This window comes from Schistocerca piceifrons, chromosome 2 (genome assembly GCF_021461385.2).
Source record: "Schistocerca piceifrons isolate TAMUIC-IGC-003096 chromosome 2, iqSchPice1.1, whole genome shotgun sequence".
Lineage (NCBI taxonomy): Eukaryota > Metazoa > Arthropoda > Insecta > Orthoptera > Acrididae > Schistocerca > Schistocerca piceifrons.
In genome coordinates this window covers 417,481,805-417,553,893 of record NC_060139.1, presented here as the reverse complement: position 1 = coordinate 417,553,893, position 72,089 = coordinate 417,481,805, and the positions used below count along the sequence as shown (strand labels likewise).

The following is a 72,089-nucleotide window of genomic DNA, read 5'->3' as shown; positions in this document are numbered from 1 at the left end:
TGATCTCGCGGTAGCGTTCTCGCTTCCTGGGAAGGTGTCCCGGTTTCGACTCCCGGCGTGGTAGGGATTTTCACCTGCCCCAAGGTGACTGTGTGTTGTTGTGCCGTCCTTATTATCATTATTCATCCCCATTACGGTCGTAGAAAGGCAACGGCAAACCACCTCCATTAGGACCTTGCCTAGTACGGCGGTGCGGTTTTCCAGCGTCGTTCCCCTACTCTCTGCCTAGAAGCAGGGGACTTCATTTTCACTTTCCCATTAATATCCTGTTAAACCACCTAAATCGAACGAGATAAACAATAAATCCAATTTTTCTTTCATTCGCTATTTTGATAAGCATATTTTTGTTAACGAATTTCTTTAATTACGAACTGGATGTAATTTCTTCCTTTCTAGGACTTTCTGTGAATATGAACGCTCACTTGCCTCTAGTCTCCTACTATCCTGAGGCAAACGGTTCATATACGTCTCTTAAAGTTCATCAAACAGAAGCCAAACAAATATCCTTATAAGTATATGTTCCTGCATTTCGACAAATTACTGTTGCCTCGTTTGTGTACAATCGTCAGCGCCTACTTTAGGTGCAGCTGTTTTATTACATCAGTATCATTCACTTAGGAAGGCTCTTTACTGTTTTGATGTTTGGCCCCACGTGTATTTTTGCTTTATATGTGGAGAGGAATCTAAATTTTTTTTGGCTATATTGCATTTACAGTTGCTGAACACAAATGCTACAAGTAATGAAGGCAAATACAGTACTATTTATCTTTCATATTTGCAGAAAGTGTAATTCATTCTTCTGTCCTTTGATTCAATAACCTAGGCATCACATAACGTTCTGTGGCCTCGACCTCAGCACTGTGATATTATTGAGACTCCCAGTATAACTTCTGGTCGGAACAGAATGGCATGGATGGGGCGTTTCAGTGGAAGGTGCTTTCAGAAGCTAGTCATACACTGGCAGGCGCTTAATATCCATTGTCACTTACACTATCTTCTCCCTAAGTTCGTTAGTCTCTTTTTGTGCTCCAGTAGACGTGTGCATTCGTTGAATGTGTCGAAATAATGAGATAGGATCTACCACCTCTTTCTTTTATAAACATCACCATCAATCCAAACATTAGTACTCTTTTGTGTTGCACCTGTTACGATACCCTTCACTTTCTTCGTCTTCCTTGTCACCTTCTCCCAAATGGGTGGAATCTTATCTTTCTCATCTCACTGTTGCGAGACATGTTGTATTTTATTGAGGCTATTAAATATATTCTGTTCTTCTCTAATTTCCGGACTTCGAAGTCTGTCATTCTTGTGCATCGCTTTAGGGATGTTAGAAATTCATCTGTGAGGACTTTCTTGGCGTTTATTTACATCTCGTGGCTCACTTTCATAAACAAGCACTGGTGCTGCCACAGTATTATATTATTTTAATCTTACTTTTTTCGTTGTACTTTTTACATACCAGTTTACCATTCAACTTACATTCCCAAACTTTGCTAGTTTCTTCTGTACATCTTCGTCATGATCATATGTGACATGGAAAGTTAAACTGTTAAAATGTATCACCTGATCTATTGTTCTATTAATCACAGTTTCTGTCCATCGCGGTGTTTTCCTATAAAAGTCATTGATTTTATCTTTTTTTTTCTGAAACTGTCAAATGGTATTTTCACAAATGCTTACTAATAAATGTATTTCCCTTTGAAAGTCGTATTCATTTTCTGCTAGTTGTGTGACATCGTCTGCATAAAAAAGAGGCAGTACATGTAGGAATCCGGCCGCTGTGACCGAGCGGTTCTAGGCGCTCCAGTCTGAAACCGCACGACCGCTACGGTCGCAGGTTCGAATTCTGTCTCGGGTATGGATGTGTGTGACGTCCTTAGGTTCGTTAGGTTAAAGTAGTTCTAAGTTCTAGGGGACTGATGACCGCAGAAGTTAAGTCCCATAGTGCTCAGAGCCATTTGAACCATTTAGGAATTTCTGAAAATCTCAATTTTCCTGTTAAAAATCACATTCCATTTCTGGAGTCTAGCATCTTAATAAATGTAAAATAGTGTTGCTGAAATACTGTAACCTTGACTAATTTTTTTGTTTGTGGTTGTCGGCTGTCTTATAGTACAACTTGTATTTAAAGTTACACTTGTGCGTTAGTAAAGACTCTTTAAATTGTTTATTAGGTCGATAAATGCTAAATGATTTCCCCGTTCCACTCTCTCGGCTTTTAGATTATTTCCTTAATTGTAAATACTTCATCTGTTGTCGACCTGTCCTCCGATGTCATATTTGTTGCTCGCCGCGGGCAGCTGTAGCCGAATGGTTCTAGGCGCTTTAGTCCGTAACCGCGCTTCTGCTACGGTAGCAGGTTCGAATCCCGCCTCGGGCATGGATGTGGGTGATGTCTTTAGGTTAGTTAGTTTTAAGTATTTCTAAGTCGAGGGGACTGATGTCCTCAGATGTTAAGTCCCATAGCACTTAGAGCCATTTGAACTACTTTTTTGTTGCTCGCCTACCAATGCTCTCCTATAACCCTTAACCTACTGTTTGCTATTCTTGCATAAACTTTGTATGCTGTGTTCAGTAAGCTGATTCCTCTATAGTTCTCGCAGTTACTGCGTTCTACTTTTTTAAACAGTGTTATTACCATTGCTTATAACTACGCTTCTGGAATAGCTCAATATCTCCAACACATACAAGTATTAATCAGATTTAGTAGTCTCGTTTGTAATGGAGTGCTCCATATTGTAGCAGTTCATAGCTTATGGCAGTCATGCCATTAGCTTTGCTCGTCTCTATTCACTTTGAGATATGTTGCTCATGTAGTGTGGAAAAAATGTATTTGAGATATGACACTGGCAAACACTACGGTAATCCGGAAATAAATTCCTGCAACACGTCTCTGCTAACGAGCCAAATACTGGAAATGATATTAAAAATATCAAACATACGGAATTGATCTAGCCAACTAACATACGGCCCAGACAACGACCACAATGGGGAGGAGGTATAGTTGATCTGTGTGAAGTGTTGCACCTATGCTCTTACTAAAATTAAAATTGTAACTGCATAGGTATTCGTCCCTTTAGCCTGGCATAATTTAGAGAAACGAGAATGAATTTTATCATCAAGGGTAGAGTGAACTACACTACTGGCCATTAAAATTGCTACACCAAGAAGATTTGCAAATGATAAACCGGTATTTATTGGAGAATTATATTATACTAGAACTGACATGTGATTACATTTTCACGCAGTTTGGGTGCATAGATCCTGAGAAATCAGTACCCAGAACAACCACCTCTGACCGTAATAACGGCCTTCATACACCTGGGCATTGAGACAAACAGAGATTGGATGGCGTGTACAGGTACAGCTGCCCATGCAGTTTCAAAACGATACCACAGTTCATCAAGAGTAGTGACTGGCGTATTGTGACGAGCCAGTTGCTGGGCCACCATTGACTAGACGTTTTAAATTGGTGAGAGATCTCGGGAATGTGCTGGCCAGAGCAGCAGTCAAACATTTTCTGTATCCAGAAAGGCCCGTACAGTACCTGCAACATGCCGTCGTACATTATCCTCCTGAAATGTAGGGTTTCGCAGGGATCGAATGAAGGGTACATCCACGGTTCGTAACACATCTGAAACGTAACGTCCACCGTTCAAAGTGCCGTCAATGCGAACAAGAGGTGACCGAGACGTGTAACCAATGGCACCCCATACCATCACGCCGGGTGATACGCCAGTATGGCCAGTATGACGAATACACGCTTCCAATGTGCGTTCACTGCGATGTCGCCAAACACGGATGCGACCATCATGATGCTGTAAACAGAACCTAGATTCATCCGAAAAAACGACGTTTTACCATTCGAGCAACCACGTTCGTCGTCGAGTACACCATCACAGGCGCTCCTGTCTGTGACGCAGCGTCAAGGGTGACAGCAGCCATGGTCTCCGAGCTGATAATCCATGCTGCTGCAAACGTCGGACTGTTCGTGCAGATGGTTGTTGTCTTGCAAACGTCCCCATCTGTTGACTCTGGGATCGAGACGTGGCTGCACGATCCGTTACAGCCATGCGGATAAGTTGCCTGTCATCTCAACTGCTAGTGATACGAGGTCGTTGGGATCCAGCACGGCGTTCCGTATTACCCTCCTGAACCCACCGATTCTATATTCTGCTAACAGTCATTGGATCTCGACCAACGCGAGCAGCAATATCGCAATGCGTTAAACCACAATCGCGATAAGCTACAATCCGATCTTTATCAAAGTCGGAAATGTGATGGTACGTATTTCTCCTCCTTACATGAGGCATCACAACAATGTTTCACCAGGCAACGCCGATCAACTGCTGTTTGTGTATGAGAAATCGGTTGGAAACTTTCCTCATATCAGCACGTTGTAGGTGTTGCCACCGGCGCCAACCTTGTGTGAATGCTCTGAAAAGCTAATCATTTGCGTATCACAGCATCTTCTTCCTGTCGATTAAATTTCGCATCTGTAGCACGTCATCTTCGTGGTGTAGCAATTTTAATGGCCAGTAGACTATACACGCTGATCCTCACAATTTCAATACCAATGTGTTAATCTTGGAGACACGTCATTGGCATTCTTCCCTAGATTCATACTGCTCGTGTGCAGATGCACCTCCCTAATCTAGTGATACACTGCTTTTTTCCTTTTGTTGTTGACAAAGGAGATAGAGGCTTCTCATGAAAATATTTGGAAAAGTTAATGTACAATCTTAAGAAATGTTTTTCTTCTGAATTTTCAGATTACATTACTAAGATATATAAAGAAAAGAAAGTTGGATACTTTATCAGGTATGCTGGGAGCGTGGAAATGTGTTGCGCTATTCTGTCAAAAATCCAATACTGGGATGTGATACGTCGAACAATGCCTGCTTCATCTCGCAGAGATTCGTGCAGGTATTCATAAGAGTAACGTATTTCTTCCATCTCGATACTACTGATCGTCGACCAAAACGTTACACCTACCATTTAGTTGTCAGCGCCCTTTCTTCCTCTAGGTTAAATTTAATTGGCTTGCTTCGAATTAGAATAGTTTTCTACTAATAAGCGGTGCGCCCATACGTGGGATTGAGTGACTTCAACGATGATCAGGTACCGTGGGCGATTTACTCAGACTTAAAAGCAGGTACGGCTGTATTCGGAAAACGAGTGGGGTGGCGCAGTAGCTGCTACACTGCACTCGCATTCTGTAGGATTACGGTTCAAATCCCCACCCGTCCATCCTAATTTACACGATATTTACGGTATGATATTGCAGTGCCTGAGCTGTTCAGAAGTATGAAAGCGCGAAGGAACAGTCACTGCGTTGACTATAATCTTTATGAAATACATGAAATGTATTCGCAGTTGCGACTATGGACAACCATCAGTTGCGCAATGGAAGACGACAACGAAAATTTGTGGCGGACCGGGACTCTAACCCGGATCTCCCACTTACTGGAAGCGATCGCCTTACTGTTAGGCTCTCCGAGCATGACTCACAGCAAGACCCAAACTTTTATTTGTCGTCAAGCAGGCACCTACAACCTGCACTCGTGCTTCCATTATGTAAATACCTGTACAGGGGATACATTTTAATTGAAATTTGCTTGCCTGATGTAGGCGAATAAATACGACATTGCAGTGTTTAGAAGTACGATACACGCACGTATGCGTGAGAGATGTTTACACTGTGAACGGGTGTGCCGCGATAGTATGTAAACAAATCATGGCCTTGTGGTTCCGCAAATCGGCACTGAAATTTAATTTTGTTAACGAATATGCTCGACAGAAGGCTTACGAGATAGAACTTTATTTACGGGACGAGGTAAAAATCGAACCTGTCGTCCTAGTGGGAATACACTTATTGATAGTTAGCAGCGTGGTCTAAGTCAAGTTCATTAATGGAGCGGAATGTGACGAACTACCACTCCGGCACCGACAAGGACTTCGTTTCTGTCACTCGGACGGAATGTTGGAGGGGTTGTAGTTGAACAAGCGGCGTGGGACTACGAACGATCCGCGTCTTTGAGCTTCCATTCGAATTGCCAGAAAATTTGATGACAGACACATTGCGTCCTTACGGAACAGTTCTATCCCATGTGGCTGAAAAATGGGCGAGTTTCAAAACGTATCCTGTCCTTAATGGGGTCAGACAAATACTGATCGAACTACTAAAACATGTTCCACCATGCTTGTACATCGCCGTTTCTAAAGCGATTGTCATCTACGACGGACAACCACGAATGCACTTTGGGTGTAGGGGGCGGAAGGGGGGGGGGGAACACTTACGTTCTGAATGTACCCAACGAAGTTTGTTACAGCTGCCACGGGATGATCCACTGCTCACGCCGCATCCGACAGTGCTTCTAATGACGTATGTCGCAGCATTACGCAATGACGTAGGACGCTTGACAAAAACGTACCGTAACATACAGACAGTAGAAGATCGTGGCGAACCATGGAAGGATGACGTAGCGCTGGACCGCCTACAGCAGTCATTGGACGTCCTTTCTTCGGTGCCCCTCGCGGCCCCTTCGGGTAAGCCACTTACGGACGTAGATACTTCGACAGCGCACGGTTCCGAAGTCCCCCACGAACATCAAGAGGCAACGTAAACAGCGATCACCAAAGCGCCGGAAGAAGCGCCGCCTCACGGTGGAGATCGACCAACCAGAACCAGTAAGCAATGCTGAGGCGTTTCTGGGTAAAGACCAGACGACCATGGATACAGAAAAACTGTCTAGCGTGGATGCAGGTGTGGCCAGCGGGCAGGTGACACGAAGTCCTCATGACGATGCTCTAGACACAGCGGAGGAGTTCAGTCAACGGCAACAGGATACTGGGGACGCTATGGCGCCTACAAAGGACGACAGCGATGGGATGCTGCGGGACTGGTCACAAAAGCCACACCAGTGGGGAACAGATGGTGCTGGAGGCGCCGCACCCACACACTCTCCCTGTGCCAGAACGGAAGACTGCAGACGACATGAGAGTAAGCAGCCTTTGTGGGGGGGGGGGGGGGGGGGGGAGGATTTGTCTGATGTTATAGAAGAAGAAACAGGAGTCGACTTAGAAGAGATAAGTGATTCAGTATTAGAATCAGAATTTAAGAGAGCTTTGCAAATTTTATATCAAATAAAGCAGAAGGGATAGACAACATTTCATCAGAATTTCTAAAATCATTGGGGGAAGTGGCAACAAAACGGCTATTTACGTTGGTGTGTAGACTATATGAGTCTGGTAACATACCATGTGACTTTCGGAAAAATATCGTCCACGCAATTCCGAAGACTGCAAGAGCTGATATCTGCGAGTATTAGTGGACAATCAACTTAAAAGCTCATGCACCCAAGCTGCTGACAAGAATAATACACAGAAGAATGGAAAAGAAAACTGAATATGTGTTACATGACGATCAGTTTCGGTTTAGGAAAGGTAAAGGCATCAAGAGGCAGTTCTGAAGTTGCGGTTGATAATGGAAACAAAACTAAAGAAAAATCAAGACATATTCACAGGATTTGTCGACCTGGAAAAGGGTTCGACAGTGTAAATGCTGCCAGATATTCGAAATTCTGAGAAAAATATGTGTGGGCTACCGGTAGAGATGGGTAATACATAAAACATAGAAGAGCTAAGAGGGAATAATACGAGTGGACGACCAAGAACGAAGTGCTCGGATTGAAAAGGGTGTGAGACAGGGATGTACTCTCCCGCCCCTACTGTTCAATTTGTACGTCGAAGAAGCAATGATGAAAATAAAAGACCGGTTGAGGACTGGAATTAAAATTCAAGGTGAAAGGATATCAATGATACGATTCGCTGATGACATTGCTGTCCTGGTTGAAAGTGAAGAAGAATTACATGATATGCTGAATGTAATGAACAGTCTAACTAGTACAGAAAATGGTTTGAGAGTAAATCGGAGAAAGACGAAAGTAATGAGAGGTTGCATCCTTCTTTCTTATTTGCAAACTTTCCGTGTTACAATTACATTTGATAGGTATTAAAATGTGATTAGATAATTTACTAATTTACAAAATTGTTCATATGTGTGTGAATCCCTAAGGGCCAAACTGTTGAGGTCATCCGTCCCTAGACTTATGCACTACTTTAACTAACTTAAGTTAAGAACAGTACGCACACCCATGCCAGGGAGGACGCGAACCACAGGCGGGAAGGGCAGCACAATTCGTGACATGGCGCCTCAAACCGCGCTGCCACTCTGGCTAAATTACACGAATGTGATGTATTAAGAAACATAAATTGAACTGGAATGGATGGCAAAACAAATTTAGTTGTTTCATTATAAAACATCAACTGTGGTAACAAGCCTGATTAGTGAAATACTAAGGACGAAATATTTATGTTTAATCAGTACGTGTGAAATGTAAGAAATATGGATTTCTGGACGTCTGCGGAACAACTTAATCGCCATTAGAAACATCAAATGACTTCAAAAGAAGTTTATTTTATTTGCTGTTAAGTATTCCGTGCGTTATTGTTGTTTTACGGATCACGCCACAAAATAACGACTTTCTAGGAAGTAAACACCATATGATGATCCAATAACTTACGGGAATGAAGCGGGGTGACGTCATCGACAATCGCCAATATTTCGACAGGTGACCATACTGCCATTTTCAAGACAAAACTGCTGCAAGTAACCGCTGTGCAAGTGAATTTAAAACCTCGCTTTGCAGAGCAATTCCGGAAAGATAACACACACACATACTGTACACACTCGCTTGTCGGTATGAGCATCACATTAATAGCTCGGCGGATTTCTTACGTCGATTAGAGGGAATGCGTTTGAACGACTCTGATTTTCTAATACGTTTTGATATATTCTCTCTTTTCAGTCGAGTTTCTGTGATTCGTTAAATTTAATGAACTTTAGGTTTTTTTTTTTGAATAGCGAACCAATTTTGACATGTTTTGACTTCTACTTACATTTTATTCAATAACCAGTACCATGACCAGACAGATGTTGTTATTGGGTACCCGTGGTCACCTTTTATTGCAAATTTGTTTGTGGAAGACTTCGAGGAAAGTGCCTTAGAATATGTGTCTTTGAGAACTGCGTTTTTTTCCCGATAAGTAGATGATATTTTTGTTATTTGGACGGATATCAGTGAGAATTTAAACGACTTTTTAAAATGCCTGACAGTCCACCAGGTGGAAAAGGACAGCTGCCTTTCCTCCCTTGATGAGTTGGTCAAAAATGGTTCAAATGGCTCTGAGCACTATGCGACTTAGCTTCTGAGGTCATCAGTCGCCTAGAACTTACAACTAATTAAACCTAACTAACCTAAGGACATCACACACTTCCATGCCCGAGGCAGGATTCGAACCTGCGACCGTAGCGGTCGCTCGGTTCCAGACTGCAGCGCCTAGAACCGCACGGCCACTCCGGCCGGCGATGAGTTGATCAGCGGAACGCTGATTGTACGTTGCCAATGTTTATAGGAAACCTGCTCACACTGACTTGTATCCATTGGCTGACAGTTGTCACCATGCGGCTAAGAGCGAAGGAGTGCTTCGTACGTTGATGCGCAAAGTCCAAGTCAACTCAGACACTGAGAGTTTGTCAGCTGAGTTAAACAAAAACACACACACACCCATGCCCGAGGGAGGAATCGAACCTCCGCCGGGACCAGCCGCGCAGACCATGACTGCAGCGACCTAGACCGCTCGGCTAATCCCGCGCTATCTACCAAACGTGCACCCGGTGAGTGATGATAATACGGAGTTGATACCAAGGCGTACGGCCTTTTTGCCTTAGGCAAGGAGCATTTGCGACCTCCATATCTGAGACTAGGGTCATTTTACGTTCCGTTAAGGATGATCTTGGTTTGCGTTAGGCGGGCGTCTACCGTATGCCTTGCAGTTACGGCATGCCATATATTGATCAATCTATCAGGACTATGGAGGACCGGTGTACTGAGCACACGCTTACAACAGCCGAACAAATCCAACATTGCAGAACACTGTCTTGGCGCCCGTCATCATATGGAATACAACAGCGCGGAGGTTCTGGCATGCCATTCCAGCTATTGGAATAGTGTTATTCTACATCTACATCTACATGACTACTCTGCAATTCACATTTAAGTGCTTGGCAGAGGGTTCGTCGAAACACAATCATACTATCTCTCTACCATTCCACTCCCGAACAGCGCGCGGGAAAAACGAACACCTAAACCTTTGTGTTCGAGCTCTGATTTCTCTTATTTTATTTTGATGATCATTCCTACCTATGTAGGTTGGGCTCAACAAAATATTTTCGCATTCGGAAGAGAAGTTGGTGACTGAAATTTCGTAAGTAGATCTCGCCGCGACGAAAAACGTCTTTGCTTTAATGACTTCCATCCTAATTCGCGTATCATATCTGCCACACTCTCTCCCCTACTACGTGATAACACAAAACGAGCTGCCCTTTTCTGCACCCTTTCGATGTCCTCCGTCAATCCCACCTGGTAAGGATCCCACACCGCGCAGCAATATTCTAACAGAGGACGAACGAGTGTAGTGTAAGCTGTCTCTTTAGTGGACTTGTTGCATCTTCTAAGTGTCCTGCCAATGAAACGCAACCTTTGGCTCGCCTTCCCCACAATATTATCTATGTGGTCTTTCCAACTGAAGTTTTTCGTAGTTTTAACACCCGGGTACTTAGCTGAATTGACAGCCTTGAGAATTGTGCTATTTATCGAGTAATCGAATTCCAACGGATTTCTTTTGGAACTCATGTGGATCACCTCACACTTTTCGTTATTTAGCGTCAACTGCCACCTGCCACACCATACAGCAATCTTTTCTAAATCGCTTTGCAATTGATACTGGTCTTCGGATGACCTTACTAGACGGTAAATTACAGCATCATCTGCGAACAACCTAAGAGAACTGCTCAGATTGTCACCCAGGTCATTTATATACATCAGGAACAGCAGAGGTCCCAGGACGCTTCCCTGGGGAACACCTGATATCACTTCAGTTTTACTCGATGATTTGCCGTCTATTACTACGAACTGCGACCATCCTGACAGGAAATCACGAATCCATTCGCACAACTGAGACGATACCCCATAGGCCCTCAGCTTGATTAGAAGTCGCTTGTGAGGAACGGTGTCAAAAGCTTTCCGGAAATCTAGAAATACGGAATCAACTTGAGATCATCTGTCGATAACGGCCATTACTTCGTGCGAATAAAGAGCTAGCTGCGTTGCACAAGAACGATGTTTTCTGAAACCATACTGATTAAGTATCAATAGATCGTTCCCTTCGAGGAAATTCTTAATGTTTGAATACAGTATATGCTCCAAAACCCTACTGCAAACCGACGTCAATGATATAGGTCTGTAGTTAGATGGATTACTCCTACTACCCTTCTTAAACACTGGTGCCACCTCCGCAATTTTCCAATCTGTAGGTACAGATCTATCGGTGAGCGAGCGGTTGTATATGAGTGCTAAGTAGGGAGCTATTGTATTAGAGTAATCTGAAAGGAACCTAATCGGTATACAATCTGGACCTGAAGACTTGCCCATATCAAGCGATTTCAGTTGCTTCGCAACCCCTAAGGTATCTACTTCTAAGAAACTCATGCTAGCAGCTGTTCGTGTTTCAAATCCTGGAATATTCCATTCATCTTCCCTGGTGAAGGAATTTCGGAAAACTGCGTTCAATAACTCCGCTTTAGCGGCACAGTCGTCGGTAACAGTACCATCGGCACTGCGCAGCCAAGGTATTGACTGCGTCTTGCCGCTTGTGTACTTTACATACGACCAGAATTTCTTCGGATTTTCTACCAAATTTCGAGATAATATTTCGTTGTGGAACCTATTAAAGGCATCTCGCATTGAAGTCCATGCCAGATTTCGCGCGTCTGTAAATTTTAGCCAATCTTCGGGATTTCGCGTTCTTCTGAACTTCGCATGTTTTTCCGTTGCCTCTGCAACAGCGTTCGGACCTGTTTTGTGTACCATGGAGGATCAGTTCCATCTCTTACCAATTTATGAGGTATGAATCTCTCAATTGCTGTTGCTACTATATCTTTGAATTTGAGCCACATCTCGTCTACATTTGCATAGTCAGTTCGGAAGGAATGGAGATTGTCTCTTAGGAAGGCTTCTAGTGACACTTTATCCGCTTTTTTAAATAAAATTATTTTGCGTTTGTTTCTGGTGGATTTGGAAGAAATGGTATTGAGCCTAGCTACAACGACCTTGTGGTCACTAATACCTGTATCAGTCATGATGCTCTGTATCAGCTCTGGATTGTTTGTGGCTAAGAGGTCAAGTGTGTTTTCGCAACCATTTACAATTCGCGTGGGTTCGAGGACTAACTGCTCGAAATAATTTTCGGAGAAAGCATTTAGGACAATCTCGGAAGATGTTATCTGCCTACCACCGGTTTTGAACAAGTATTTTTGCCAACATGTCGAGGGAAGGTTGAAGTCCCCACCAACTATAACCGTATGAGTGGGGTATTTATTTGTTACGAGACTCAAATTTTCTCTGAACTGTTCCGCAACTATATCATCGGAGTCTGGGTGTCGGTAGAAGGAGCCAATTATTAACTTAGTTTGGCTGTTAAGTATAACCTCCACTCATACCAATTCGCACGGAGTATCTACTTCGACTTCACTACAAGATAAACCACTACTGACAGACACAATCACTCCACCACCAATTCTGCCTAATCTATCTTTCCTGAACACCGTCTGAGACTTCGTAAAAGTTTCTGCAGAACTTATTTCAGGCTTCAGCCAGCTTCTGTACCAATAACGATTTCAGCTTCTGTGCTTTCTATTAGCGCTTGAAGCTCAGGGACTTTGCCAGCACAACTACAACAATTTACAACCACAATTCCGACTGTTCCTTGATTCAAGCACGTCCTGTATTTGCCATGCACCCTTTGAGATTGCAGCCCACCCCGTACTTTCCCGAGGCCTTTTAACCTAAAAAACAGCCCAGTCCACGCCACACAGCCTCCGCTACCCGTGTAGCCGCCAGCTGAGTGTAGTGAACTCCTGACCTATTCAGCGGAACCCGAAACCCCACCACCCTATGGCGCAAGTCAAGGAATCTGCAGCCAACACGGTCGCAAAACCGCCTGAGTCTCTGATTCAGACCCTCCACCCGGCTCTGCACCAAAGGTCCTCAGTCGGTTCTGTCAACGATGCTGCAGATGGTGAACTCTGCCTTCATCTCGTAAGCAAGACCGGCAGCCTTCACCAAATCAGATAGCCGTTGGAACCCAGAGAGAATTTCTCCAGATCCAAAGCGACACACGTCATTAGCGCCGACATGTGCACCCACCTGCAGCTGGCTGCACCCTGTGCTCTTCATGGCTTCCGGAAGGACCCTTTCCATATCAGGAATGACTCCACCCGGAATGCACACGGAGTGAACACTGGATTTCTTCCCCTCCTTAGCCGCCATATCCCTAAGGGGCCCCATTACGCGCCTAACATTGGAGATCCCAACTACAAATAAGCCCACCCTCTGTGATTGCCCGGACCTTGAAGACTGAGAATCATCCTCTGAAACAGGGCAGGCAGCTGCATCTGGCTCAGCCAGAGACAGTTCCTGAAACCTGTTTGTCAGACGCACCGGGGAAGCTTTCTGATCAGCCTCCGGGGACGTCTTTCGCTGCCTGCCACGCCTTGGAACGACCTCCCAATCAACCACAGGCGAGGGCTCAGCCCCACTGCGGGCAGCAACCGGGGCAACCACAGCGGCAGACCGATCTGGGCACAGACGGGACGAGGTTGACATCCCCGTGATACCCAAGTCCGGCTCCCCACAGTGGTGCCCATTGGCAACAGCCTCACGCTGCGCGACCGAAGTCAGCGCCGCTTGCAGCTGTGAGCGAAGGGATGCTAACTCAGCCCTCATCCGAACACAGCAATCACAGTCCCTGTCCATTCTAATCGATGTTGAACAACAGCTACTGAAACACGAGTCAGAGCCTAGATAACGCAAGGGAAACACGCAAATAATGTATTAACTAACCTGTACAAATGCCTAACGACTGCGCTACAATCTGCCTGAATTTACGATTACAGTAACTAAAACTCGAAATTACACCTCCTATACGAAACTCACACGCAATTTAAGTAAGAAGCTACGAATTAAACACTAAAGCGCGATGCTACAACACTCAAATACTATAATACGCCCGGAATTTACGAATTAAACAATGCAAGTACCCAAAAACACGCAAAGAAATTAAGAATTAAACTATGTAACAAATAAGTAAGCTAGGGGTATACGACTTGCTGCTGCAGCTGCTTATCCAACGGCGGCAGGGAGCACACTGGCTGTGACCAACCGACACCGACCGTTCAAAACAAAAACAGAAGACAGACGACTACGCGAATTTACACTATTCAGGTACTAAAGCGCGATGCAAGTACCCAAAAACACGCAAAGAAATTAAGAATTAAACTATGTAACAAATAAGTAAGCTAGGGGTATACGACTTGCTGCTGCAGCTGCTTATCCAACGGCGGCAGGGATATTAATGAGGCAGTTGATGCGCTTGTGTGTGCGCGTGTGTGTTTTACCTTCCCGAAATTGCTCTGCAAACTGAGGTTGCAAATTCACTTGCACAGCGCTTACTTGCTCTAGTTTTGTCTTGAAAATGTTGGATGGTCAACCACCGAAGTATCGGTTTTGTCGATAACATCACCCAGCTGCATTCCTATTTGTATACTGCGGGAGAAGCTAAAGTTTCACCATATCATTCACGATGTTCACCATACTCAGTCGTTGCATGATTTCGGGAACAAGAATTACCGGGATACCAGAAGGAATGGGTGAAGTAGCAATAAATAGTCCAGCTTAATGCTTCTCAAACCACACTCTCCACTAGCCTTTTATTGTATAGTTTGAAATGATCAGGTAAATAACACAGTTAACTCAAGTACTATGGCCTTTCGGGCCTTTGCATATGCAATATCTGATGTACAGCAGGTATAAAAGTAGGAGCCTATAAACAAGAGCTGTTATCGAGGAGTCATACAGCTGGGAAACAAGAAGAAGGAATCTGCCAATGCCCCGGTATTTCGACTGACGAGGCGGCCACGAGACTCCGTCAGGCGGTCGTCAACTGTAGATTTCGGTGAAGTAGGGCCGCTCACAGATGAAGGCGAGCTTCTTGTTGCAGATCTCGTCGTTGTAGTCGCCGGAGCGCAGCATCGACACGCAGTCCTCGCCCTCGCTGCTGCCGCTCAGGTTGTTGGGCTCGCCCAGCGACCACGACACGTAGCCCGTCTCCGACAGCGGCTCGCCTGCACACAGACAACACCTTACAAACTGTCGCGTTCCGAACAGTGCCGCCCACGCTTCTTTTTCTATTTGCCATCTATCAAGGGAAGTAGCGCAGCTTGAAAGGCTGAAACCCAATAAAAGTGATTTTAAAATATGGAGCTGCTTTCGTACCACCACCCACAAGGTCACTCATACAAAAAACTCGTCGCTTGTGTAAAATCGATGCTTGAAGGTTAACAGTACTAAATACTACTGGGTTAGCGTACGCAAAAACCACGCGGTGTTGAACTTACATCAGGAGTCATCTGATTCAGATGCAACCCTTACTAGGTGCATGGTGAATGTTCATCGGAGGTGAGGGTATCATCTGGAGTTCCCCAGGGAAGTGTAGTAGGTACGCTGTTGTTTTCTATCTACATAAATGATCTTTTAAATAGGGTGGATAGCAATGTGCGGCTGTTTGCTGATGATGCTGTGGTGTACGGGAAGGTGCTGTCGTTGAGTGACTGTAGGAGGATACAAGATGACTTGGACAGGATTTGTGAGTGGTGTAAAGAATAGCAGCTAACTCTAAATATAGATAAAAGTAAATTAATGAAGATGAATAGGAAAAAGAATCCCGTAATGTTTGAATACTCCATTACTAGTGTAGCGCTTGACACAGTCACGTCAATTAAATATTTGGACGTAACACTGCTGAGCTATATGAAGTGGGACAGGCATGTAATGGCAGTTGTGGGGAAGGCGGATAGTCGTCTTCGGTTCATTGGTAGAAAATGGTTCAAATGGCTCTGAGCACTATGCGACTTAACTTCTGAGGTCATCAGTCGCCTAGAACCTACAACTAATTAAACCTAACTAACCTAAGGACATCACGCACATCCATGCCCGAGGCAGGATTCGAACCTGCGACCGTAGCGGTTGCTCGGCTCCAGACTGTAGCGCCCAGAACCGCACGACCACTCCGGCCGGCTTCATTGATAGAATTTTGGGAAGATGTGGTTCATCTGTAAAGGAGACCGCTTATAAAACACCAATACGACCTATTCTTGAGTACTGCTCGAGCGTTTGGGATCCCTATCAGGTCGGATTTAGGGAGGACATAGAAGCAATTCAGAGGCGGGCTGCTAGATTTGTTACTGGTAGGTTTGATCATCACGCGAGTGTTACGGAAATGCTTCAGGAACTCAGGTGGGAGTCTCTGGAGGAAAGGAGGCGTTATTTTCGTGAATCGCTACTGAGGAAATTTAGAGAACCAGCATTTGAGACTGATTGCAGTACAATTTTCCTGCCGCCAACTTATATTTCGCGGAAAGACTACAAAGATAAGAGAGATTAGGGCTCGTACAGAGGCATATAGGCAGTCATTTTTCCCTCGTTCTGTTTGGGAGTGGAACAGGGAGAGAAGTTGCTAGTTGTGGTACGAGGTACCCTCCGCCACGAACCGTATGGTGGGTTGCGGAGTACGTATGTACATGTAGATGTAGATGGTGTCTCTTACATAGTCGAAACGAAATTTATACTATAAAAAGCATCGTAGCAAGTACAATAAAATTGAAATTACAATGAAATCCAGACCATTAGCTGCTTACAGGCGTTGATAACTATCAACAGGGACAGTTGAAAATGTGTGCCCCGAGCGGGACTGGAACCCGGGATCTCCTGCTTCCATGGAAGACGCTCCATCTGATTGAGCCTTTTTTTTTACTTTTTTCGCATTTTGTCCGTTTCGTTTGGTCGTAGCGGACATCACATGACATCAATTAAAGTTCGTTGTCGATCCTTTCACTCAGCTTTTTGTTAAAGAGAGAAGCCAGCTCTCTAACCGAACACGCTCAGCTGCCGTTCCCGCTCTTTCTTTCTTTTTTCTTTTTTTTTTTTACACAGTCCAATTTTCTTTTCAGCGTCCAATCGTGCCACTGTCACAAATGATGATGATGATGATCTAATGATGACGACAACACAAGCACCCAGTCCCCGGCCTGAGAAAATCCCCAGCCCGGCCGAGAATCGAATCCGGGACCCCGGGATCCAGAGCAGCAACGCTAGCCACAAGACCAAGGGCTGCGGACTGCCATCGAGGACGCAGAGGATAGTGATACTACAGAGACTTATCTCCCGGTCGGGGCACACATTTTCAACTGTCCCCGTTGATATTTATCAACGCCTGTAACCAGCTAATGGTCTGGATTTAATTGTAATTTCATTCTTCGAGAGCTGCAAGATCACCAGTGGTATCTGTTCTTTCGGACATGCCGCGAGTAATGAACATAGTGGGCAGTGGCACTACAAACGTAGTGCGTGGACGGTAAGTTGGAAATGTGGGTCCCACGGGGAGCGTGCGAGAGATAAATCCCTGCAGTCGCACTGTCCTCTGTGTCCTCGATGGGTAGCCGGCACGGTAGCTCAGCGTGTTCGGTCAGAGGGCGAACAGCCCTCTGTAATAAAAAACTGAGTTAAACAATCAATGATCAACTTGAACAAATGTCTTGTGATGTCCGCCCAGACCAAACGCAACTGGCAATACCGAACAAATGGAAAAAAAGAAAGATGGCTCAGTCGGGTGGAGCGTCTGCCACGTAAGCAGGAGATCCCGGGTTCGAGTTCCCGTCAGAGTACACATTTTAAACTGTCCTGTAAGCAGCTAATGGTCTAGCTTTCACTGTAATTTCATTCATTCTTCGGGAGCTGCAAGATCGTCAATGGTATCTATTTTTTCGGACATTCGTCTTCATACCATAAAATTAAAGATATTAATGGATCCCAACAGGGCCTATGTGAATAGCTCATGACAGTTTGTGAAGGATGTCTGTAATCGATTCTGTGGGTCAGAAGCTATTATACACGGGGGCATTTAAGCAAATAAAAATGGAGAAAATCGAATAGCTGAACTGTGTCTGATGTCCATATTTAGTATTCTGGCTAAGGGATGAGACGGAATCTGCCACACCCGCAATCACTCATGGTAAAACGTTGATAAAGTTTCAAATTAATGCAGTAGATGACGAAACGATAAACTACTGTCGTATGAGATACCCGTTACCTGTTGGATGTGAAGTATATGTTCATTATATGGCTCGGAGCACTATGGCACTTAACATCTGAGGTCATCAGTCCCATAGAACTTGGAACTACTTAAACCTAACCAACCTAAAGACATCACAGACATCCATGCCCGAGGCAGGACTCGAACCTGCGACCATAGCGGTCGCACGGTTCCAGACTGAAGCGTCTAGAACCGCTCGGCCACACAAGCCGTCTATGTTCATTATACAACAAGACGTTTATAAGTGGAATACTTTATCCATAAGGCTTGGGGTAATGACGTGGTACCTACAGGCTTCAACATGTTTAGTGCACTATACTGCCTTTGAGAACTAATATTATCAGTGAATCATTTGCAAACATATACGCAGGCTCATTTAATTCCGTTGCGCTAATTTATGCGATTGTTTTCTATTCAGTTCACGAGTCAGATCGCGTTTCAAGTTTGTTTCTAGGTCATTAGAACCATGCATTCGCCATATAGTGGAAGTATCACGGCTAGTAGCACTTCGGGAGTAGTCTACGCTTTTCTAAACACGCACGCAGCCGTTAGCCTGCGTAGTGCGTTACTGTGCGGAGCAGCTCACCAAAGACGGTAACGAAGTTGCCCTCGGCGTGACGGTCGTGGATGCCGACCCAGACCTGCTTGTTCTCGTAGGGGTCCTCCGAGATGACGCCGTGGTCGGCGAGGATCTTGCGCAGCACGTCGGCCTCCTGCTTGGAGTTGATGACGACGAGGTCGGCGCCCTCCTCCTGGCAGTACTGGCGCGCCAGCTCCCACTTGACCAGCCGCAGGTCCAGCTTGTACTCGCTGTGCCCCAGCTTCGTCTTGTACTCCGTCGTAGGCGGCGGAACTGCGAAATTCATGAGTGTAGGTTTAACGACGAAAAGATCTGATAAGTGATGATGAGATATTGAATAAATGGAACACCTTTCAGATATTACTCTACTGGCCATTAAAATTGCTACACCACGAAGGTGACGTGCTACAGACACGAAATTTAACCGACACGAAGAAGATGCTGTCATATGCAAATGATTAGCTTTTCAGAGCATTCACACAAGAGCGGCGCCGGTGGCTACACCTACAGCGTGCTGACATGAGGAAAGTTTCCAACCGATTTCTCATACACAAACAGCAGTTGACCGGCATTGCCTAGTGAAACGTTGTTGTGATGCCTCGTGTAAGGAGGAGAAATGCGTACCATCACGTTTCCGACTTTGATAAAGGTCGGATTGTAGCCTATTGCGATTGCGGTTTATCGTATCGCGACATTGCTGCTCCCGTTGGTCGAGATCTAATGACTGTTAGCAGAATATGGAATCGGTGGATTCAGGAGGGTAATACGGAACGCCGTGCTGGATCCCAACGGCCACGTATCACAAGCAGTAGAGATGACACGCATCTTATCCGCATGGCTGTAGCGGAAGGTGCAGCCACGTCTCGATCCCTGAGTCAACAGATGGGGACGTTTGCAAAACAACAACCATCTGCACTAACAGGTCGACGACGTTTGCAGCAGCATGGACTATCAGCTCGGAGACCGTGGCTGCGGTTACCCTTGACGCTGCATCACAGACAGGAGCGCCTGCGATGGTGTACTCAATGGCGAACCTGGGTGCACGAATGGCCAAACGTCGCATCCGTGTTCGGCGACATCTCGGTGAACGCACATTGGAAGCGTGTATTCGTCATCGCCACACTGGCGTATCACCCGGCGTGATGGTATGGGGTGCCATTGGTTACACGTCTCGGTCACCTCTTGTTCGCATTGACAGCACTTTGAACAGTGGACGTTACGTTTCATTTCACATGTTTTACGACCCGTCCCTCTACCCTTCATTCGATCCCTGCGAAATCCTACATTTCAGCAGGATAATGCACGACCGCATGTTGCAGGTCCTGTACGGGCCTTTCTGGTTACAGAAAATGTTCGACTGCTGCCCTGGCCAGAACATTCGCCAGATCTCTCACCAATTGAAAACGTCTGGTTAATGGTGGCCGAGAAACTGGCTCGTCACAATACGTCAGTCACTACACTTGATGAACTGTGGTACCGTGTTGAAGCTGCATGGGCAGCTGTACCTGCACACGCCATCCAAGCTCTGTTTGACTCAATGCCCAGGCGTATGAAGGCCGTTATTACGGCCAGAGGTGGTTCTTCTGGGTACTGGTTTCTCAGGATCTGTGCACCCAAATTGCGTGAAAATGTAATCACATGTCAGTTCTAGTGTAATATATTTCTCCAATGAATACCCGTTTTCATCTGCATTTCTTCTTGGTGTAGCAATTTGAATGGCCAGTAGTGTACATCAACGTGTAAGACGATATGCCAGACGACGATCAGTTTGGCTTTATGAAAATTAAAGGCACCAGAGACGCAGTTCTGAAATTGTGGTTGACAATAGAAACAAGACTGAAGAAAGATCAAGGCAAATTCATAGGATTTTTCACCCGGATAAAGCGTTCGACAAAGTAAAATGCTTTAAGATGATCAAAATTCTGGGGGAAATATGGGTGAGCTGCAGGGAAAGTCATGTAATATACAGTATGTATAACAGACAAGAGGGAACAATATGAATGAAAGACTAAGAACTAAGTGCTCGGATCAAAAAGGATGTATGAGAGGAATGTTGTCGTTTTGCACCTACTGTTTGGTCAGGGCCTCGAAGAAAGAAAGACAGAAATAAATGAAAGGTTCACGAGTGGATTAAAATTCCAGGGGAATGTATATCGGTGATAAGATTCGCTAATGACATCACTATCCTCAGTGAAAGTGAAGAAGAATTATAGCATCGAACGGAATCAACGTATTAATGAATAGAGAATATGGACGGAGAGTAAACCGAAGAACGACGAAAGTAATCTCCAGCGTGTGTGCTTTTCTCACTTGGAGTGCTGCCCTCCACTTTGTACTTACTTTGCAGCTAGCGTTCGCTGCTTCTGTTAGTATCCGCCACCACGACTTCAGATAATGAGTTACGCTGTGCAACCAATTACCTCCTTTACTATAGTCTTCCAGATAATTCTCACTTTTTAGTCAAAACCTCAAGAAATTCTTATTTGATCGCTGTTTCTACTCAGTAGCAGAATATTCAGGACGTGTGAAGCACACGACTAAACAAAGAAGTGCAAAATATCTAACTGCAGGCAGTGCAAGCTCCCTTGTAGATAAAGCCAATCGAATACCCCCATTCCTGAAAGAAAGCGCACCTTTGTTTACATTACATCAAGAGGTGTAGAATTAAATTAATAATAAAGCCTGAGAACCCATAGAAAAAGCGAAGCGAGTAAAAGAACTTGGATATACACGTATCTGCAACACATCATTTATCACTTCCTAGCACTGCGTGTCTATTCATTGCAGTATTCTGAACTTCCGTAACATGTCACATAGTCACGTATGTTGGTATCTCATGAAGACTTTAATCGCAGATAAGAGGCAAGTAGTTACAACAAATCACGCCAAAAAAATGTGTTTTTCATTCATCTTCTTCCATGAATCTTTACCTTGAAAATGCATACTTTCATAGCACGCTAGTTATAATTCGAAAATTATATGACCACCGGTATGATGCTTCCCTTCATTTTATCACAAAAAATCCTACCAATATACGACGGGTTTTCGAGAACTCAGCTCGAGGTGCTTTTAAACGGCATGTATTCTTAATGCTATATATTCACAGAGTGTAACCAACCAAATACTGGCTTCAGTTGATCGTCAGTATGGAGTCTCCAGACACTGCAACGAAAAGAGATGGTATAATGTGACGTAGGTATCATTCGGCCATCTTACTGGTCTACCTTCAAACGCACTTTCAGAATATCTGTCATGCTCGAAACTACTCCGTTCGCCCGGAAATACTCCCCAACGTGCTTTTTCCACGCTCTGTCGTCAGGAACTCGGTAGGCTCAACGTTACGTTCGAATTCACAGTCCGTGAACGGACGGCGTAACTCTTAGCAACTTGCCCGGCTCGCTGCACTAAGCGTGAGTGCAAGGTAATGATGCTGCTTCAGTGCAAGGCCGTGGCCAGAGCGGCGGCCATGCTGACGTAAGCTGGGGGTCTCTGGCAACCGGCGGAATCAGACCGCAGCGTCTATGAGCAAGTAAGCCAGGCTCACAGATGCTCAGCGCTGAACGCAGAATCCTTTGACTCTTTGACACACTATAGTAGGTCTTCTCTAGACGGCGCAGGCTAGCGACCCAAATCTGTCAACTATAGCAACGCTTTGTTAACCCACAGATAGTTAATGATGATGCAGGTAGGTGAAGTTGTAGCTAATTTGCCCCACATTACACCTCTGGCTGGCGTGGAGACTGTTATAGCATAGGCTGTACTACCACTTCCCGCAATGAGTGATGGTAAGGCTGGACAGAAAGAAATTCAAGTCGCTCTGTCCAGCGAAGTTGTGAAAGTATCCCGTCGTCGGTCACAAGTGTGACTACGGAAGTGCAACTATGTGTCAGGGCGTACGGAAATCCAGCCCACTCCCACACCAGACTTGAAGTATTGCAGGGTGCTTTTTTTTCATACGCACATCAAAATAAGTTTTGCATCTATCGCACTATTTGTAACGGTACTTTTGTAAGATAAGGTCCTCACTGACCAACGGCCTTGCAACAGTGCTAACCGCCGTTCCACTTAGGCCACCGAACTTAAGCGCTGTCGTACTTGGCTGAAACTTGGATGGGTGGCCGCACTAGCGAGCGCTGTTGGCAAGCGGGGCTATTTATTTTCAGAACTATTTATATAACACACTGACCGTTAAGCCATACTTCGTCTGTCCTGTACTGTCTTGTACCTTGAAACTGAAGAAGGCCGTCTACCATCGAACGTGCCATACTTGCGAAGGAACTGAATTTCTTTAATGTCTTAAGGATTTTACCTGTCTTGAAAACTGAAATTTATGCTACTTTCCAAAAGCTTCTGTTTCAGAATGCATTGAAGCTGTAATTGGTTTTCGGTAGTACTTCGACTAAATTTGATTTCACTTACTGATTTCTGATGAGTAGCAGAGCAATAACGTAACAGATTAGATGATTAAATACAGTACTGACAAGGTTTTGTCGATTGGATTGGTTTGAAATTTAAATAGAGTGTTAGTTTCTATGGAAATGACAATGTTGTTTCGTGACATATGTTTTCACTTTTGGAAAATCCTTAATTTTCCGGAGTAACGTCAACAAAAGATTATAGTTCTGAACAAGTGAATTCCATTGTTTAAAAATGAAATAAGCAAATACTTATATTAGCGCGCTGGCTACAGATGAAAATCTGAAAAGTGGAATCTATATTGTCATCGTTTGTTGTATCACATTTTAGAGGTCTTTGTATTTATATTCCAAATTTCTGTTCTTTTCGATCTTATAAGAAACTAACAAAAAAGGAATAAGCCAAACTGTCTTTTAGTCATCAAATGATGGTAGATATATATTACTTTTTCGGAGAAGATATGTCGCAATAGTCATTTATGGGATTGGAGACGCTTATATCTAAAGGTAAGAGTGTAATATGACATTGGTCCCTATTTAAAAATCTTAAATGTTTAAAGTTTCCGGGTTACTAAAAGGAAATTAGCTATGGAACGCAGCTTGAAAATGATGTAAGAGACAGAAGCCCAAATTACAAATAAAAACCAGATCAAGTTATTCTACGACTATCAAATAGTACAGATGCCACCATAATGACGTAGGTTATCAACACGAAAATGTATAAACAGAAAGAAGTAGATCACTAATAAAGTCATATATGCTAATAAACACAGTTAAACATATCACAAAGTTTATATTGTTTCCAAAGAGAATTAAATTGTATCACTGTAATAGGAATGATATTATCAGTATCAATCGGAGTTTTTCCTGGTAAGAAGGAAAGACAATATATCTTCACAGTGGTTCAGTATCGGAACACTGATATTAAATTTGAAATTATGATGCAGTACATTTAATTAAAACTAGGTAATAAGGAATCAATATAGTAATGAAAATAAACAGCGCATGGAAGTGACAACCATTGTTCCGATAATACGAAGTACGAGGTTTGCCCAGAAAGTAATGAATCGCATTTGTTTTTCTTCTACAAGTCTTTATTGAACATCATGACTATTACACACGTGAAAGAATGTTGTTTTATCTACATACCCTATTTTACCACGTAATCTCCATCCCTTTCTAAGGCCTTCCCGCAGCGCGAAACAAGGACGCAGAAAATCTTGCCATGGTGGCAGAGCCAGTACTTCACTGTATGAATCACCACCTCGTCGTCACCGAGCGGGGTGGCGCAGTGGTTAGATACTGGACTCGCATTCGGGAGGACGACGGTTCAATCCCGCGTCCGGCCATCCTGATTTAGGTTTTCCGTGATTTCCCTAAATCACTCCAGGCAAATGCCGGGATGGTTCCTCTGAAAGGGCACGGCCGACTTCCTTCCCAATCCATCCCTAATCCGATGAGACCGATGACGACGCTGTCTGGTCTCCTTCCCCAAAACCAACCAACCAACCTCGTCGTTCTCAGAATGTCTTCCACGAATGGCATCCTTTAATGGCCCAAACAAGTGGAAGTCCGAGGGGAATAGGTCAGGGGTGTAGGGTTAATGGGGTGACATTGTCCAGCCCTGTTTTGCGATTTGTTCAGCATTCCTCAGATTTGTATGGGGCCGAGCGTTATCGTGTTGCAGCAAAACATCTCCTAGGCTGCTGTGGCGCCGGAGTCGACGGAAGCACATCTTGAGTTTTGTTAATGTGGTGACTTATACTTCTGAATTAATGGTACCAACTCTTGGCATCACACCAGTGAGAATCACACCTTCAAAGTCCCAGAGCACGGTGATCACGATCTTACCGGCGGTAGCAGTTGCTTTGAATTGTTTCTTCTATGGGGAGTGGGAATGGGGTCTTTCCATCGACTGTCGTTTTTACGGCTCAAAATGGTAGACCCAGGTTTCATCATCGGACACAATGCACGACAAGAAGGCCTCCACCTCACCTTCCAAACGTTGCAACAAATCAAGACAAAATTGCGATTTGTGATCCACCGTTACACACTCCAGGACCCATCTTGCACACACTTTTGAATATCAGGTGTGATAGCCATCGATGGCCTCCCCGACAGCTTTCTCACCCTCCGTGCCCAGTGACTAACTGTACTTCCTTGGACATCAGATGCTCCATAGGCTTGGCAGAAGCGTTTGTGAATATTCCCCACAGTTTCCTTGTCTGCAGTGAGAAATTCAATAACGGCAGGTCGCTTGCAACGTACATAACTTACAGACGCCAATTTGAAACTGACCGGCAGCTACGCTATCTGTCGGAAGTCACGGAAACTTGGCGCGCTCACTCGGGAGACTTCAAGTAAGGTTTCGCATTCGTAGCATTGTTTTCGACTAAGAAACAAAAACGCGGCACATTACTTTCTAGGCAACCCTCGTAATATTATCAGAAAACTGCAGCTGTAGTTCATGCATTGACTATATCGCGATATATATTTTTAGCTTATTGTCCTTCTGTCTCGTAAAGCGTCTCTTGAGGAAGTCATGTCTTCCGGAAATCTATTGGTTCCTAATGATTCGAAAAATTTTCTACAGATTTAACAACATCCTCCATCACATTTCTTTTGAATCAACGTACTGTGACCAATAGTTCTCTTCTACCATATCACATTAACTCTTTATACAAACGGTATTTTGTCAATCAGGCAAGCAAACCTCGACATTCCAACTGGAAAAATCACAGATCCGATTTGAGATCACATTGTTATTTTGCTATTTGCTGTATAAAAGAAGTATTAGCCCCTCCTGAAAGAACTGAAAAGGTGATGACGTGTAATAAGTGCATTTTCTGATTTCACTTACTGTTTTGATTGCATACAGGTGACTTGTCACTCTGCTTTAAAATTTGGAAGTTTTCTGATACCCACATTCCCTTACACCAATATCAAGAACTTATTAGGAAATATTGCAAACTAAATCTTTTACATGAGAGGAATTGATACAAACCGTGGTGATAAAATGTAATTCCTAGAAAGTTAAAATATGGCACGTATGGAGAAGCTATTCACCTTCGCCCCTTTTCTTCACGAGCGCTGCTACGTCGGCGTCCGTCAGGTTCGACTGCACTGTGAACAACAGTGAAACAGCTTTCAGTCCAGTCCTGCAATATCAGTGTCTGTCTAGCAGCATTCTGAAATCACCGATTAGGCACATTGGTTTTAATGCCTTGAACAACAAGATCCAGCAAGTGATAAGCAATGCAATATAGCGACAGACGGGACAGTTCGATTCACCCATCTGATTTGGCTCTCAGTACGAACACTCTTTAGGCGAGACCCCGAGGCGTCGATGTTCCATAAGATTTCACTGCCTGTTTTCTACACGCAAACTTCATTAATGTATTTTCCTAAATAACCATATTCGTCGACACATATACAAGCGATTTTGCATATGTAGCTCTTCCGTTAAGTCCACTAATTCGCAGAGTATCACCACGAAATGCAGCGCTGGATACACGAGTAATAGCAAAATGTGTTATTCTAAATCAACATCTACATCTACATTTATACTCCACAAGCCACCCAACGGTGTGCGGCAGAGGGCACTTTACGTGCCACTGCCATTACCTCTCTTTCCTGTTACACTCGCGTATGTTTCGCTGGAAGAACGACTGCCGGAAAGCCTCCGTGCGCGCTCTAATCTCTACAATTTTACATTCGTGATCTCCTCGGGAGGTATAAGTAGGGGGAAGCAATATATTCGATACCTCATCCAGAAACGCACCCTCTCGAAACCTGGCGAGCAAGCTACACCGCGATGCAGAGCGCCTCTCTTGCAGAGTCTGCCACTTGAGTTTGCTAAACATATCCGTAACGCTATCACGGTTACCAAATAACCCGGTAACGAAACGCGCCGCTCTTCTTTGGATCTTCTCTATCTCGTCTGTCAACCCGACCTGGTACGGATCCCACACTGATGAGCAATACTCAAGTATAGGTCGAACGAGTGTTTTGTAAGCCACCTCCTTTGTTGATGGACTACATTTTCTAAGCACTCTCCCAATGAATCTCAACCTGGTACCCGCCTTACCAACAATTAATTTTATATAATCATCCCACTTCAAATCGTTCCGCACGCATACTCCCAGATATTTTACAGAAGTAACTGCTACCAGTGTTTGTTCCGCTATCATATAATCATACAATAAAGGATCCTTATTTCTATGTATTCGCAATACATTACATTTGTCTATGTTAAGGGTCAGTTGCCACTCCCTGCACCAAGTGCCTAACTGCTGCAGATCTTCCTGCATTTCTCTGCAATTTTCGAATGCTGCAAATTCTCTGTATACTACAGCGTCATCCGCGAAAAGCCGCATGGAATGGGTCGAATGAAACAGTTGTGAACACAACAGTGGACTTGTCAACTCTAATCCGATGTACACTGCTGTTCGTAAAAGTGAAACAGTCAGAAACAACAAACTGCAACACGACACGATAAGATGAAGTGTAGAGCAGCGGCATCATAATAAATTATTTAAATGGCAGAGAGATGGTGTGTTCGTAGGCCCAACAGCGGCATCTTTATGGAAAATTTACGTAGGAAGTGAAACACCAATACCGAGAGATGTGATCACAATGACATATCAGGCGAACCGGCAGGCCGGGGAAGCAGTGGTACCCGTCGTTCTTCCAAGAAGGCTTGCATATTCCTGACGAGACAGGACTGTGTTACGAAACACTCAGATGGTCGTTGTAGGATATGGAAACGTGTAACCAAGTGCCGCTACGCCTAGCCGATATCGACATTTGATTGTGTTCGAATGAGGCAAAATAGTTGGCCTCCGGGGGAGCGAGTCTATCATTCCGTGACATTGCATCGCTTACAGGGCACACTGCTTCAGCATTGAGGCGTAAGTGGAACTAGTGCAGAGAAGAACGTAGTGCACTGCGCCGACAGGGTACCGGACGACACAATATGGCCACAGCGCGAGGTGACCGCCATCTTGTCCGCTTGGCCGTAACGGACAGAACAGCTTCGCGCTCAGAGCTGGCGTGAAGTTGGTGTATTGCAACGGATGTGGACATATCTGCGGGCTGGACTGGTGGTATACATGCCACTGCATCGACTTCTGCTGGCCTGAACCCACGAACGCCACAGACTGCAATGGACTCTTGAGCGCCAGCACTGGCGTGCTGAGTGGCAAAATGTATTTTCGGAGGACTCCCGGTTCAACTTGTCCAACAGAGATGGCCACGTGCGCGTTCGATGCCGCACGCAGTCAAGTAGACTGTATTGCTGTGCGGCATAGCAGACAAACGCCAAGTGTGATAGTTCGGGTCGCCATTGCCTGTAACATGCGATCTCGCCTCCTACGTCTTGAGGAGAAACTGAACAGCTACCTCGGCATAATGGAGGTTTCATAGCCCGAGATATTGCCCTTCCTGCAGGCCGTTCCACATGCCATATTTCAATAGGACAACGCCCAGTCGCATTTGGCGAGGAATATGCAAGCCCTCATCGAAGAAGGACGGGTACCACTGCTTCCAATGGCCTACCCGTTCGCATGACATGACGCCCATAGAACTTGTGTGGGCTATGGTCGGTCGACAACTTGTTTGTTGAGGTCCTCCTGCAGTGAGGAGTTGATGTTTTGTGTACGCGCCTACAAACCGCGTAGCAGCACATTTAGGCACTCTTTGTCTCCATGCCACGGCATCAGGCAGCTCTGATTGCAGCACATGGTGGCGCTACTCAGTACTGGATTTCCGCAGTCACATTGTATGTCCAGACCTTTCATACTAATCATTTGCTTAATGTCACGTCCGTAGTCGATGAAATAAATTTCATTCTGATCACATCTCTCGGTATTGATGTTTCACTTCCAACAAAGAGTAGTGTAATATTTTATCCGTTACGTTAAGTGTAACATTTATTGGTCTGTCAGACAAACAACGCGTATGAGTTAAAATTATTTGAAGAGTAATCAGAAGAAAAACTTTTACAAAGGAGACACCTACATGTCAAAGAATACGCTATTTTTATTTGAAAACTAGCAAGTATATACGTGGTAGGTGTAGCTTTTAAACAAAAACCTAATATTTATTGGAAATTATTTTATACAGAATGAAATAAGTGAAGATTATTAAAATGCAAATAATGTTTGATTTTGGTATGGCATAAATGTTCCATATTACGATAATATTAACAGGAACAAAGTGCTTCGTAGCATCATGAGTAATTAACAACATAACTCAAAAATGTATGACTTACATAGAACGTACGTACGTTTAGCACTCGTACGTTTTAATGCCATTTCAGTTCTTTTGCGCGTCGATTTAATCTTAAGGTAAATAGTTTAAAGAATTTGTCCGATCGTGCAGGTGTGCAACTTTACCCTTTAATCCTACAACACTGTCTATTTTACAATGACGTTTGTGGCTATTAAAAGGCTACCTTATAACAGACTACTCATCATTACATTCATACATCCAAGAATTAATATAGGACCTTAAAGGCAAAATTTATCGAATTTTTCTACTCAGGAGTTGTTACAGGTGTAATTTGTTTAGCTTTTAAAAATGAGCTTTTCTTGGATGTGATCTCAATGTTCAACTATTTTTTCTTGTGACGAAAAGTGTCAATAGTATTTGCAGATCAAGTCAAGAGGCGTGTGACACGATTATAAATTGTACAGCAAAGGAAAACATAAAAATCTAGAAGGATATTTGAATTTCGTGTACAACGAAGAAACTGTGTTTTTCATACCTACAGAGAACTATGTATTATGTATCAATAAATGTGTTTTGGTATAATCACATTCTTCTGATAACCCCCGGTAGCAGGTTTCAGTATCGTGATTTGTGTTGACATTTTTGATTGTACTTACATTTATTTGCGTAGATGTTTAAGTATACTATAGTTTTAACGCTGTTAGCTCATAATATGTGCTAAAAGTATTTTGCTTCTCTTCAAATGTTATGTGTACTAAACCGTATATTCCAAAATTTCCAGTATTTACAGATGCACCTAAAAGCATCATCTAAGTCAAAATAAAAGTATGAAATTGTCAGCAGCTATTTCTCTAGTCACAAGAACTGATTTGCCCTTCAGTCGTTATGCATCATGTATCTTTTCAAATAACAGTGACAGCTCCTAAAACGGTATAAGGATATAAATTTTGATATTGATATAGTGAAAAATTTACAGTTTTCAGTGAAAAAAAGGATCTAAGGCTATCAGCAATAATTCGGAATACCTATTTTTCGCATATATGACTGGTAAAAAGAAAGTCTGCAACCACCGTAAACTGTCATCACTAACATGAGGAAGTGAAATATGGACGTTAAATGTTCAAACAGTTCGAGCACTGAGAGTTTCACTGTGGACTGTAGTAGAAAGTTTACTGTTGGACTGGAGACACAACGAACTGTTCGCCTTGGGCGCCCACATTCAGTGCTCCACAAACCAATTTTATACGGCAGTAGTATCGATTTTCAGCACATAGCCAATTCTAACACCTCTTCAATTATTTACCTGGATCCAGAAAAATATCTCTGTTATAATATCATTCTATGTTTCTAAAGATGAGGTGAAATCAGTCGAAGAGTTGCTAAAAAGCAGACTAGAACACGTTAAAACTGTTGCAGGCATAAGGATCCATCATCATTTGTCTCCAGCGGACTCTGACAATGTTGTTTCTGTTTATGAAGACAAATGGTACTTAGGACGTGTTGCAGAGTGCTGTGAAGCAGAAGGTGATGTTATTTGTGAACATCGTGGCACCAGCAGGACCAGCAAGATCATTTCATTGGCCACGTTTGGCATACAGGTGTTCGATTCCTTTTGAACATATTCTTATGACAGTTCCAGTTCCTACCACAGTGTCAGGAAGACAGTACAATTTACCACTCAATGTACAGAGTACAGTAGCTAAAGTGTGGGAGAACTTCTGTTCGAAGCACAATCGACTGGTTTTTAGCTGTTAAGGTGCAGTAAACATTAATGATGGGTTGTGTTAATCTGTCTATATGTTGTTGCTTACTGATTAAACATTTGTGGGAGAGGATAACAAGAGGCAGAGCAGTTTACGATGTGTTTTTACAAAATTGTGTTGTGGAACAATGGCCACATGACGAAAAACATCTGTCAACTTCTATTTGATACAAATGTCTTGCAATAACAGGCTGAAATTTTGAGATATATATCATGATGGTCTACTTATGCAGTGTGTGAAATTTGGCTTGTCCCTTTTGTGTTACCACACTTTAAAAATCCATGTTTTTCAGGTATTTTTTCAAATTTTTGCATTTTTGTGACTGATTTGTGACTGATATGGGCATGATGAGTTCTGTATGTGTTTAGGCCACATTAAGTTTACCACAAAAAATTTATACCCCTTTTGAGTGAATTATATTTGACATAGAGGGCACCTACAAAATGTACCTTTTAACGTATTACATTTTTTAATCACATTTTGGAATTTTTTAATTTCCCTCAGAAGTATGTTGCTAGTGTTTTGATTCATGGAGTGGTGTTATCTAAACGGATGCTACTGGGTTGTAAAAATTTCATTGGACTGTGTGGAATAGTTTCAAAGTTATTAAGACCTGAAGTTTGGCCTGAAGATAGATTGCCACATGCGGGTTGCAATTTCAGGGTCATGCCACCTTCTTTCACAAGTCGTAATTCTGGAACTAATTGGCAGGGGAAACTAATACTTTATACACGAATGTTCCACACATGGTAGAATTAGTGTACTGAATTTCAGTCAAATCTGAGACTATGAACTGGAGCCCCTGGTTGAACTGACATGGAATGACCCATCTACCTTTAGAACGCAGCTCACTAATTAACTGTGGTATCAATTTGAATTTCATCCATTTCACACCAAACTTTAGAAAATATTCCAATTCTTACAATGGAACTCTATACTTCCATTCGTAACAGGTAACGCCCACCCCCCCCCCCCTTTTCAGAAGAATAATATCTGACTTCGACCATATTCTACGAAAGAACAAAGAGATCCTTTGTTTTTCTTACAATTTGTTTCACATTGAAATTGACAGAATTCAACGTAAACAGACGAAATGAAGGTAGCGCTTAGCAGCGCTTAAGTTTGTACTTTGATTGAATTTGTGAATTTCCAGAGAAATTTTAGAAGTATGCTCACTGCGTATACACATTGGATGCCTCGTGCTCGACGCCTTGCGATGTTTGCACAAAGAACGAGAGAAACTAGCAATTCGGAGCTGTTGTCTGCCTAGAGTCGTCATTAGATTGAATGTCAGGACACTGAAACCCCGTAGGCATGCATGAAGGACTGTTTCGTTGCTTGCCGTTAAATTTTTGCAAAATACTGGCGATAGCTTTAACTGTATCCCAAGGAATATGCTCATACCATTAAGGAAACAGCATACTGCGTACAAAAAGCTATACAAGTATGGAAAAGTGCTGCTTCTAACTGATGTTGAACCCATCGTAAGTATCTACAACGTATGATTCGCACTTAGCATAGAACTAAGGCTAAGTTAAACACCCCTGGTTGTGCCAAATGAGACCTATTTGCTGTTGGCAGTACTCACTCTCGATGGTGGCAGCTAGGCGCACGCCGCGGCTCCGCAGCGGGCAGGTGGTGACCTCGTGGCCGACGCGCACTTCCCAGGGGCAGGAGTCGCTGCCGGCCACGCCGCCCGGCGTAGACCGCTCCCCACTCACCTGCCGAGGCAGCACAGCTACACAGTCACGACGCCCAGGTCATCACCGTCTGCTGCAGACAATCTGTAATCTGGCACAATGAAGCTAACAATACCCACAAGAACCTCCGACCGAGGTGGATAGGTGACAAGTAGACAACGGGAGTGCATTCACAGAAGCACTGCCTTCGAGTGGTACTATCATTAGCAGATCTCACGTAGCCGATGTTACGGAGAAAATTTCGTGACTCCTCCCCTCCCCCACTACTCCGATGGGTCAGGGTCGCTTCAAAGTATTTTGGCGTTCTACACGAGTAGTGTAATTGTAGCCTAATTCTCGGCTCTCATGCGTACACTGTCCGTCCAAATAGGTATTAGACCGATTTTATTCCTGACGAATAGGCGACGTCAGCGCACTAATTACGATGGCAGCTTGAACTACGATAGGCGTTCAGTTACGCACTTTTTTTTTCCTCGGCCAATTTAGGTCGAAAAAAATGCGGAGTTTGTTGTGGGACACAGTGGAATATTCCCACTTCAGCTCCTATAGTTTCATGAATTTCCGACAGGTGGCGGCGCTATACGTAGCTTTCAAATTGGTGTCTGTAACGGAGGTGCGTTCCAAGCAGAGAGTATCTTTTAGCGGAAAATCTGGGCATCACAGATGTTCCTGAACACTTGCAGAATGTCTATGGAGACCTGGCAGAGAACAAAATCACTGTGAGTCGTTGGGCGAGGCGTCTGCCATCATCGCAACAAGGTCACGCCAAAGCGTCCGATCTGCCGCGTGGCGGACGGCCGCACACAGCTGTGACTTCCGCTACTTTGGAACGTGCAGTCACTCTCATTCGAGGTGATCGACTGGCCACAATGAATCACCTTTCTGTACAACAGGACTTGCCTGTTGGTAATGCTGACGAACTCGTCTGTCAATAGGAGCAATCAAAGGTGAGTGCCCGACGGGTTCGTCGCCGACTAAGACCGTAAAGAGCAAAATGGACCATCTCTGCCGGATTGCTTGCCCATTATGAGGCTGATGTTGACAATTTTTTTAATCGAACATTGTAGCAGGTGATAAAATATGGCTTCATCACTTCGAACATGAAACAAAACGGCAATCCATGGAGTAGCACCGCAGCATCTCTTCTGTGAAGAAAAAGGTCAGAGTCACACCCTCAGCCGATGAAGTGTTGGCGACCGTCTTCTGGGACTATGAAGGGGTGATTCTGTTTGATGTCCTCTCTCACAGCGCAACGACCAATTCCGAAGTGTATTGTGCTACCCTCAGGAAACTGAAGAAATGACTTCAGCGTGTTAGCTGCCACAAAAATGCAAACGAACTTCTCCATAACAACGCAACGTCTCACACAAGTCTGCACACACTACCGGAGCTCAAAAATTTTCATTGGACTCTTCTTCCTCATCTACTCTACAGCCTGAATCTCGCATCTTTCGGCTTCCATTTGTTTGGCCCAACGAAGGATGCACTCCACGGGAAGCAGTGTGTAGACGATGGCGACGTTGTTGATGGCTCTGACGACGGCCAGTACAGTGGTGCGATGCGCGCATACAGGCCCTCCTAGTAAGACCGTCGCATTGAAAGGACATTATGTTAAAAATAGGATTTTGTAGCAAAAAGAGATGAGAATAGCACGGTGTATTAGAATCCTGAGTGAAACAAACCAGCTCTCAGAAAAAAGAATGTATTGCATTTCTTACTAAACGCGCCTCGTAACAACTCTAAACACCAGTTGTGTGTTCAATTAGTCAGCTGAGCAGCAGTGTTAATTAATTGTCAAGCAAACGTACTGTGCAGCCGTTGTTGTGACAGAAATCGCAATGGAACACCGAAATGAACACCTCTAAATCATCTAATCCAGACGTACTCCAGAGTGTTTTGAAGAAGAGAGGAGAGTGTGCAATGTTTGTCCCGTACACCTTGACTCTACAACAATAATGCGTGGACGCATACCGCAATTCGACTGAAATGAAAAAATACGGGTATTTCTTTTGTGAAGAAGATCTTGACGGGTGACAAGTAGTGGTACTATCAATACCAACCTGCCACAAAACGACAAAGAATGGGTCTCTGACAGTTCGTTAAGACCGAAGAAGGTGTGACTGTGGCGCGGGAGTTGAACAACGTCCCAAAGGACTGATAATCATTCATCTATAAATGTTCTGTGCGTCCTACTCAAGTGAGGGAAGATCATATGGAACACCTCAAGCGTTTAAACCACCATCGTCAGTTTTCTTAATTTTTTTATTTATTCCGTCTCGAAACTATTTGGGCTGACGGTTTACTCTCCCCATCCACGCACCCTCAAAAAAAGCCTCTACACTTATTGTTTGTAAGGCTAGTGCAACAATTACAAATGTTGGTTTAGTAACAGTTTGTCGGGTATAATTATGAAAAAATGTGAAACAGCAGAACCATAGCAAAATAAGTGCAAAAAAATTTAGCTCTCGATGAACAGGTTCTGTAATTTAGATAATTAAATCGCCACAGTTCGCGTCTTACTTGATTTATTGTTTCCCTCATCAAACGTCATCGTCGTCAAATATTCATTGCCATTATGGGCAACACGTTAGAGGTTTCAGCCGCCACTCGTCACCGTCATCAACGAGTGTTTAAGATTATGCGCTCTTAGCAACAAAATATTGATAAAATTCATTGTTAAACGGTGTTTATAAACTTTTGAAACACTATGTCAAAGTGATCGTAATTAGAATATATGATGCAGTAAAGTTTTTGCCTTATTTACAGCAGACAACCAGTGAAGCTGCCACAAACACGAAGGTCGACTTGAATACCACAGCTTCTTTTAGAAGCACGATCTTTCTGAAGGTAGTATCACCTAGCCTTCCTCTGCCCCTTGAACTAACTTACCTAGCTATTTATAGTGAGATCTTTAGTTTAATATGAAGTTCGTACGATGTTTGAACTAGCATTTACTGAAGTACGGAAAACCAAAACTGAGCGATTTGACCAATGGAAAGTCATTAGATTCACTTTCACAACGGAAAGGGGTTCAAATCCCTTCCTAACCTTCTAGATTCAGGTTGCGGCGGCTCCCCTAAATGGAATTATGGCGAAAATCTTGACAATCACTTTTCTATGATCATGGATTTCCATCCTCACCTACGCCCAGTTCCACCTTAGGCATCGCTTTTGACACCCTCATCGTCGGTGGTGCCTTAAATCCTACTATACTTTCTTTCTTGTTTCAGATACTCATTTTGTGTGTTGAACAGCTAAGACTGGCATGGATACAGCGGAAATAGACAAACACGATTACAACCGAACCTCGTATATCCGATCCTCATAAATTCAGATCTGCTGCTCATTTGGATCGTCCTTTCTTTTGTTTTTATTTATTTTATTATAGTAACTGTACAATATTTGATACTAAAGTGCGCGTCATTTATGACGGCGGCCGAGTTTAGGCTCGTTGTGCACATCTGACGTCACAAAACACAGTCAGCCAATGAACAGAGAACGACGTTGCCAAATCTGGATCGCAGTGCAGTGCACGGACGAGTGCCTTCTGTTTTAGAAACCTTCAGTCGTAAATAAAGTAACTGAGCAAAATCAGTGTCTTGATAGCAGACTTTCTTTTATAGAAAGTTTGGAAAAAGCATTCTTTATACCAATTGCTTCATATTCTATTAATTAATTAAACCAAACAAGCAATAAGCCTCCTAATTCAGGCGATAGCAAGGAAAGGTGTTTGTATCATTCTCTCAAACCGCTTTTTCGCAATAAAGAACAACGGTGATTGTTTATTTCCTATTGTACTTCGACGAAACGTGAATAATTCATAGTCATACCAACAATGTTTGTCGGTATTTTGTGTGATATGTTGGGAGATATATTGAATGACAAGCTGCGTTAGCGTAATAGTTAAAGTGTAGGGTTGCTAAGGTTGTGAGTTCAAGCCGTGTTCAGTACTAAATATTTTTTTTTATTTAAAAACAAAATCGAAGTGTCCTACTTCATGAATTTTATTCGTTTGAATGTAATTTTGTGAAATTTCTGTCACAACAAAAATCGACTATATGGAAAGTATACGCTATGGACTTTTACCTCTGCAAACTCTTCAAAATTTCGTGCAATGGTTTACTACTTATAATGCTGCACAATAACCGCGTTGAACTTCGGAACAAAATTAAGTCATTTATGGGAGGGAAGGTATCAGTCAAGAAGATGTGTAAAAATCAAATTTTTGGGCCAAATAGTTTTTGTGAAATCGAATGATAAAGTGTGTCAAAGCAGCCGAAACAGCATGTGTCTGCACAGGCGAGCAGTGCAATGATGACAAAATCGCGCACATCGCAGAATGCGGGGAGCACGTCTCTGTAGCAGCGAAAGGTTTAATGCGGCCGTGGTGGCTTTACTTCATAAACTGCGCGCACCCCCCTAAACGTAAGTTTGCGAACTATACTATGGCGCTGCTTCTCTTGGCGCGTACAACTGGCAACGCAGCGATCACCCGCGTCTGGGCGGGCATGCGCGAACCGCGAAGATAAATGAATTGAACTATAGTGAAGTTATAGCCATCGTAGTTTTTTAACTATCTGATTTCATTTAACTTTGTTCTGTGATCATGAATTACTGTAAAAAGTGGTTCAAATGGCTCTGAGCACTATGGGGCTTAACATCTGAGATCATCAGTCCCCTAGAACTTAGAACTACTTAGACCTAACTAACCTAAGGACATCACGCACATCCATGCCCGAGGCAGGATTTGAACCTGTCCAAACTGAAGCGCGCAGAACCGCTGGGCCACACCGGCCGGCTCAATTACTGTAATTGTATTTTCATGTTTGCTCTCAGTTGTCTATCTCTGATATGTTTTATCATTATTCTTTTTTTCATTTTTTTCAGTTTCCCACACAAAAACTTCGTGAAAGTTAAATAGTCATACCCCTTAAAAATAATACGTAGTGATGCTACAGCTTCTGTTGTCCCATCATCTTCCCTTATTCCATGTTGATTTTTTTGTAACTGCTGTTTAATCTTATCTTTTAATCCTCCTTTAACTGTGTTAAGTAGGGATTTGGACCCTTTGTAATCAGGACATCGTTATAAATGGAAACTGTTAGCTTCCTTAAGATTTCAATAAAAAAAGCACTCCGTCTTCAGGCCACAAGAGGCCCATCGGTACCATCCGACCGCCGTGTCATCCTCAGTTGAGGACGCGGATAGGAGGGGCGTGTGGTCAGCACACCGTTCTCCCGGTCGTTATGATGGTTTTCTTTGACCGGAGCCGCTACTATTCGGTCGAGTAGCTCCTCAATTGGCATCACCAAGCTGAGAGCACCCCGAAAAATGGCAACAGCGCCTGGCGACTGGATGGTCACCCATCCAAGTGCAAGCCACACCCGACAGCGCTTAACTTCGGGTGTGGGAACCGGTGTATCCACTGCGGCAAGGCCGTTGCCGTGAGATTTCAATAAGCCATTTAATTATAAAAGCCGTTTTTGCTTATCTGCAGCATTTTTAGTAACTTGATAAGGATACTGGCTGTTGCTATCGCTTCATTGTTGTCTAAGTTAAATATGATACTGTGAAATTATATTCCATTTCTTACTTTTCCCTCCCGTGTTACGGTCTACTTAGTTGTTTTGCAAGTATCAACTCCAACTTCTGCAGTTTTTTTAGTCCGTCTATACATCACTTAATCTCAATCATCGTTTTTGTTTCTTATAGCTAATTTTAAACTTGGTGAAAAGTGTTATGTGATAGCTATGAATCCTGAAATCTGGATAGTAATGAATGACTAGATTTAATTTGGTTTGTGCATGTACATACGACCATAATAGAATTTGCTTGGTAACTGGCGTTGAGTGCCGGTGGTTTCCAAAGATACCAATTTCTCTAAGGTACTTTGAACCTATATGTTCTAGAAACGTGTAAATGATTCCAAAGTCACGACTGCTCGTTGAAGTCAAGCTAATAGACTCCGTCAAGCAATGGTTCTCAGTCCAATTCCAGTGCCTGAGAACGTATATTACATGTATGTGTGTGTGTGTGTGTGTGTGTGTGTGTGTGTGTGTGTGTGTGTGTGTGCGTTTTAGAGACGGAGACAGAGAGAGAGACAGAGAGAGAGAGAGAGAGAGAGAGAGAGAGAGAGAGAGAGAAAGAGAAAGAGCGTGTAGAGAACAAATGTAAACTTCAGAAAGTTAGAACTAGATATTCTCGGTACCATGAATGAACTAACTTAAACATCTTAGTAAAGCCAAGTCTTCCGCTCCAGATGCTATACCGTTTATGTTTCTTACAGGATGTGCTGACATAATAGCTCTACACCTTTATCAATCAAATACAACTGCTCGTTCGATTAAAGATTGGAAAGTTGTTCAGATCACATCGGTACTGAAAAAAGGAAATAGGTGTAATCCGCTGAATTAAGACCCATCACACTGACGTCGACATCGAGTAGATTTTTGGAACATACACTGTGTTGGAAAATTATGAATTACCTCGAAGAAAGGGATCTATTGAAACAAAGTTAGCAAGGATTCAAACAATTTCGTTCTTGTGAACAATACCAACCTTTTGGTCGCTGTCAACAAGGTATCTGAAATTGATTCCGTATTTCTAGATTTCCAGAAGGTTTCTGACAGCGTTCCTCACAAGTCACTTCTAATCAAATTCCGTGCGTATGGAGTATCGTCTCAGTTGTGCGACTGATTCAATATTCTCTGTCAGAAAGATCACAGTTCGTAGAAATCGACGGGAAGTCATCGAGTAAAACATAAGTGACGTTTGGCGCTCCCAAGGAAGTGCTATACACCATATGCTGCTCCTAACCTATATAAACGGTTTAGGAGACAATACTAGCAGCGCTCTTAGATTGTTTACAGTGACGCTCTTGTTTACCGTCTATTAAAGTCATAATAAGATAAACACCAACTGTAAAATTATTTACACAAGATATATGTTTGGTGCGAAAAGTGGTAATTGACTCTAAATAACTAACGATGTGAGGTTAACCACATAAGTATTAAAATAATCAGTTAAAGTCAGGATATGTTACACGATGTGCCACATAAGTCTAAAGGCTATCAGTTTAAGTGAATACCTAAGAAATACAATTACGAAAACGAAATTGTTTCAATCCGTGCTGACTATGTTGGAAGAATAATGTAGATAATGTTGTGGGGAGCCGGTCGAAGTGGCCGTGCGGTTAAAGGCGCTGCAGTCTGGAACCGCAAGACCGCTACGGACGCAGGTTCGAATCCTGCCTCGGGCATGGATGTTTGTGATGTTCTTAGGTTAGTTAGGTTTAACTAGTTCTAAGTTCTAGGGGACTAATGACCTCAGCAGTTGAGTCCCATAGTGCTCAGAGCCATTTGAATGTTGTGGAGAAGGCAAACCACGGACTGTGTTTTATCAGCAGTACACCTAGAACATGCAACAGATCTATGAGAGAGACTGCCTAGACAATGATTGTCCGTCCTGTTCAGGGGTACTGCTTCGCGGTATGGGATCATCATCTGACCGAAGGGGAAGGAAGGGACTGTCATTTTTTAGTGTCACGAAATAACGAGTCAAAATGTCATACACTCCTGGAAATGGAAAAAAGAACACATTGACACCGGTGTGTCAGACCCACCATACTTGCTCCGGACACTGCGAGAGGGCTGTACAAGCAATGATCACACGCACGGCACAGCGGACACACCAGGAACCGCGGTGTTGGCCGTCGAATGGCGCTAGCTGCGCAGCATTTGTGCACCGCCGCCGTCAGTGTCAGCCAGTTTGCCGTGGCATACGGAGCTCCATCGCAGTCTTTAACACTGGTAGCATGCCGCGACAGCGTGGACGTGAACCGTATGTGCAGTTGACGGACTTTGAGCGAGGGCGTATAGTGGGCATGCGGGAGGCCGGGTGGACGTACCGCCGAATTGCTCAACACGTGGGGCGTGAGGTCTCCACAGTACATCGATGTTGTCGCCAGTGGTCGGCGGATGGTGCACGTGCCCGTCGACCTGGGACCGGACCGCAGCGACGCACGGATGCACGCCAAGACCGTAGGATCCTACGCAGTGCCGTAGGGGACCGCAGCGCCACTTCCCAGCAAATTAGGGACACTGTTGCTCCTGGGGTATCGGCGAGGACCATTCGCAACCGTCTCCATGAAGCTGGGCTACGGTCACGCACACCGTTAGGCCGTCTTCCGCTCACGCCCCAACATCGTGCAGCCCGCCTCCAGTGGTGTCGCAACAGGCGTGAATGGAGGGACGAATGGAGACGTGTCGTCTTCAGCGATGAGAGTCGCTTCTGCCTTGGTGCCAATGATGGTCGTATGCGTGTTTGGCGCCGTGCAGGTGAGCGCCACAATCAGGACTGCATACGACCGAGGCACACAAGGCCAACACCCGGCATCATGGTGTGGGGAGCGATCTCCTACACTGGCCGTACACCACTGGTGATCGTCGAGGGGACACTGAATAGTGCACGGTACATCCAAACCGTCATCGAACCCATCGTTCTACCATTCCTAGACCGGCAAGGGACTTTGCAGTTCCAACAGGAGAATGCACGTCCGCACGTATCCCGTGCCACCCAACGTGCTGTAGAAGGTGTAAGTCAACTTCCCTGGCCAGCAAGATCTCCGGATCTGTCCCCCATTGAGCATGTTTGGGACTGGATGAAGCGTCGTCTCACGCGGTCTGCACGTCCAGCACGAACGCTGGTCCAACTGAGGCGCCAGGTGGAAATGGCATGGCAAGCCGTTCCACAGGACTACATCCAGCATCCCTACGATCGTCTCCATGGGAGAATAGCAGCCTGCATTGCTGCGAAAGGTGGATATACACTGTACTAGTGCCGACATTGTGCATGCTCTGTTGCCTGTGTCTATGTGCCTGTGGTTCTGTCAGTGTGATCATGTGATGTATCTGACCCCAGGAATGTGTCAATAAAGTTTCCCCTTCCTGGGACAATGAATTCACGGTGTTCTTATTTCAATTTCCAGGAGTGTAGATATGAAAAGTGAATTGGTTTGACAGTCATTAAAATAAAGACGTTTGTCGTTGCGGCGAGATCTTTTCACCAAATTCCAATCACTAACTTTCTCCTCCGAAGGCGATAATATTTTGTCACCCACTTACGTAGGGAGAGATGATCACCGTAATAAATTAACAGGAACCTGAGCTCTCATGGAAATACTTAAGTGTTCGTTTTTCCCGCTCGCTGTTCGAACGGTAGAATAGCAGTCTGAAGGTGGTTCGATTGGAAACTCTGCCAGGCACTTAAGTGTGGAATTGGGGAATAGTGATGTTGATACTGAGAGAGAGAGAGAGAGAGAGAGAGAGAGAGAGAGAGACAGAGACAGACAGAGAGCGGGAGGCAGAGACAGACGGACAGAGAGACAGACGCACTCACCGTGGAGATCCATGGCCCGGTGTCGTTGCGCTCGCTCTTGAGCGAGAAGCTGAACTTGCTCTCGAGGCCCGGTGACTGGCAGAGATCTGGCAGGTCAAAGCTACCAGCGACGAGACTGAAGAGCGGCAGCACCAGCGCCAACGCTACAGACTTCATTTTTGGCCGTCTCTAAAAGACAAGTTATCAGTGTCAACGAGTGTAACAGGATACGACTTCAAACACTATGACTGAAAGCGTTGGGGTCTTTGATATGAACAGCCCGCAGATACATACACGTTCTTGGACGCAAACGGTATAACATAGCTAACAAAGAAACACAAAAATAATGACGAAATAGGGCACGTCATCCATTAAGACACCAAAAGGCAAAATAACTTGAAACTGAAAAAATTGTGTGATACTACCGTTTTGTCACATGCGACCTTCCCATTTTTTCATGTCTGCTCATATTCCGTTTTATTCCTGCGTCTCCTCTATCAGCGATTTTTCTATTCCCTAGTCATCTTTTTCTACGATCATTGTTTCAACACCTACTCCACTGGGTCCACGTGTTCTATTCCTGCAACTGCAAGGGCTACCGATGTGTCTTTACAGTTGGCAAGAGTTAACTGTTTTGATATCGGTAGGCGGACAGCTATTATCATGTTATTTTATCGTGTTTATGATTAACGCTTTTAGTGTTATTATTGTTGTTAATGAGATGTCGGTTTTTATTGCCGTTGAAACTCTTCTTACATGTGAAGAGGTTCTTGTAAGGAAAAGCTAACATAAGCTATCTGAGAGTATTTAACTAGAGAATTTATTCTAGCAAAAATAAGTCAGCAATAACTATCACATCTAATAAATTTCATTCATAAACATATACATCGCCTCGTCAATATAATGTGATGTTTACTTTCCGTTGTTCGAAATTTTTCGGCAAGAAGAATATCCGTTTGACTCGTTTACCAGTCATTTTTTTATTATTCCAGCTAAATCAGAATTGTGAGACCTGATTTTTCTCCCAGTTCATACAATTTTGGATTTTACCAATTCAAACAAGATTTATTGTTGCAACAGTACATATGGAGTAAATGAAATGATTACATTTACAGATAGCGCCAGTGTTTCTGAGGAATGAGGTTTCCACCCATGTTGAAACACTCATATTAGTACGTGGTGTAGCCTCCACTCCGGCCGAGGTGGCCGCGCGGTTCTAGGCGCTACAATCTGGAACCGCGCGACCGCTCCGGTCGCAGGTTCGAATCCTGCCTCGGGCATGGGTGGGTGTGATGTCCTTAGGTTAGTTAGGTTTAAGTAGTTCTAAGTTCTAGGGGACTGATGACCTCAGAAGTTAAGTCCCATAGTGCTTATAACCATCACATCCCACACCTATCGACTGGAAACAAGTGTGGAGATCGTGGTAGCTAGGAAAGATGCTGAACGTCTTCCAGTCAACATTGAGTTTCACGGGTAACGTGTGGACGAGCATTATCCATCTGGAGCAACACATCACCTTTCTGTTGCAAGATGGTTCAAATGGCTCTGAGCACTATGGTACTTAACATCTATGGTCATCAGTCCCCTAGAACTTAGAACTACTTAAACCTAACTAACCTAAGGACGTCACACAACACCCAGTCATCACGAGGCAGAGAAAATCCCTGACCACGCCGGTAATCGAACCCGGGAACCCGGGCACGGGAAGCTCGAACGCTACCGCACGACCACGAGCTGCGGACCCTGTTGCAAGAGTGGTTATAAAAACATTCTGCACGTACTGAGCGTTGATTAACACCCCTATAAGAAACTCGAAAGGTGAACCAGAATAGTAATTTATCGCCAGTGTATCATGGACGAATGCACTCTACGAGACAGGGCTCACCAAGTCGACGTTGTACGCGCATACGACCGTCAATTGCTTTCAGGAAGAGTCATCGCTGAAGACCACGGCGCGCATTTCATTTCCAAGAGATTCTCATGGCACCAGTGAAGTTGTGCGCGTTAATGCTGTGGCGGGTGTGCAAGACAGATTAGAGGTGTCCGTGCCCGTAATCTCACTGCTAATAAACAGTTCGCAACAGTTCGTATTGACATGTCTTGAACTCTCTTATCTCTGATGTACATTGCTGTACTGCTGCCCTTACGACAATCCTGGCGGGCATCTGTGCTGTATGACTCGAACACGTCCAATTTGTGTGGCAGTTCTTCGAAAGGACTATCTCGCCACTCGGAAGACCGCCGTTCGACACTTTTCAAACTCGTTCAGTTGGCTGCAGAAAGCACGAGTGTGTCTCCGTGGCATGGTGACCTGCCTACTTCATATACACTAAGCCTTCTGGTTGTGAGAATTCCCTATTATAGGCTAGACACAGACGACACTCTGGTAGCTACGGCACTACGTTATCTGTTGGTTGACGACTTTGAAACAATTATCAATACATCTACTACCCCCGGGTGGCGTATACCGCTAAAGTACCAAAATCGACGTCATCTTTTCATGTGTACTAAAATTTTGCCGGCAGTGTATTTGAGTAAATCAGAATTTATTGTCTTCTCATCATTCGTTACAGATTATTCTTCACCTACCTGCTTTGCGTTCATGATATTCCGATGAGAATTTATACATATTATAAACCGAAATTCCTCGCCACTCTTTTCTGTCAGTATGTGAACGGTACGGACTTCGATACGGCCTTGCCAACATATAGACTGATTAGCAATGAATATTTGTGTATATAACTCATCACCGCTACGCTAGAAAAGCCATCCGGTTTTAGATACATTATGCCACCTTCTCAATTGACATTTGTCTGCCCGATAGTGTTTTAAACCGAGCTTGATAAATTCTGCCGTCAGAATCGCTAGCAGTTGACAGAGGTAGTGTTTGAAGTCGATTAACGATGTGTAAGCCGATTAACATAACGTTCTGGTTATCCGACTGCCGTCCCAGACCAGCTGTTTTCCAGCTAATTAAGCAACGCGTAAACAGAACGTGCCATCAGCTGCCTCATTTGACTACGAGCTCTTTGTTTTTCATGTTAAGTGGGCTCATCGTAAACAGTTCTGGGACGATGATGCCGAACAGCATTAAGTGGCACATTGACAGTAGGGCACAGAAGGCCACCCGTCCTTGTCACGAAGTCATCACTAATTCGTAAATACTTGTAACTGGTACATCTGGCTACAGAAAAACGGAGATATTGTGAAGATATTTGTGGTCAGAAAAGTAACACAATCCTAGTGCTCTTCCAAAAATACTTATATCCAAGAATATCTTTTTCCTTTCATAAGCTGATCAACAATATGTGAAACATACGTGCAGAAATCAAATTGTGAGATGAAACCGAAATTTTCTGCGTGCCTAGCCTGACAGTACAATATACAAGATTCGCTGAAGCCGAAGTACCAGATAGATTCAAGAGGTATTATGAGGTGGAAGTAGATGTACAGGTATTGCAGTGTTAACAGTATTAAAAATTCCATTATAACAGATTTCCAAAGTGTTTCATTTTATACCAGAAAAGCAATTTTTTGCTTTAAACGCTGCTTCAGATTTAAATAGTGCATGAGCGTGCAAACGTAACAACCAGAGTGGTGACATATACAAACATCAAAAAAACTTTTGCATCACCCCAGCCGGCCGGTGTGGCCGAGCGGTTCTGGGCGCTACAGTCTGGAACCGCGCGACCGCTGCGGTCGCAGGTTCGAATCCTATCTGGGGCATGGATGTGTGTGTTGTCCTTAGGTTAGTTAGGTTTAAGGGGTTCTAAGTTCTAGCGGACTGATGACCTCAGCCGTTAAGTCCCATAGTGCTCAGAGCCATTTCTTTGCATCACCCCAGTTCCCAGTACTCCTGAAGATATACGTTGAATCTGGTTATTGTAACACAGACGTCCCTTGGACTGTACAGAGATATCACTAAACGCGCCCAAAGATGTAAACAACCATGCTTGAGCAGCACCTATTAGACGAAGGGGGCGGGGGGGGGGAGAGGCTGGGGCGACAGCTGATCAGTTCCAGTCGTTCCACCAGGGAGGAGGTACACGGCTCGTGTTGTCTGTTGTTCACCCATGCCATAGACGGTCAATACGGCGGTTCGGTCGCGTCCGCATTTACTTCGTGCCAGGAAGGGCTCTAACAAAATGTGTCCAGGCGTCTCGGTTCAAAAATGGTTCAAATGGTTCTGAGTACTATGGGACTTAACTTCTCAGGTCATCAGTCCCATAGAACTTAGAACTACTTAAACCTAACTGACCTAAGGACATCACACCCATCCATGCCCGAGGCAGGATTCTAACCTGCGACCGTAGCGGTCGCGCGGTTCCAGACTGTAGCGCGTAGAACCGCTCGGCCACCCTCAGGCGTCTCGGAGTGAACCAAACTGATGTTGTTCGGACGTGGAGGAGATACAGAGCAACTGTCGATAACCTGCCTCGCTCAAGCCGCCAAAGGATGTTGCAGTGGATGACCTCTACCTACGTATTATGGCTCCGAGGAACCCTGACAGCAACGCCATCATGTTACATAATAGTCTTCGTGCAGCCACAGGACGTCGTGTTACGACTCAAACTGGGCTCAATAGGCTGCATGATGCACAAATTCGCACCCGACGTCCATGGCGAGGTTCATCTTTGCAACCATGACACCATGCAGCGCGGTACAGATGGGCCAACAATATTCCGAATGGACCGCTTAGGATAGGCATTACGTTCTCTTCACCGACGAGTGTTGCATATGCCCTCAATCAGACAATCGTCGGAGGCGTGTCTGGAGGCAACCCGGTCAGGCTCGACGCCTTAGACACACTGTCTGGCGAGTGTAGCAACGTGGAGATTCCCTGGTATTTTGAGGTGGCATTATGTGGGTGGACGTACGCCGCTGGTGGTCTTGGAAGGCGCCGAAACGGCTGTGCGATAGGCGTTTATGCCACCCTCCGACCGACAGTGCAACCATATCGGCAGCATATTGGCGAGGCAATCGTCTTCATGGACGACAGTTGGCGCCCTCGTCGTGCACATCTTGTGAATGACTTCCTTCAGGACAACGACATTGCTCGACTAGAGTGGCTAGCATGTTCTCCAGACATGAAACCTATCGAACATGGCTGGGATAATTTGAAAAGAGTTGTTTATGGACAATGTGACCCACCAACCACTCTGAAGGATTTACGCTGAATCGCCAGTGGGACAATCTGGACCAACAGTGCCTTGCTGAACTTACGGATAGTATGCAACGACAAATACAGGCATGCATCAGTGCAAGAGGACCTGCTACTGGGTATTAGAGGTACCTGTGTGTACAGCAATCTGGACCATCACCTCTGAAGGTCTCGCTGTATGATGGTGCGATATGCAATATGCTATGTGTGGTTTTCATGAGCAATAAAAAGGTCGGAAATAATGTTTATGTGTAGGTTCCGGAACTCTCGGAACCGAGGTGATGCAAAACTTTTTTTGATGGCTGTATAAAGGGCACACCCGTTGGCTGATGTAACAAAGCGCAGCTTACATCACTGGTGTTAGCAACATGAAATTTGGACGGAATGTTTATTATTTATCGTCCAGTTCACACTGAGAATGTATTTTATGCAGTTCAATGTTTTAGGAGCTGAAATCAGTATTAATGTTGTTGCAGAAAATACGCCGTCATACAAAGTAAGAATGAACAGCCAGGTTAAACCGTTAACGTAACATAGAAACTGGAGGAAAAAATTCATATGTGACGTTACGCCTGAAATTCTTAAATGGGTGTCCTCTTAGACGAAAATAATGTATGCAGTACAGAACGTAACGACATGACAGTATCGGATGATGTAGGTACTGACAGGTTGATGGAAGCGAAGAGCACTTTAACGTTGAGGTGTTCAATAAATAACAGTCTTAAATTCTCCTGAGTTTGGTCACTTGCTTCGTTTACGCCCATTCTCATGTACGCAATCCTTTAACCGCCGTTTAATCATTACACACCATACAAGGTTACCCCGACAGCCAGTTGTCATATACTAGCTACAGTATGCACAGACCCGTCTTTAAGGTCCGTTGCTAAGCGTAGGTATAGATGTAGCAAGTAAGAGGGTTATTCGGAAAGTAGGGCCCGATCGCTCGCTAAATGGAAAGTGCAGTGAAAATCCGATGAATATTTGCACAGATTTGTTGGGTAATGTCTCCAGTATACCCGTCTATCGCTTCACCTCACGCCGCGCTTTTTCAGTTCTGAGGGCACAGTGAGCACTTAAAGTCACCAGAAATAAAGTCTCCCGCCATATGTGAGTGGCTGCGATAGATTTCGCCTGATGTCACGCAACCCACACAATCTAAGTGTCATGCATTTCCTTCTTCACGACAATTCTTGGCCGCACACTGCATGGGCAACGAGGACGCTCCTGTAGCATTTTCGACGGAATGTGTTTCATCCCCAAACACATAGCCTGGACTTGGCATCTGCAAGTTTCACCTCAGTTCACGAGAACCGCTGGCTATGAGGACAACATTTTGGCACACACATCAAGCTACAGATCAGCGTAGTGAATTGGTAGAAGGCACAAACGGCTACGCTCTATGAGGAGAGTGTTTAAAAGTTAGTGCAATACTACGACAAATGTCTCAGTAGTAGCGGCGACTATGTAGATTCAAATGGTTAAAATGTTTCTGAGCACTATGGGACTTAACATCTGAGGTCATCAGTCCCCTAGAACTTAGAACTATTTAAACCTAACTAACCTAGGGACATGACACACATCCATACCCGAGGCAGGATTCGACCCCGCGGCTGTTGCGGTCGCGCGGTTCCATACTGAAGCGCCTAGAACCACTCGGCCATACCGGCCGGCTGACTATGTAGAGTTGTAGCTGCAAGGTGTATCTAATTGTTGCAAAAGAAATAGTTTTTTTACTTTCATTGTGGAGTCCATTGCGCTACCGATCGGAACTTACTTTCTAAGTAGCCCGCGTATATCGACAAATCACTGTCCATAGCCGACACAGAATATAATTCAGTATTCGATAACACTACGAAACTAGAGCGCAGAGAGTTGACAGTAAATTGTGGATATCTTCTTGGTTCTGTGCTGCAAAGTGTATTTAGTGACGAGTATAGCAGACTGTCTTTAGCAAAATGTTCAAATGGCTCCGAGCACTATGGGACTTAACTTCGGAGGTCATCAGTCCCCTAGAACTTAGAACTACTTAAACCTAACTAACCTTACTAACACATCCATGCCCGAGGCAGGATTCGAACCTGCGACCGTAGCGATCGCGCGGTTCCAGACTGTAGCGCCTAGAACCGCTCGGCCACTGTCTTTAGCAACAGTAAACACAGAACACGAGTGTTTCTGGGGGAATACATAGTAACTCATAAAAATATTTATGAGACACAGAAAACCGAACGTGTTAATAAACATGAAATTGTAGCACTAAAATCTTTCATTGAAACTTCCTTCTTGCAGATGTAAATAAATTTCTGTAAACTGAAGATAATGGTAATACATAGTGACTCAATCTTCATGGTAAGTTACATATTTTATTGGTCCAGTTGCACATAGACAAAGCGTCAAAGTTCACAATGTTACGTGTAAAAAGAAACATAAAGCGAAAATGAAATTCTTGAAAACTTTCACTGAGTAATGCATTGCTATCTTAACAGGCGTAACATCATTAATACTAACAGTCTTTGTCGCAGATAATTGACGTATTAAAATTATAAAATCAAGTTTTAGAACGATATCAACATGGACTGGTATCCCTGCATCTGATTAGTGACGTTACTATTCACATTCCTTTAAAATAGCATATTTATTTTCTAGTTTAATTAAGTGTGCGTTGACTGTACCTTGCAGTGCCGCGTTGTCGGATGTCTTCGCGAACTGCAAGGCGCGTTCTGTGGGGACAGCCGAGAGTGCTGCGCAGACAGTGATGTGACGCCGACACGCAGTCGCCGCCAATTACTTGGCAGAGTCGACAGCTTATTGCAAGCATCTGCCGGGCTCTTCCTCCCACCTGTATCGGATCAGCTGACTAATCAGATACCGGTGTCGTATTATCCTATCCAGGTGGCTGGTCGCAATACTTCTCTCTGGTAAACAGACTAACATTTATTTATTGCAAAATACATGAGCAGATGCGTTCTGTTTTGATGATAAAGAGCTGTACTGCAATTGACTTCTAACGCCAGGATTACAGGGTAAGACTTCACTGTGTAACTGGTCTTACTGGGCACAATACAAGCTCAGACTGCTGCGTCTGGTCAATTTGATCAGCCGATCTTTTATCTGGAGTTCTCTTTGATACGGAAGGAGCAAAGGGAAAAGGGAATCCGATGCCAAGCAATCTCCTTTGTCGTTCGTCTTGTCCTGTGACGCGTTGTCCGTGTTTCCTCAGCCTGTGGATTCAGACCAAATCGTGTGTTTGTGTTGCTCGGTATATCAGTGGTGTAAGTCGGCACGGGTGGTTAGGTGTAAGAATCATCAAAGTGCTCCACGTTTCGTTATTCAAGCCAGCAATACGTTTGTACATGATTGTGGCATGCACAGACGTAGAAAGTTCTTTCCGTTGTCCTTCAAATATCCAGATTCCCAAAGATCATGTTTTTAGGATGAGTACTACAACACTGAAACAACTGAAAATGAAACGCTTTCAGTTCTTCATAACAACTAATTGTCACTGAGCAGAGAAGAGAGTAATTAGCAACGTAGGAATCAGCCACCGATTCTCGGATTTAATAAAGCTTGAAAGAATTAGATAATTTATGCCGATGCCGCAATTACGGAAGTATAACAATAATAATAATAATAACCGGATCAAAAATGCTCCTATCCTGGGACAAAAAAGGCGAATATGTCATGGGCAGAGTTAAGGATGTAAAAGAAGGGAACTAGCATTTCGACTTATGCGGCAGCTTCAAAAACGTTTAAATCGAAACATCTTGACATAACGTGATGGCATTACTGATCTTGAGACATTTGATCTTTTTTATTTCTTAGTATTAGTAGCCTTGTTATGTGATACAACTCATCGTGTCAAATAAAGTAAGATGGTAGATGGTACACCACCAAGAACAAGTTCATCACCAGAAATCTTATGACACCAGAAATACTTTTTTAGCTATTACATGTATGCTCTTCAGCCATATAATGTTATTTGATGTTTACTGTGTCTTAAGAATGTAGTGGATATTGGGTGCAGGATGAGGGATTTGAGCCTATAAAGTGCAAGATGCCGATGTACCAAGATAAGGGAGCTCTCTGCGCCAGGGAAGAAGGATGTACTCGTAAAAAAGTGCGAAAATATCGGGATTTCTTTTTTAAGTCTTTGGAGCTGCCAGATAAGTCTAAAAGCTAGTTCCCTTCTTTCACATCCTTAACTCAGGCCACGACACATACGCCTCTTCTTATGTGACGATAGGAGGATTTTTATTTCTGGTTCCCAGCGCTTATTCTACCGTAATTTTGACGTTATACCACCACAGTTTGGCAACTAGTGATTTGATATAGGTTTTTTTATTGTCTTTCGAACCACATTGCCTACAGCAAACCAGAGGATAATGCCCTTACAAAACAACAGAACGACTATTAAATTCATGTATTTGTCTACCTTTTTACAAAATTTGAACCATTTCGCACAAGTCTGGAACATGTCAGTAGCACGTAAGAAGAAAACTCACAAAAAATGTGTTTTCTGCACGTAAACTCCGTAGAAAGTTAGATTTTTCAAATGAAGTTTTCCGTTTCGTCGCAGGAATGCATTTTCTAATTACTTGCATCACTGTAAACCGTTTCCGCGTACTAATGATTGTTACGTTTTACTTTCACCTCGACTTTAAACCATCGTATCTCCACGATGTATACAGATTATTGGATAAAAAGAATCGTTCTGACATTCATTCATTTACCTTAGTGCAAGGCTTAACTGATTCATACAAGTTAAAGTACGGAAGCAGCACGCTTCAAATACCTTCCAGAAAAACGTGTTTTTTGTACGTATTAGCACGTAAATTCCGAACGATGCACATAGAAATGGTGCCTTAATTTCAGCCAGATTAATATCCCTTGCAAAACGATTTATTGATGCGGACAATTAGGTTCGCCAATAGCTTTGTTTAATATACCGTAATAGCTACAGTAAGACAGATGTTCGAATGGCTATACATATGGCGGCTGGTTCGAGCCAAACCAGAATAATTCTACCCTATGTTCCTAGTTCAAATAGAAACCGAGCACGAAGACCCCAGCCCAAACTAGCATTCCGCGTGGGGTCTTCTCAAGCGCGTTTGTTACAGCGCTTCCGCGCTATGACGGTAATAATAACTTTCTGTGGCTCACTAGCCTAGTCGAAGTCTTTGAACTAGACACCCCTTCTAGGACTTGTGTGTCTCTAACCTACCACAGCTCACCAACCGGAGAAAGGGCACCTACGATTTAATCCTTAATGTACTGCATTAGTAAGAAATATAAAATCGGGGTTCAAAATTTTTTTCTTTAATACTCCATAAACTGTTGTTGAGTTAATAGCAAATTACTTTATTTCAAAAAATGATACTAAGTCATTACAATACATAAAATGTTCAGAGGATATGTTAAGTTCCATAGGATTATTCAGGCGAAGTACGTAAAGGGAGTGAGTAATCCCAAAAAAATCGATACAGATGTGTTCATTAGTCTCCGTATTGCAGTTGGCCGCTTTTCAGTGCTATACGTATGGGCTAACAGCGCCGAAAACGCGAAGTGACACCGAACGATAATTTCAGATCACTTTATTTGTGCTGCTAAAGTTGATTCTAACTCTAAAAAATTGAAAAATACAACAAAATTTAACATAGTATATATATTGTAACTACCATACAATACATTTCTTGCATGAATAAAAACGTGTTACAGGCCACTGAAGATGCTTCACAAATAAAACAAGCGAAACGCATATGGCAGTAAAGAAACCGCCTTCTGTTAGCTGCATAAACAGAACACAGCTACCCGAATTTTGAAACAACTAAGGAACGACGTGAAAACAGAAAAAAATGACGATACGAGAAAATTATTGTGGACCACCTCCATCACTTCATGCCTGAAGACTACCCCTATTGCGATGCCATCTTTCAGCAGGATAACTGTCATTGTTGAAAGGTCAGAATCGTGCTACAGCGGTATGAGGGGCATTATAGTGAACTCATATTGATGACTTGACCGTCAAATGTGCCTGAACTGCATCCATTGGAACACATATCGGACCCCAGATGCATTCCCCTAAAACACTACTCCGTAATGCGTGGGAATTGCATGGCCTATGCTTAGACATACGGTGCCACGTAGTTCCTGAATCCTGTCAAGGACCTGCACAATCCATACCAAGGAGAATCGCTGCTGTATCATGTTTGCATAGAAGACCAACACGATCTTAAACTGTGGTCATAATGTTTTGGCTCATTGGTGTATTTATTCTATGTAGACACCATACGAGGTAACAGGCACCAAATATTAATTATGGGTCTCCCGCTACATGCGCTTCATATTCTTTTAATTGTAATCATAAACAACAATATGAAAAGCTAAGCCTCCGACTACTCCTCTGCCGAGGGACTCGGTGTTTGTGTTGTCCTCATCATTTTATCATCATTCTTGAACATGGCGAGATTGGACTGTGTAAAGATTGCGACTTTCTATGGGCGCTGATAAATGCGCAGTTGAGGGCCCCACAAATCACACATCATCATCATCATCATCATTATCGGACTTGTCCCCCTGTCAAGCCTTTAGTGCCGACCGACCGCTGTATCATCCTCTCGTAATGGTGTCATTAGGATGAAGCATGAACGGGAGTGGGCTGAGCACACCGCTCTGCCGGCAGTTAGCTTCCCAGTGACTTTAGTCGTCACTTCTCACTGAAGCAGCTCCTCAGCTGGGCTCACCAGGCTGAATGTGCCATTCCGTCCACCAAGGAAAAATTCCTGGCAGCACCTCGAATCGAATCAGGGTGCTCTGCAGTCATACAAGTAGCTGCAGAGACGGACTGGGCGCCAACGTTACGTAAATAAGTTATGAAAGTTTGTGTGCAACTTTACATGTTTCCGGTTTCAGGAGATACAGGCAATGCACATAACACTACTGGCCGTTAAAATTGCTACACCAAGAAGAAATGCAGATGATAAACGGGCATTCATTGGAAAAATATATTATACCAGAACTGACATGTGATTACATTTTCGCGCAATTTGGGTGCATAAATGCTGAGAAATCAGTACCCAGAACAACCACCTCTGGCCGTAATAACGGCCTTGAGACGCCTGGGCATTGAGTCAAACAGAGCTTGGATGGCGTGTACAGCTTCAACACGATACCAGAAAGGCCCGTACAGGACCTGCAACATGCGGTAGTGCATTATCCTGCTGAAATGCAGGGTTTCGCAGGGATCAAAAGAAGGGTAGAGCCACGGGTCGTAACACATCTGAAATGTAACGTCCACTGTTAAAAGTGCCGTCAATGCGAACAAGAGGTGACCGAGACGTGTAACCAATGGCACCCCATACCATCACGCCAGGTGAGACGCCAGTATGGCGATAACGAATACACGCTTCCAATGTGCGTTCACCGCGATGTCGCCAAACACGGATGCGACCATCATGATGCTGTAAACAGAACCTGGATTCATCCGAAAAAATGACGTTTTGCCATTCGTGCACCCAGGTTCGTCGTTGAGTACACCATCGCAGGCGCTCCTGTCTGTGATGCAGCGTCAAGGGTAACCGCAGCCATGGTCTCCGACCTGATGGTCCATGCTGCTGCAAACGTCGTCGAACTGTTCCTGCAGCTGGTTGTTGTCTTGCAAACGTCGCCATCTGTTGACTCAGGGATCGAGACGTGGCTGCACGATCCGTTACAGCTATGCGGATAAGATGGCTGTCATCTCGACTGGTAATGTTACGAGGCCATTGGGATCCAGCACGGCGTTCCGTATTATCCTCCTGAACTCACCGGTTCCATATTCTGCTAACAGTCATTGGATCTCGACCAACGTGAGCAGCAATGTCGCGATACGATAAACCGCAGTCGCAATAGGCCACAATCCGACCTTTTAAAAGTCGGAAACGTGATGATACGCATTTCTCCTCCTTACACGAGGCATCACAACAACGTTTCACCAGGCAACGCCGGTCAACTGCTGTTTGTATATGAGAAATCGGTTGGAAACTTTTCTCATGTCAGCACGTTGTAGGTGTCGCCACCGGCGCCAACCTTGTGTGAATGCTCTGAAAAGCTAATCATTCTCATATCACCGCATCTTCCTCCTGTCGGTTAAATTTCGCGTCTGTAGCACGTCATCTTCGTGGTGTAACAATTTTAATGACCAGTAGTGTATTAAATATGGGCCTCCTGCTGCATGCGCTTTATGTCTTCACTTCAGATATACGAGTATGTGCGAATACTCAGGTATATTTAGAATGACAAAGTCACGAAGAATATTGCTTTAGCGACTTGCAACTATTCGTTGTGACGATGGGAGTAGCTGAGAAACGAAGAGAAGCTCTATTTCTGTTGATAAACTTATTAGATTATGAAAAGATACTATACACTGATATCATTTTTAGGAGGAAACCCTGCTGACTATATCTGCCTTGTGTGTATAAATACTGCTTACATAAAAATTTTCAAGGTACGTTACCAAGGTTTCTTGTTAATACGGACGAACGTTTTGTCAAGTGGCTTACATTATAAGGATGCATTAAGAGTTGATATAGATTATTATGACGAAATGACAACGCGGTTGTAATTTTTTCTTATTGAAACTGACAAAAACTTTGGAAACCCACGCTCGAAAACAATAACATTCTTAGATTAACTGGATCACCTTATGTAATCAGAACTATAATACCAATTCTTGTAATTTTATTCTAAATGCGACTCGGGTTATTCGAAGCCATATCAGATTAGATGTTTTTGACAACTGTTTGCCTACTAAGATATGCAAAACTAAGAGCATTATGGTAAAGAATAGAGCAGTCTCCTATGGATCCTGAATAACTGTTGGTACACCTTTCTACACATTTGTTTAGTGTTGTTTCATTCAGGGCATTCTTTCTAATCTTACTATGTTACAAATGTTACTGCGACATGTTATGCGTCAGTTTTGTAGTTGCTCATTTCATTTTGGGCTGGAAAGCAGGTAATAGTTTAAAATGGCCACCAAAATTTGTCCCCATTATTACAAAACGTCTTCTGGAATTACGTGTAATCAATTATAGTTAAATCCTAGGTAAAAGTGTTACATTTTACAGTTTAATTAGTGCCTTAATGACTACAAAACTTTCCATATCTTAAACCAAAAAAATTAGAACAAAACTGTTAAATATTTTGTCAAATGTTTTTTCTAAAAGACAGAATTAAAATAGCTTAGAGAAAGATTTGTCGCACCTCTGAATGACACTTGATATCATGTAGAGGAAGTAAAGCGCGTGAAATGTTTCTCTAATCTGTTTTATTTCTTACTTTTACACAAATCATTTCACACAATATTTGACAGTCTTTTTTAATTCCTTTTTATTTTTAAGCTTTGTCAGAAAGCATGAAATATATTCAAACATTGATCGGTATTCTATTATTACTAAGTGTATACAGATAAAAAAAAGCAGACAAGTTTCATTTTATGCTGTAATGTTACTTTATTTTTTCAATGTTAAAGAAATAATTCCGTAATTATACAGCAGTGTAATTTTTTCTACTCTAAATAGCTAGGTTTTAAAGAGATGAAGTTTTGACACATCATATACATAGCTGGCAGCAGCTGCTCGTGCGATATTTTAGTTCTCCCTCAAGTCACTAATTACTGTTTCTTATTTCTCTGACTACTTTCAAGCAATTAATTTTTTTTTTTCAGAAATAGACCTCATGCTGATCGGTTTGGCACACCTTCTGTCCATTTCCCGTACTGAATGACACAAGTGTCTTTAGTTTTTCTGCTGAGATACTATTTAAATTGTTTAGATTGAGCTTTTCACGAAAATCGTATTATTAATTATTTTTCCCTCTGCTTTTTCCACTTGGTATGACGATCAGTTTCGAGAAACAAACTCGAACTATACGACCTGGTGTCGTTTGTAAAATTCTTATCAAAGAGATTATAGTCATACAGCGATCACTTGTTACTTGAGTTTCAGATCTCGTTGACTTGCATCACTGTGGCAGCTCTCAGAGTGTGGTTTACACCGATGGACTGGGAAGAACGTCTCTTTGAAAAGGGCTGAACATAATAAGAGGATATCCAGGCAGCAAAACATTTGCATACATTCTTTTCTGTCTTTAAGAACCTGGCGACGAGTTTCAATACTATAATGATTCGTAGATAGTGAAATACTACGTCATTACTTTACGCCGACGTTGGCATGTGGACTGTATTTACAACATGCAGTTGCTCGGTAACAAAAGTTAGAGTTCATTGTCAACGATATTAGTTGAGAGGATTTTTTGGGACAATTTATTTTCCGTTTCACCTTCTGTGTGTGTGACGTCTATTTTGTTGTGTTACAGGTGAGTGAAGATCTGTCACTAGACCAAGCTGAGCTGCCTTTGGCTGGTGTTCGTTTCTCAGCAGCGCTTCTCTGCTCCTTGTGCTGGCAAAGCATCGAAAACGCCGAATTGATTCTACAAACCAGGTCAGTACCGAAGATGTTAATAACAATACACGCTTATCGAATCAACGATACAAATCGGCGATACCTCTTGTGTATGTCCAGATCTTAAACTGAAATTAACAGCTTATGTGACTTAAAAGGTGTAATATTAAAACACTCGCAGCAGGGTGTGTATATACACTACTGGCCATTAAAATTGCTACACCAAGAAGAAATGCAGATGATAAACGGGTATTCATTGAACAAATATTTTACTAGAACTGACATGTGATTACATTTTCACGCAATTTAGGTGCATAGATCCTGAGAAATCAGTACCCAGAACAACCACCTCTGGCCGTCATAACGGCTTTGGTACGCCTGGGCATTGTGTCAAACAGAGCTTAGATGGCGTGTACAGGTACAGCTGCCCATGCAGCTTCAACACGAAACCACAGTTCATCAAGAGTAGTGACTGGCGTATTGTGACGAGGCAGTTGCTTTGTCACTATTGGCCAAACGCTTTCAATTGATGAGAGATCTGAAGAATGTGCTGGCCAGGGCAGCAGTCGAACATTTTCTGTATCCAGAAACTCCCGTACAGGACCTGCAACATGCGGTCGCGCACTATCCTGCTGAAATGTAGGGTTTCGCAGGGATCAAATGAAGGGTAGAGCCACGGGTCGTAACACATCCGAAATGTAACGTCCACTGTTCAAAGTGCCGTCAATGCGAACAAGAGGTTACCGAGACGTGTAACCAGTGGCACCCCATATCATCACGCAGGTTGAGACGCCAGTATGGCGATGACGAATACAAGCCTCCAATGCGCGTTCACCGCGATGTCGCCAAACACGGATGCGGCCAACATTATGCTGTAAACTGAACCTTGATTCATCCGAATAAATGACGTTTTGTCGTTCGTGCAACCAGGTTCGTCGTTGAGTACACCATCGCAGGCGCTCCTGTCTGTGATGCAGCGTCAAGGGTAACCGCAGCCATGGTCTCCGACCTGATGGTCCATGCTGCTGCAAACGTCGTCGAACTGTTCCTGCAGATGGTTGATGTATTGCAAACGTCGCCATCTGTTGACTCAGGTATCGAGACGTGGCTGCACGATCCGTTACAGCTATGCGGATAAGATGGCTGTCATCTCGACTGGTAATGATACAAGGCCATTGGGATCCAGCACGGCGTTCCGTATTATCCTCCTGAACCCACCGATTCCATATTCTGCTAACAGTCATTGGATCTCGACCAACGTGAGCAGCAATGTCGCGATACGATAAACCGCAATCGCAATAGGCTACAATCCGACCTTTTAAAAGCCGAAAACGTGATGGTACGCATTTCTCCTCCTTACACGAGGCATCACAACAACGTTTCACCAGGCAACGCCGGTCAACTGCTGTTTGTTAATGAGAAATCCTCATGTCAGCACGCTATAGGTGTCACCACCGGCACCAACCTTGTGTGAATGCTCTGAAAAGCTAATCATTTGCGTATCACAGCATCTTCTTCCCGTCGGTTAAATTTCGCGTCTGTAGCACGTCATCTTCGTGGTGTAGCAGTTTTAATGGCCAGTAGGGTATTATTCTGAAACAATCCTTCTGCTTATAACGATTTGTTAGAAAATACGAGCCGGCCGAAGTGGCCGTGCGGTTAAAGGCGCTGCAGTCTGGAACCGCAAGACCGCTGCGGTCGCAGGTTCGAATCCTGCCTCGGGCATGGATGTTTGTGATGTCCTTAGGTTAGTTAGGTTTAACTAGTTCTAAGTTCTAGGGGACTAATGACCTCAGCAGTTGAGTCCCATAGTGCTCAGAGCCTTTTGAACCATTTTTAGAAAATACGAAGTGATCGTTGGTAACATCCTAGCTGTCTGAAATTTAAAATGGTGAAACCAGGTACACAGGTGTATAACGAAAACATCATTTTTCTGAGTACCACGTGGATGACACACAGAAGCAAATAGCAAATGTATTTTTAAAACAGTATATGGTACATATTCGTTGTAATTGTGAAAATTATTGTCTCTGGCAACTAATATACTACAGTACCCAATTGCGATTATTTCGTGAAACGTCAGCGATAACAAACGCTATTTATACCAAGCAATAGATAACGATCTGTGAAAATGTGTATCTCTCGCAACTAATAGAATACAGTTCGTGATGGTAGTTATTTTAAAATTTGTCAGCGATAACAAACGATATTCAAGCTCAGTAAATGTTTTACGAAGTTCCATATTTAGTAGTCAAGGTGCTCCAAATGGTTAGACGGAATAACATGATACTTCTGAAGTGAATTGTTTATGGCTTTGATGGTCTACGGAATACAAACCTTAGAGTGAAATGTTAGTATAGCAGGACTTGACAGCTTATTTACTATACCGTGACTAAGAAAATACACCAGTTAATATTGTAATTGAACTAAAGGAGTTGCAACTAATTGGATCTTGAATGTACATACAGCATGAAATCAAAGTGCGAATGACTGGAACTGAATTTCTACCGACTTCTTCCTAATAATAGACTCACAATTAGTTACTCCACCATAACACTCGAGTTTTAGTAGTTGTCATTTACTGTGGCGTTAATTTGAAGCTTTGAGAGTTCCATCAAACAGAGCTGTGTGAAAATTCGAAAGCTGTATTTCCTGATGTATATATTTATCTTGTATTCAGTCATATATCTTATCAAAATACTCAGTACTGGTGACATACTGATTTTTAATTGAATTAGGAAACGATTACAAACTGATCTCTCTGTTGTTGCATAAACCAATATAGTCTAGAAAATTAGGTTGCACATGTATCACGCACAATAGTCGGTTCTATTTACTGGAAAGCAGATATATGAATTAGCCACAGGCAAAACTTTGTTTATAGTATACCAATTTATTTTTATAATTATGAGTTTACAGAACACTCTCAAGCCGCTTAAAAGTTTCGTCCTTTCGACTACGTTTAACAATATTCTTTTCATTCGTTTAATTTAACTGAGAGCCCGAAAAATTTCCCGGTGAACTCTGCTTTACTTCAAGCTATCTATTGGGCGATTTCATACCGATAAATACGGTTTCGAAGGCGAACTTTGAGGTACGGTACTGATTTCGATATTAACTCTTTGCACACACGGCTGGTATATTTTATCTTCTTCAGTAATGCTTAAATCATGCCGGGATGTAGAGCATGCGTTTCACTCTCATTGGTTGGTTCATTTTCGGAAGAAATTCATTCTGTGTACTAACATAGAACATGAATGCTGGCGGAATGGGAGTAGGAATTTTCGTAATTACAGAAAATGCCGCCTATGATTTTGCAGCTGTTGAGATACTAACACACCTTTTTTCTTTTTCGATCTGTAGCGGAATGACAATAGCTTCATTTGTTGTTTTGCGGCTGGTACAAAACATACTTTGTGTTTGACAGATCAGTGCAGTACGATGGCGATGTAGATCGAACGCCCAACTTAAAAAGTCTCTCATACCTATTTTTGAACGATGCAGTATTTAGGGATCTGTTATTCTTACTCAGTTAGAATTCTTACGAAAACTAACTGTCCTTGCAAAGTAAATTCACTCATTTCTACGTTGCGAGATCTTTAAGATACATGACAAAAGATACAGTTCCACGAAAACATTGTGTCAGCTAAACTGCAGTGGTCATTTCAGAGTCATCACATATACATTACTGGCGATTAAAATTTCTACACCAAGAAGAAATGCAGATGATGAACGGGACAAATCTATTATACTAGAACTGATATGTAATTACATTTTCACACAATTTGGGTGCATAGATCCTGAAAAATCAGTACCCAGAACAATTACCTCTGGCGGTAATAAGGGCCATGATACGCCTGGGCATTGAGTCAAACAGAGCTTGGATGGCGTGTACAGATACAGCTGACCATGCAGCTTCAACACAATACCACAGTTCCTCAAGAGTAGTGACTGGGGTATTGTGACGTGCCAGTTGCTTTGCCACCATTGTTCGGCCACCATGGACCAGACGTTTTCAGTTGGTGAGAGATCTGGAGAATGTGCTGGCCAGGGCAGCAGTCGAACATTTTCTGTATCCAGAAAGGCCCGTACAGGACCTGCCACATGCGGTCGCGCATTATCCTGCTGAAATGTAGGGTTCCGCAGGGATCGAATGAAGGGTAGAGCCACGGGTCGTAACACATCCGAAATGTAACGTCCAGTGTTAAAAGTGCCGTCAATGCGAACAAGAGGTGACCGAGACATGTAAGCAATGGGACCCCATACCATCACGCCGGGTGATACGGCAGTATGGCGATGACGAATATACGCTTCCAATGTGCGTTCACCGCGATGTCGCCAAACACGGATGCGACCATCACGATGCTGTAAACAGATCCTGGACTCATCCGAAAAAATGACGTTTTGCCATTCGTGCACCCAGGTTCGTCGTTGAGTTCACCATCGCAGGCGCTCCTGTCTGTGATGCAGCGTCAAGGGTAACCGCAGCCGTGGTCTCCGACCTGATAGTCCATGCTGCTGCAAACGTCGTCGAACTGTTCCTGCAGATGATTGTTGTCTTGTAAACGTCGCCATCTATTGACTCAGGTATCGAGACGTGGCTGCACGATCCGTTACAACCATGCGGATAAGATGCCTGTCATCTCGACTGCTAGTGATACAAGGCCATTGGGATCCAGGACTGCGTTCCGTTTTACCCTCCTGAACCCACCGATTCCATATTCTGCTAACAGTCATTTTATCTCGACCAACGTGAGCAGCAATGTCGCGATACGATAAACCGCAATAGCGATAAGCTACAATCCGACCTTTATCAAAGTCGGAAACGTGATGATACGCATTTCTCCTCCTTACACGAGGCATCACAACAACGTTTCACCAGCCAACGCCGGTCAACTGCTGTTTGTGTATGAAAAATCGGTCGGAAACTTTCCTCATGTCAGCACGTTGTAGGTGTCGCCACCGGCACCAACCTTGTGTGAATGATTTTAAAAGCTAATCATTTGCATATCGCAGCATCTTCTTCCTGTCCGTTAAATTTCGCGGCTGTAGCACGTCATCTTTGTGGTGCAGCAATTTTAAGGGGCAGTAGTGTATATGGCACGCTAATATGAGGTCACTTCTTAGTGAATCTGCAACGTTTCGTGTGAGCAGCTTTCACGTGTGGGGGGGGGGGGGGGACACAGTGATCTATACTATTTACTAGCTGATAAACTCGGCATGGACTGAAAATTTATTCCAATCTTCTGTTAGTCAATCTTCCTTCTTCCATCTGTACATCTCTTCCTTCGCGTATCCTTTTATGTCCTCCTCTACATTCCCACCTCCTCCTTCCACTCTATCTACCCTCACATCTCTCTCCATCTTCCCTTTTTCCTCCTCGTTTCAGTCCATCTCCCCTCTCTCGTCCATCTCTTCCCCGCTCTCTCTGTTCGTCTTCTCCTTCCCCCCTCTCTGTCTGATTTCTCCTTCCCCTTTCAGTCAGTCCATTTCCTCATCCCCCTTTCTCTTCCTCCACCCATTCTCTGTGCAACACCCCATTATCACCCCACCCTGACCTTAGTGGGGGACCTGGTGGATTTTACGCTCACAGTATTTATTTCCAGATAGTAAGTAATATGTGTACCAAGTTTGGTTGAAATTGATCCGGAAACTAAGGTGAAGATGTTGAACAAATGCCATTATGACATAAATTGTTCGCATATAATCATGTCTGACTGTCTTCTATTTTACACCATAAGACAGAGAGGCTTGTTAAATTTTAATGTGATATTCAGACGTGTGGCTTGAATTTGTGCCTTGAAGCACGCAGACGAAGTTACTGGATCGTGCAATGCTGATTCACGCGACGTAGTTGACAAACTGAACACCTCAAACAAGTGACAAATGGCACTTCCTGCTGAAAGTTCCTAGTCTAGTGGTTATATTGTGAATTAATGCGAGCCGACGACTAACTTATTTCTAGGTAAAGTGAAATTACCGCTGCCTGTTCAATGAAACCAATTCATGGTAATAAAAGACGAAAGTTGATTTATTATACCATTCAAAAGGGTTATTTGAAAAAGTAAATAAGACGAGCGAGTGCAGTGCGCCTTGCTACCAGAAAATAATAGGTAAATTATTGTTGTACCTTGTCTATGTGCACAAGGCCAACGCCCACACGGTGTATCTTAATATTCAGCCAAACTGGCGGAGAAAGACATTAACACTGTCAGGTACCAAAATTTACCTGGAAGACTGATGGATAACGCACCAAGATACTTATCTGAGCAGCTCTCGAATGGAAAGTTAAGGAAATCAAAACTAGATATTACAACAAATCAAATTGTTGAAACAAGTTGCGTTCTAGAAAAACTCAAGTAAGTGAGCTGCAGAGAACATGGATGCAGATCGTGTACTTACGTTTCCTTAAGATCAGCAAAGTGTGTCGAAAGGTACCTCTAGTACCTTCCGCCGCGGAAGTCGAACACGCGCCAGAACAAATGCTCGTGGTCAGCCCATAGAGGGCTCCGCCTCAGCGGCGGCTATTCCGCGCAGCGGCTCTCGCGCAGCGAGGGCGCCACCGCTACGCCACGTGCATACAGCGGCCAATAGCCGCTCCCTCCGGTTTTGTATATAGGGACCCGCTCTGCCCTAGTCCAGCATCTAGAGGGTTGGATCCCTTCCTTCGAAAGCGTCAGATTGCAAAGCCTGGGCTACTCTCAGGGTGGAATCTCCGTCTTCGTAGATTGTGTCTGTCTGTCTGTCGGTGTGTCTGTCTGCCCGCCTGCCGCTTGCTGCTGTAGCGGTTCGTCCGTCCGTCCGCCTGCCCGCTCGCCGTTCGCCGCCGCCGCCGCCGCCGCCGCCGCTGCTGCCTGCTGTCCGTCCGCCTGTTCGTCGCCGTCCATCGCTGCCGCCGCCTGCTGCCGTTCCGTCCGTCCATCGCCGTTAGTCTGCTATGAGTACTCCGACCTCCACTGTCATCTACACCTCCTCCTCCCTCTCTCCCACAGTCACTTCCTGGAGTGCCGCCCCTGGCCTCCCTCCTTACGTCTCATCTCTCCTTCCCCCACTTACCCATCCCCCTATCTCCTCCCCTGCTGTATACCCACACCTCTACACTCTTCCTCCAGCCTCCACACCCTCAACGGCTCCCACTACTACCCCAGCCCTCACATACGCCTCTGTTGCCGCCTCTGCTGCCACCCCTCAGGTGGTCAGCTTCCCCTCTCCCACCCACCCCATCGCTTCGTCGTCTGCATCTTCCGCACGCATCACGTCGCGCCGAGCCACCGTCGCCACCAATGAACCGGCTGCTTCTCCCGGCCCCTCCACTACGCCACAGGGATCTGCCACCCGCCACCTCCCTCTCCTCCCCGTCCCTCTCCCCTCCTCCCAGCCTCCAGTCTCCAAAAAACCCCAAAAGCGCGTTATTACCGACTCTGCACCCGCCACTTCCCACAAAGAGTCAGCACCACCTCCCCCTCCTCCTGTCGTCTCCACGGACACCACCCTTCCTCCGGCCACCCATATGCCGACCCCCATCCTCCACACCTTTGTCCTGTCAACTCCTGATCCTAAGTTTCTCGACGCTTGTACCCTCACCGTGGAGATACGAAAGTACTTACCTGGTGCTCCCATCTCCCAACTCATTCCCTGCAGCGACTCAGTCCTTATCGAGTCCCTGTTCCCAACCGTTCACACAGACCTCCATGCATAAACTCCCATGAGTTATGTTAGGCCCCCACGCCTCTCTGACACCCTTCCTTTCCACTTCCACTCCTCGTCAGCCCCAGCTTCCCCATCGCCCCCCCACCTACACTGCTGTGATCACCGAGCTCAGCCCGGTGATCATGGAGGATGAAGTGTTGGCAGAACTGAACTCCCACCCGGACTTGAAAATCCACTCTGCCCACTGTATCCACAATGCCTCTGGTCCCACTTACCTCATGCAGGTCTTCTCTGAGTCCGCCCCCTCCATTGACCATCTCCTCACCCAGGGTGCCCTTATTTGCCACCATCGCCACCCTGTTGAATCCTCCAAATCCCCTCCCTAATCCTACCATTGCCAGCGGTGCCTCATGTACAATGACCACCTGACTCCCAACTGCAAAAAACTCCTCACCCGTCCCCATTACAAGGCCTCCCACTTTCTTAAAAATTTCCCAACCTCGCTGCTCCTCCTTCCTGTAACACCTGCAATAGCCCTCATCCCCCATACTCCCACAAGTGTAGGGCTAAACCCCCTCCATCCACCCCTGAGCTTACAGTCCCTGTTTGTCCTGTTGATCCCTCTGTCCATCCCAACAATTCCCTCTGTCCACCCCCCATGGCCGAGGACATCATCCGGTTCCTTACCGATGTACTCCAAAACTTTTCAGCACCCCCACACCTTCCAACAAATCTCCCTTGCCGCTTGCTCCATTTTCCACCTGAACACCTTCGCCACTTACTCCCACAGCCAAGCCCACTTCACCTTCACCCACCTCAACACCCTAGTTTAAGCCTCTTCCCTTCCCTCTCTTCCCCCCCCCCCTTCTTTCCGCCATGGTGTGGCACAAGTATCGCATCCTCTTCCAGAACTTTCGCTCCTTCCGCTCCAACAAATACCTACTCATGCACACCCTCTCCCACCACCAGGTCCACACCTTCCTCTTGAACGAAACCTTTCTCCAGCCCCACCATTCTATCCACACCTCTCCCTATATCCGCCACTGCACTGATGCTCCTGGTCCTCATGCGCAGGGTGGAGTCGCGATTCGCCACCTTAAGCATATCCCCGTCCGGCCACGACCTCTCCTCAATGGCCCCACTGAAGGCCTTATCGTCAGCGTCTTCTTCCCCTCCCTCACCATTACCTGTGCCATCATTTATGTCCACTCCACTGCTCCTCTTCCTTATGACTTCATCTCGCACACTGACCGCACCTTCTCCTCCTATGTGATTGCCGCCGACCTCAACATCCATAGCCGCACTCCTGCCGCCCTTTGGCGGTGGCATCAGTTCCTCTCCACGATCCAAGGTGACCTTGTTCCCCTTCCCCAGCACACCCAACCCAAAAGTGACACCACCCCCTATGTTTTCGTTGCCTCTGCCAACCTCCTTGGGCATATCGCCGTCGCCGTCCTTGACCCCACAGGTAGCGATCACCTCCTTGTCCTTTTCACCATAACGTCTGCTCACCGCCCCCCTCTGGCTCCGCACCCTGCACCCCCTCCCAACGTCGTCTATGACTATCACCGTGCCAACTGGGATGCCTACTGGGACTCCACCTCCACCCAGGTCGAAAGCCACCCACTTACCTATTGCCATCCTGACATCATCCACACCTTGTCCTTCCTCCAGAAGGTAATTACTGACGCCGTGGAGGCCCATGTTACTACTAAAACCATCCACCCATACCATCCCACTCTCCCTCCGTGGGCTGTCCTCCCCCTCTGTGAATTCCGCCGCCTCTATCGCTCGTTCCTGCGCACTCGTGACAGGGATACACTCCAACGCCAACGGCAAATACAGCGACACGTATGGAACCTTATTACGGCAATGAAACGCCGAGACTGGCGCCAAACCTGCACACGACTCAGCACCACACTCCCTATGAACTCCTCCAAGTACTGGTCCGCCTTCCATCGCCTTACTGGTTCCCTTTCCGTTCCCACTATCCCCTTCTCCATAATGATCGCCCCCTTCCTGACAACCTCAGTAAGGCCAACCACTTCGCTTCCCACCTTTCCGAGGTCTTCTCCATCCCAGATGATCCCCACTTTGATTATTCTCTTTTCCGCACCGTCATGGAACGTGCCGATACCTCATTCGCTCCACTTGCTCCTAGTCTCCAGTATTTGGGGCAGTTGCCCCCCTCTGACATAAACACTCCCATCACATCACCCTGGTCACAGCCGTGTCACCTACTGCCACCTTCGAGAAAGCCCCTATTCATTCCTGACTGTCCTCGCCCATCTCTATAATGTCATCCTCTCTACTGGCTTCTACCCTGACCTGTGGAAGATCTCCTGCATACTCTAATTCCTCAAACCCAACAAACCCCCTTCTGCCCCCTCTTCCTATCGTCCCATTTGCCTCACCTCCATTTTCAGTAAGGTCTTTGAATCCATCCTCTCCCACCGTATCCATCAGCACCTTACTCAATACCACCTCTTCCCCCTTACCCAGTGTGGCTTCTGGCCCTCCTCTGAAGACCAGCTCCTAAACCTCATTCACATTCTGTCCCTCCTGCTCAACTCCCATCGCTCTGCTATTTCTGTTTCCCTTGGCCTCCAAAATGCCTATGACCATGTATGGCAGCCCGGTCTTCTCTTTAAACTCCAAACCTACGCCTTGCCTATCAATTTTGTCCATCTGGATGCTTCCTTCCTCTCACACCGTCCTTCCTATGTCGCCTTCCACAACACCAACTCCTGCATCTTTTATCCCACGGCTGGCGTCCCCCAGGGTTCTGTCCTCTCCCCTCTCCTTTATCTCTTGTATACGGCTGATATGCCCAAGCCACCCCCACCAGTCCACCTTCTCCAGAAGGCTGATGACACCACCTTCCTGGCTCTCTATTCTACCCTTCAACGGTCCCAATGTACACTCCAAACCCACCTTAACCAGTTCACCACTTGGTGTAACCAGTGGTTCCTCTATCTCAACCCCATCAAAACCCAGGCTGCACCACTCGCTCCTTTCGCCTCCATGATTTCTACCTCACCCTTTATGATCGTCCCATCCAGCTCACCCTCACCCTGAGATACCTTGGCCTCACCCTAGACCGACACCTCACCTGGACCCCTCATCTCCAGACCATCCAGCAGGAATCCCATTTCCACCTCCACCTTATGAAACTCCTGTCTGGCTGGACATGGGGATTGCATCCTTCTACCATCTCCACACATACAAATCCCTCATCCGTCCTATCCTCTGTTATGCCAGTGTTGCCTGGATCTCTGCCCCCACCTGCTTTTACAAGGCCCTCCAAATCCTTGAACGCCAGGCACTTGGCATTGCCTTCCATATCCGCCTTCCTTCCCCCACATGGTTCCTGTATGAATGGATCCCCTTCCCCCACCTCCTCCTGTTCCTCCGACATCTCCGCATCCTTTACATTGTCCGCAGGCTTGATCCCCCCCACCCTCTAGTTTCCTCCTTCCTCTCCACCCCCCCCCCCCCGTCTGTTGTCGCGCGTCTATCGCTGTATCCCTCCCTCTCTCCACCTCCACACCCTCCATCTCCTTCATCAGGGCAATTTCGAGCGCCTCCCCCTCCCAGATGACGAACTTTGACGTGACATTTACCCCTCCTTCCAACAATAACCTGGCCTTGTTCCCCCCCCCCCTCCCCAGGGCTCCCTTTTTCCTCTCCGCTCCTTCTCCCATAGCGGATTTTCTTCCTTCCCCCCCCCCCACCCCCTGAGACCCTGCACCCCATACTTGCCTCTTTCCTTCCCACTCCCCTCCCTACCTGGCCCTCTTCAGCGCGCCCCCCCTTCCATCTCCCCCCTCTCTTCCCCTACCTCCCTCCCTCCCTTCTTCCGGTCTCCCTCATCTCCTTGCGCCTCGCAGATCCTCCATTTTGATAATCGTCAGTGTGCCACGTCAGTGTTGTGTTTAGTGCTGTTTCTCCTATGGGTCAAGAGGTGTGATTTTAATTGTGTACTGCCTTGAGGTTCGCCGTCAGTGTTTGTTATGTGCTACGCCATCCGTCGATACTTTTTATGCTCCACTAACACAGTGCCTTGTGTTCTTTTAATTGTCGCACTGTGTGGCTTTGTGTGTGCGCTACTTTTAAACAGTTTTTTATCTCCATTTTACAGTCGCCCCTTTTTTGTCAATTGCCTTCCTTGATGTTCCCCTTTTTATATCTATGTTCACAATATTCTCTCCTTTGTATATTTTTCACTGTCTTCTATTGTTTGTTCTATGTCTTTCGGCTGAAGAGCAGCGCATATGCTGCTGCCAGCCCGCCCCGTTGGGGAATTGAAGCCGCACCACGCAAAGAAGAAAAAAAAAAGAAAATCCCAGTCCAGTCAGTCTGGTACTCGCTCTGGATTGCGTTTCTATCTCGGCGGTACTGCGTTCTGGTCGTTGCTCGTTGTTGACATTTGCCTGGCTCTGGTTCGGAGTGGATTTTCTGTTGGTGTTTGTGTTGTGGTTTCCACAAGCCTCCGTTGTTTCTCTTCCTTGTTGTGTCGGTGGTAGTCGGTCGTGGTCGGTTGTTGTAAGTTATCATTGGTCTGTCGTCCGACTCGTCCTTGTGCTTACCCGATGGTGCGTGCTCCACCGCCGGCGGCTTCCCCGCCTGGCGGCTCCGATCCGCAGCCCAAGGCGTTCCCGCAGTTGGTTTTGGTTACTACAGTACCAGACATCCACAAGGATAGAATCCCTCAAAATCACTTCTCTACACGCCTTGCTCCATAACCCTTCCACCTAAAAAGCCAAAAACTCTGCATGGAGTGAGAAAGTCTATGTTTTGCCAATGTGACGAGCTAGAACTGTCTCTAAGTAGGATGGTGCTCTTCTTTGCTATTGGTCAGCTTTACACGCCAAGAAATCTGTCTAGAGCAACACAGTCCTGTTGACATAAACAAATTGTTAGAGCAAATGAAACTGTGAGAAGTGGCACAGCACTCTCTCACTTTAACAACTCTGGCAGTCAGATTAACATTCATATTTTAGGTCATGATCTTGGTGCTCCCTAGTACTACATGTGGCATGTGTGATTTACGAATTTTATGCATGAGAAAACTATGGGCAGAATGTTCATATAACTGCATGTGTAACCTGTAGAGAACTTGTACAAGAGAGGCTGTAGTCGAGGCAACGGAGAACGGGGGAAGAGATTATTGTCTTTCAATTCCCCATCGGGGCGGGCTGGCAGCAGCATAAGCGCTGCTCTTCAGCCGAAATCGCGGCAGACTATGAATTAATATTTCATAGTCATAGGTGAATTAATATCTCATAACGATAGGTGACGGTAATGTCACAGTACATACAAAAGTGTTTCAGGTCTACTAGATATAGTCAATAAATACCAACATGCTATTTTCAAATAGTTTTAAGTCAACCTTCTCAACCACTATACTACCAGAAGTGGTAGTGCTGACCATCACTCCCAAATAATACGTCATTTACCTAACAAATTTTACTGAAATATCTCCTTTTGTTCCTCAGTTACGCTTCAGTGTCATTCCCTTTTGGGTGTAGGTGGTCCTTAACCCCACAGCGCTTCTTTACAGGTAGTAAGTGACCAGTAAACCACAAATTCTTTAAAGAATCCAACTCCCATGTTGAAACAACTTCAGATATCTGATAAAATTGAGTTAGTGTGTTAAATATTTGGCGTTAAACAATTAAATGAGAGGAAGCTTAGAAAAGGCTCGAAACTATGTTTAAAGTTTGTTGGAAGTCGCTAATTTCTCAAAATTATCAAATACTGGATGAGAACAGCCTGGATAATTTGCGCTCCGTTTTATGAGAACATAGTTTTCACGCATCCCAATGTTTATGACATCATGTTTCCTGAACAAAAATGGTTCAAATGGCTCTGAGCACTATGGGACTTAACATCTGTGGTCATCAGTCCCCTAGAACTTAGAACTACTTAAACCTAACTAACCTAAGGACATCACACACGTCCATGCCCGAGGCAGGATTCGAACCTGCGACCGTAGCAGTCGCGCGGTTCCGGACTGAGCGCCTAGAACCGCTAGACCACCGCGGCCGGCGTTTCCTGAACAGTGTGTTACACAGTGATATAAGTATATTCGGTGGCACATATGTAGATGCGCCTGCAAAATGTGTCGATAAAAGACTTAGTTGTAGGGAAGTAATAAATTAAAACGTAATTCCTGATGTGATAGCTCTACTGCATGAATAGCGAAAAATATATTTTCCTTTCATCATTATGTGCGGTGGAAGGGAGGGAAAAGAGGGGGGCGGGGGTGTCACTTGGAAGTCGTTTCGTAAAAGTTGCAAATCATGAGTCAACTCTGTTGCAAGTCGCTAAGTGCTCCCATTCTCAAGTATTGGATGAATGTAGTCTGCGTATTTACGCTTCTTTTTCCATTCCACCTCCATCCCTTTGAGAGATACGTGGTTCCTACCCCCATAGTACTTCGTTG

At 44.6% G+C, this 72,089-nt stretch overlaps 1 protein-coding gene across 1 annotated transcript; it reads right to left on the bottom strand.

Moving 5' to 3' along the window:
- Positions 1-14,855: 14,855 nt before the first annotated feature.
- LOC124777180 (hemolymph lipopolysaccharide-binding protein-like) lies at positions 14,856-64,486 on the bottom strand. Its single transcript, XM_047252491.1, has 7 exons — positions 64,394-64,486; positions 50,225-50,391; positions 42,416-42,583; positions 32,908-33,040; positions 26,392-26,448; positions 18,917-19,183; positions 14,856-15,304 (listed from the first exon to the last, which is right to left on the bottom strand). The coding sequence occupies exons 3-7, from the start codon at positions 42,569-42,571 to the stop codon at positions 15,120-15,122; spliced, it is 798 nt and encodes a 265-aa protein (XP_047108447.1). The 5' UTR covers positions 42,572-42,583; positions 50,225-50,391; positions 64,394-64,486; the 3' UTR covers positions 14,856-15,119.
- Between the last annotated feature and the right edge of the window lie 7,603 nt (positions 64,487-72,089).

Coding starts and splice junctions, on each gene's coding strand:
- LOC124777180 (XM_047252491.1), bottom strand. CDS start 42,571: ATGAAGTCTGTAGCGTTGGCGCTGGTGCTGCCGCTCTTCAGTCTCGTC. Junction 26,449..32,907: donor CCTAGCTGCCACCATCGAGA/GTGAGTACTGCC, acceptor TGTTGTTCACAG/TGCAGTCGAACCTGACGGAC. Junction 19,184..26,391: donor CGTGAAGAAAAGGGGCGAAG/GTGAATAGCTTC, acceptor TGAATTTCGCAG/TTCCGCCGCCTACGACGGAG.